This window comes from Papaver somniferum, chromosome 7 (genome assembly GCF_003573695.1).
Source record: "Papaver somniferum cultivar HN1 chromosome 7, ASM357369v1, whole genome shotgun sequence".
Lineage (NCBI taxonomy): Eukaryota > Viridiplantae > Streptophyta > Magnoliopsida > Ranunculales > Papaveraceae > Papaver > Papaver somniferum.
This window is the reverse complement of record NC_039364.1, coordinates 231,376,031-231,448,119: the sequence shown is the minus strand read 5'-3', so window position 1 is coordinate 231,448,119 and position 72,089 is coordinate 231,376,031. Positions and strand designations below refer to the sequence as shown.

Sequence of the window (72,089 nt, the reverse complement as noted above, 5' to 3'; positions counted from 1 at the left end):
CTTTTCCACAGAAGGTACAATTTCGTGGAGAAGACGCAACAGACGACATCTGTTTTAACTTTACAGCCCTGTGAGAAGATTGTAAGTTATATAAACTTTTCTTGACACAATCTTCTTTTGGAGGATATTTCTTCATGTACTGTATGTCAAGAGGAACAATCGGAACAGAAGAACTTTTCCTTAAAACAAAGTTTTTCTTTTCCAAGGTCACACACTGTTCATGGGCTAGTGAAAGTGATGCTTCTAGCTTCTCTTTTTCAAGATGAAGTCTGTCAAGATCGAACGAATGCGTCTTGATCAACCGTTTTTCTCTAATTGAGCCTTCTTTGATAATCCTTTCAAGATCACAAATCTTTTCACGCTGTAGATTATTCTCTTGAAGAATTTTCTCAATATCCTTAGAGAAGGACTCAATAATGTTATAGAGTACACGTTCTCGATCAATAGACTTTTCAAATTCATCGATGAGTTGATCATGATTCTGAAGATCCATAAAATCAGTAGAATTTTTTGCGATCTCCATTTCAGCTTTTGCCATTGTGTCCAATGTCTCATTGGAGGAAGAGTGATCAACACAGGATGAGTCAATCTTCCTACCTTGGGATTCGGAAGAATCAACTAAGGAGCAATCCTTTGAGGTATTCCCGAGACAACTGACATAGTTGAAAGCTTTGGGAGGCATCTTGGTATGCGTAAGAGATTCTGTCCTCGGATTCAGATTGCTACAAACACAGACTTGTAAGGTCTTAAACGTGTTTGCCTGCTCTGATACCAATTGAAAAAGCGGGGGTCTAACAACACCACCCAATATTTCACTTAGCAATCTGTATGGACTAACTATGAAACACTTTCTAGAGAATCAACTAGACAGTCAGACTCAATCTAGGTAAAAGTATCTCAAGGAGTTAATATCTCTCTCTTGTTTTGATTCACTCAAGCTAATAGAAATTAACGAGTCTATAATCAAACACAAGGAATAACTTGGACGGTACCAAAGACCAATGTCCAAGGATCAATCAATATCAATCAACAACCAAAGGTCGGATTTCCAATTGATTGATTCAAACGCACAACCTGTATTATTTCAATTATATAAAAAAATATAATGCGGAAATAGAAATAACACAGACACCAGAATTTTGTTAACGAGGAAACCGCAAATACAGAAAAACCCCGGGACCTAGTCCAGATTGAATACATACTGTATTAAGCCGATACAGACACTAGCCTACTCCAAGCTAACTTCGTACTGGACTATAGTTGAACCCAAATCAGTCTCCACTGATCCAAGGTACAGTTGTGCTCCCTACGCCTTTGATCCCAGCAGGATACTGCGCACTTGATTCCCTTAGCTGATCTCACCCACAACTAAGAGTTGCTACGACCCAAAATCGCAGGCTTTAACAATAAACAAATCTGTCTCACACAAACAAGTCTATCAAAGGATCAATCTGTCTCCCACAAAAAAACCCTAAAAGTTTTTGTTCCGTCTTTTGATAATAATCAAGGTGAACAGGAACCAATTAATAATGCGGTCTTATATTCCCGAAGAACAGCCTAGATTAATCAATCACCTCACAACAATCTTAATCGTATGGTAGCGAAACAAGATGTCGTGGAATCACAAACGATGAGACGAAGGTGTTTGTGATTACTTTTTATATCTTGCCTATCGGAGAACTCTCACGATCTCAAGCCAATCAATCTGATTGTACTCGTACGATAGAAGATGCAAGATCAGATCACACAACTACGATAAAAGTAGTATCGTTCTGGCTTCACAATCCCAATGAAGTCTTTAAGTCATTAACCTGGTTTTAGAAGAAGAAAACCAAAGGTTAAAGGAGAAACGACTCTAGCACGCAAACTAGTATCACACGTAAGGTGTGGGGATTAGTTTTTCACAATACTAAATGTCTCCTTTATATAGCCTTTCAAATCAGGGTTTTGCCTTAGTTACAAAGCAATCAATATCCACCGTTAGATGAAAACCTGATTTAGATTCAAGCTAATATTTCTCAACCGTTAGATCGAAAACTTAGCTTGTCATACACAAATGACTACACGCTTCTAGGTTTGTTAACCACACCCAAACATGTACATTGTTGGTTCAACAATAGTCTACCAAAGAGGTTAACCATATAAGTGTTTCATACCAACCATGTTCTTCTTCACCATAACTAGTTCAATTGACTCCAGTGAACTAGTTAAGAGAGTTGTTCAATTACAAGGAAATCTTATGTAACTACACAAGGCACAATTGAAGCAAAGATGATTTGATTCACTAGAATCGGTTCATGAACTTTAATAGCCACGGTTTGCAAATGCATTCCTTAGTATTTTAAGATTAAGTTCAGAAATCATCTTTAGACATATAGCCTTCTCAAGTTCGCAGACTAGGTTCCCGGACTTAAAACACCGGATAGAGTTTACAAACTCCAGAAGAAATTCTCGGGTCGAGAACTACGCCGGTTCGCGGATTTGGTTTGCGGACTGGGTACGCGTACTTGGCTCACGCAAGTAGGTTGTCAACTCCAGCAGAAATTCTCGGGTTTGAGAACTTCGGCAGTTCGCGGACTGAGTTCGCGGACTTGGCACTTTCCATACTTCCGGTTCTCTTGATCAACAAAGTTGGAAAACTTCGGTTCAAGGAATCCATTGGTTATGTAATCTAAACTCTCATTCCAATCATTGAAACATTCTTAGAGGACGTTATATAGTTGTTACACTATTTCTCGTCAAAGCAATTTTTCAAAGTGATTGAAACATTCATGACTTTCGTCACTAGGTAAAGATAAACTTGGTCGAAGAGAAAAGCTTACCAACACATATTTAGAGGTATAGATAGGAGAGGTATACTCGGCTCGAAATACCAAATGTGTATGATCTAGTCTATATATATAGCATACGACTTTTGTCTCAAAGAGTAGGAGATAGAATAGATAGACTTTTGAGTGACAGATAAGTTCAAGTATCCACATACCTTTTTTTCGAGATGTTCCACCGGTTCCTTGAGTAGATCTTCTACTTGTATGATGAATCGCCATGAAGTCCTTGAGCTCAACTACACTTACTATCCTAGTCCGAGACTTAGCTATAAGAGACTAGAAATCAAGACTTATAGTTTTGATCACTAACATTGACAAACATGTTTGAGATAGAAACGCATGCGAGTTTGACCGAGCAGTGCTCTAACAGTGTCTATGGCAGACGAAATTAATGGTCATGTTTCAGCTAGCACTTGGTCTTTGGTAGCACCTCATCCTAGTCAGAATGTTTTGGGCCGCAAGTGGGTTTTCAGAGTTAAGCATAAGGCTGATGGCTCTATTGATAAATACAAAACCAGGTTAGTTGCTAAAGGATTATATCAACACCAAGGTATTGATTTCTATGAAAAATTTAGTCATGTTGTTAAACCTACCACTATTAGACTCATTTTATCTCTTGCAGTCCAGTTTGAATCTATTACTCAGCTTGATATAAGCAATGCATTTCTGCGTGAATACTTGAAGGAGGAGGTTTGTATGCAACAACCTGCTGGCTTTGTTGACCCTGAGCATCCTGATTATGTTTGTTATCTCCACAAATCAATTTATTGCTTAAAACAGGCACCTAGGGCATGGATGATAAACTATATGATGCTCTTTTATCTTTAGGATTTCATGCTTCTATTTCAGATACTTCTCTTTTTGTGCTGAAGAAAGGAAAGTTACTGGTCACATGTTTGGTCTATATTGGTGACATTCTTCTCACAGGCAATGATTCTGCATTCATCAAATCTATCATCTCTCAGCTAAGTACTTCTTTTCCTGTTAAAGACCTTGGTCCGTTACACTTTTCTTAGGTCTAGAAGTCAAAAGAGATAAGTTTAGGTATTTCTCTCTCAATCCAAGTATGCTCTAGACTTACTCAAACGAACTAACATGGTAGGAGCAAAAACATGTCATTCTCCTGCTTGTCCTTCTACCAAACTTGTTCCTGGAGATGGTGATTTTCTTGAGAACCCCACATAGTTTAGATCTATTGTTGGTGGATTGCAGTACCTTACTTGGACCAGACCTATCAGCTTTGCTGTGAATCAGGTCTGTCAACATATGCAGAGACCTACCACTGCTCATATGATTGCTGCTAAACGTATTCTTCAATATATCAAGGGAACATTATATTATGGCATCTTATCCACTAAGGGGATGGTTGCTTTGCAAGGATTTAATGTGCTTATGGGGCAGGTAATCCAAGTGATAGGAAGTCCACTGATGGTTTCTGTCTATTTTTTGGTCCAAATCCAATTATCCGGTCTTCTTGAAAATAATCTACTGTTGCTAGGTCTAGCACAGAGGCTGAATACAAATGTTTAGCTCAAACTGTAGCTGAATTGGTTTGGGTTTTCAGCTGCTCAAAGATCTTCTTGTTTTCTTGCCTGTGCCTTCAATTGGTTGTGATAACATTTCTTCTATATCCCTGGATAGCAATCCAATTATGCACAGCAAGATGAAACATGTTACAGTTTATTTTCATTTCATAAGAGATTTAGTACATTTTGATCAACTAAGGGGTCTTCTACATTCCATAAGGGTCTTCTACATTTCCACCTTGGATCAAGTGACAGATGTTTTTACCAAAGCTTTGCATGGACCAAGATTTAATAAGTTCCGTCACAAGCTCAGAGTCCTTACTCCTCAGAGCAGGGGCTATGGAGTGAGGGTTCTCATCCAATATGAATGAGTTTCACAGGATTTGATCAATTTAGGTGTTGCTATGGAGTGAGAACCCTCACTCATTCATCTGAAATCACTCACACACTCATTGAGATGAATGAGTAGTCGAAAGTCTTCACTAAGCGGCTAAAAATCAGCCGTTTGGAGAAAAAAAACCTTGAGCGGCTAAAGATCTGCCTCCCAAATATTTTTTAGTTTTTTTATTTAGTCCGCGAGTTACAACACCAGAGGTGTCACTATCCATGCACAAAAACTTCAACAAAACAAATTGTTCATAAAAACCCCATTTAACATAAACTGTCTATATTACCCTTCTAGTTTAAATCACCCCAACAAAAACAAAAATCAACCCCACCTTTAATTTTATAATTGCCACCAACAATACACCATCGTGCCACCACCACTGACCACCATCGCCGCCAACCACCACCATCGCACCTCCACCACCATCGCCGCCGCGCCACCATCACCATCCACCACCACCGCGGCCACACAACCACCACCGCCGAAGACCGCCACCACCATCCACTACCACCGCCGACCGCCACCACCACCGTCTGCCACCATCTACCACTACGACCACCGCACCACCACCGCCGTCCACCGTCCACCACAACCGCCGACCGCCACCACCACCGTTCACCACCACCGTCCACCACCACCATATGCCACCACCGCCACCGCACCACCACCACCACCGTCCGCCACCACCTCCACCAGCCAGCACCACCACTATCGACCACCGCCGATCACCAACGCCGCCGACCACTACCGACCAAAACCAGCACCACCGCCAACACCCGCCGTACCGCCACCAGCACCACGACCGCCCACCACCACCACCGACCAAAAATTAGATGAAACCTATTTTTGTTTCATCATTAATACGATGAAACTGATTTTAGTTTCATCATAAAATAAGATGAAACCATAATTGGTATCGTGAGAATTCAACTTCAAGAAAAATTATAAGAGGTATTATACATGTTCATTGATAGAAAGACAACATTGAAATGTCATGATTGACATGGCATGCCTAAATGCTATTTCGCAAACCTTCGAAACACCAACGGATGAAACGTAACTAAACAAAGTGAACCTTAGTCGAAGATCGATCCTGTTTCTGGAAACGCATATATAAGCAACTATTGTAACCACAAAAATCTAAGAAATCCATTCAAAATAGACACAAAACTGCAGATATGCAGATGCTGCATAACAAAAGTATACAAGATAAAAATATATCAGAGCTAGGAAAAGCATCGGTTAACAATGAAACTTGAACGGCTCATCCAATACTGTACAATAAGGTAAGTGCATAGATGTGTTGTTTTGCATATATATCAGTCATAGTCTAAGAATGAGACAAGATGGTTAAAATTGTGCAGATCTTAGTTAAAAACTCACAGTGATGAATTTGCCAGTGTTTTGGCCATTAGCGCGATAGTATTTATTGGCTAGAGGACCTTGCACTACTCCTGATGGACCCAACTTATCTTTATACACTGGGGGAGAAGGGGGAGACTTGTTAACTGCAGGTACATTTTGAACTGTGGGGTCTGAGTAGAAGAAGCAGTTGAAGCAGCAGCAAGTGCAACAAGTGCGGATGGTTTTGGCTCCTCAAGAGCAGCAAAGACATATCCTAAAAACTCTCACCTCCTCCATAACTGACTCCACGACCCATTTATCTGAAACACCAACAAGATTGGTTTCATCGACATAAAATCTAGAAAAAAAATCACATATTAGATGAAACAAAAATTTCGTTCAAACCTCAGCAACATCATTAGTTACAACTAGAATTCAAACCACACAACTACCTAAACATTATCACATTCAGTTTCATAACATTCTGTAAAGCACCCACCAACAACATTTTGTAACTCAACTTTTTATGTTTCAGACTTAACGTAAACACAAATACCATTTCTTTGATTCAAAGCACATAATCTCCATCACAGCTAGCATTGTAAATCCTAATCCACGGATATCAAACACAACAACAATTCAAACTCATAAACAAAATTCAATTTAAGTAAGGATAAGATTAGATGGAACCAATTTTGGTTTCATTATAAATACGATGAAACCAATTTTGGTTTCATCATAAATAAGATGAAACCATAATTGGTTTCGTCAGATATAAACCATGATTCATTCTGTTTGACGACACCAATAGCAATAACCTGTGTTAGCTATAAAAAAAATAACTTAAAACTCGCATAAATGTTGTAAGGCATTGACACACATAGGTCTCAATATTCAGAACAGGGTCATTCAATTCATTCATTATAGTCAAAGCCCAAAGGTAAGTCATATAGGCAAAATAAGGAGGCATACTTCTTCACACTAATGGGAGAAACATAAGTTAGTCGCAATTTTCCGATAAAACATGCACACTGTACCTATATCCTATCAGTGATCAAAAATATTATGGTGTTTTTTCCATTACTAAAAATAAACACAAACCTCCTTCCCAAAAGACCATGGCTCATGATCAACCGTGCCCTTTTCAGAATGGCCTCGACAAAAAGGATGTTGACAGCAAAAAATTCTAAATTAGCAAAAATTAGATGAGATCCATTTTGGTTTCATCATAAATAGATGAAACCATTTTTGGTTCCATCATAGCTAATATGAAAATATAATTGGTTTCGTTAAAATGTCTATTCAACTGCAAGAAAAATTAGAAAGAGGTATTATACACGTCCATTGATAGAAAATGTCATGATTGACATGGCATGCCTAAATGCTATTTCGCAAAGCTTTGAAAACACTAACGGATGAAACGTAGATAAACAAAGTGCTCACCACCAAAAAATTACTAAGATGAACTTATTTTCTCCCCAGTTGTTTAAGTTGCAGGTAAGACTATACGAGCTGCAAATACTTTGCAAGTAGATACTACATTACCTATCTCTACATTTTTAGCACAAATAATAATATGGAGAAATTATGGAGCTACATTAACTTCACCACAAAAAAAATGAGAGAACTAGCTTTGTTATGCCCAAAGCTAATCGCATAACACATGCTTACCCATTATGTATCCAAGCATCCCTTCAAATTTTCAAGTACATACTGGATGTCAAATGTGAACTCGCAGAGTTTCACCTTCTTCTCTTCCAAGTAGTTACTTACTTTATAGATTGACCAGAACCTGCGAACACATAAAAGTACGCATCAAATAACCAAATAATAACAGTATTAATGTGACAAAACCGTATCAATGTGGCAAAACCGAAGAACAGGGACGACAACAACAAAACAATAATATGGTATATTAATGAGTATCAATATATGTCTAGCACATGCCAGGTAACTACAGAAGATTATCAAAAGTGAACCCTGAGCTTTGAAGCAGCATGAGGTCATATGCCCAGACTGATTCAAAAAAGGATGTCAGACCTGTAATGTTAATCAAAACAAATATAAGAAAAAGCAACACCCACCCTTTTGCATGATGAGATATAAACACGAGAACCTAATGATCTAGCATTGTATTGTGTGCGTCAGTTAATTTCATTTGTAAGACAATGATACATGGGCATACTCATAACAGGCATCAGCCAACTAAAAGGCATTCCCATAACACTTAGGTACATGTTTTCAGTTCTTCAGAATCAAGAGTCCATAATGGATAAGTAAAATCAGCTACCTCGTTGTGCATGATAAAATAAATATGTGTCCGTTCTTGTAATGCAAAGTTCTGAAAGCACATGTGCCGGAAGATGTGAGATTGATGCAAAAAACTAAGCTACTTCATAATCTAAGCAACATAAAAATAAAAAGTGATGGAAGATAATGGGAGAAAGGAGAGGGCTGAGATGGTAAAAAGTTCCCTAACAATGCATCTCTAATTGAATTGCAAATCTCTATCAGTAGAAAATCTAATGAAATGTTCAGCTGCTTAGAACTCATTATACAGTAGAAACCTACATATATGAGAGACTATCTATCTATCGATGTTGACCCGCATCTTTGATTTCTTTGGTGATGTACAGTAAGTGTAGGACCCTAGGTAACAAACATTGGATCTTACTTGCAGCTCACGAATAAAACTTCAACCTGCAATGTCAAGAAGCCTCTGGTTACCCGATATACAAAAACCACTGTGTAATTAGCACATTCCAAGACTAGTTTCCCAAACCACTCAATTTTGTGATTGACATCTCCAGTAATATTATTTCACCAACAAATCAATTAACACCAAAAAGAAAAAAATTCAACTTTTCTTTGGGATTTTCAATTCCCATTTTCAACAAAATTCACAACAAAACAAGATCCAATATCTAATTTAATTAAAAAAATCAATGAAATAATAAGATTTAATTACTTACCAACTTCAAATTACCATTAAAATTCATCGTTTCTCCCAAGACAAACACCAGCAGATGAAATTGAATCTCCGTCAATGGTTTATTTCCACCATGAGATCAATTCGCCACCATCACCACCTTGGTTTCGCTAATTGAATTTGTAATAATACTCAAATACATGAATCATTTCGGCTCACTCTCAGATTCAATCGTATTACTATCAATCAATTCAACTTATTGCTTGTGGTGGTGGAGGAAAAGGAGGAAGAAGAGGAGGTGTTGCTGGTGGGGTTGGGGGAAGAAGAAAACAAGGAGAAGAAGGCGTGGACTTTCTAGAGGTACAGAAGAAGAAGGAGAAGGTGTTGCTGCTGGTGGTGAAGGGGGAGGAGGATGGGATTGAGAGGATCTGGTGTTGATGTCAGATCTGAACGTCGTAACTGGTTGGTGGTCGCGGAGGTACTGTTGGTGGCGATGTAAATGGTAGTAGCAGAAAAAAGAAGCTTGGTATTAGATCTGAAACTGGTGGTGGTTTATGGTAGTACGGCGGTTGGAGGTGGTGGTGCTGTTAGGGAAGGAGGAAAAGGAAATGAATTAAGAGAGAAGAAGAAAAACTTATATGCATATGCATACAATGAAGGGCAAGATTGGAAAGTCAAAAGAGTAATGAAAACTAAATTTAATAATTTTAAATTGAAATGGAGTTTTTGTCTCATTTTTCGTGAATATGGTTTTCATTTATCCTAAATAATATGGCTGGTGTTTGTGTAACTCAAAGAGTATCACCTTGGTTTTTTATAGCTTAACTAGGGTATGACCGTGCCGTAACGGCCCGAGTTTTGGTTTGTTGTGAAAAATGGAGATCTCTGATTTGCCATTCTTGTACTGGTAGCTTCCAAATTCCAAATTGATATGTGGTACTCGGTAGTTTGTGGTATTTGTTTTCCTTATGAATTTATAATGCCATTGTCATAAGGCGTCGGATTTTGATAGTACAAAATGATTTTAGTAAAAATTGGTTGTTAACCTAAATGCGGTAAAGGGTTTTCCGGCTTAGATGAAAGGACTGTACGGCTTAGATGAATGCCATCAATTACTCACTTGGAGGCGAATCAAATTGAAAACAAATCACAGGCTCGATTTTTTTTAAATGTATCCAATCAAGTATTTTTTAGTGTATTTCATGGTTCATTTATACATCGAGTAGTATCATCCAACATTACACTTGCGTGGAAACAAAAATTAGAATTTCCGAATCCCTGTTTTCTTTCATTGTATACATCTAGTTCTCTTATTATTCAAAAACACACGTTGCAAACCAAATGGGATGAACTGAGACAAAAAAAGGAATAGAGAGTAGATTGAACCTTAAGCACGAAAAACGCATTAACTTACTTATGTACGCATAGGCCTGTCAATATATGTCCAATATCCGAAATCCGTTTCCGAGTATTCGGGATCCTATAGGATTTTATCCGTTTTATCGGATATCGGATACGGATAGTTATCGGATATTTCTTCCTTAACCTATCGGAATCGGATTAGGCTCTATCCATTTGGTTAATATCCGATAGAACATGGATTTATTTGTGATTTACCCTAACCATATTTATGATTTATTTGTGATTTACCCTAATATCTGATATCCGATACAAATATCCGATATCCGATATGAAATGTTTGAAAAATTGAACTTAAATTTCAATTATGAACATGTCTTAAAGGGTTTTTAACATTTTTTTTCAGAACCGGATATTATCGGATAAATATCCGATATCCGATATCTTAGCCTATCGGAATCGATATCTGATTTTGATATCCTATAGGATATTATCGGATATCGGATTTCTGAATATCCGACAGATATTCTTCCATTGACAAGCCTATGTACGCACTACACAGTAATTTATATTTTCTTTTTAAACACAACTTTAAAAATGAAAAGAAATGAATACAAAATTCCGGAAATTTCAAAGAAAACCAATAATCAACATCTAAAAACTAAAAATAAGGACAACATGTTCCAGATCCAATAGGCAAAACTATATAATGGAAACATGTCCCGTATACATCAAACAATTCCATTGTAAGGGATGTCAAGAACACTGCACAATAATTTGATACATAACCTGAGTTCAGAATCCACACTCAGGAAAAAATGTATACTTGGAGTGTGCATTGACAACACTGAAGGGATCATTAAGTAAATTAATATCCACATCTTGATTAAGTCACCTTTTGTCACCACTCATACAATCGCATGCCTGTAATTGGAAAGATGGGCACCATTGTTGAACTGCATCCAGTTTGACAAAATCAGTTCATAATAGACAGTACAAAAGTAAAATGAAGATAACAGAGAAAAGGGGCATCCCTCAATATTTCAACTCTAAATCATGTCAGAAAATGATACATAAACCTTTAATATACAGTTATTTTAATATGTTATGGATTACCTTAAGTTACCCAATAGCTATTATATTTTCACTCCAAATTATAATTAATGCACAATGGTAATCGATATTCGAGGGAAATGAGATATAGCATTCAGCCCCGTAAAGCATATACCTCTAAGGAAGGAAGCTTATTACGCTTGCCTATAATGCTACAGAAACCACCTTGGGGTTTAGGGAAGAAGACGTCCACAGATAGACATATACTACACTGCCATTATTGAACAACAAAAAATCTAGGAAATACTTGGTGTCAAGCCTCCTAAAGTAGCTTCAAGAATGGTCTAGCAGCTATAAACAATATTAGGAAGAAATAGAAACAAATGACAAATCCATTGCAAAGGCTTCACGACAATGACACCCCTAGAAACACAATATCCCAGTTACAGAAACACAATAAATGGCATACAATGTAGAATAAATAATTATTTTGAAGTCAGATTTGATGACAACGATTGATCAGTAGAAAAATACATACGTCTCCCCAGCTTTTATTCCACTGGTCGGCCAAGAGCTGCAAAAAGAAAAACGATGATAAATTCATCGGTTTCCATGTTGGTGGGCAGGGCAGAGCTTTCAAGTTTTAAGTCGGTAGAATCAATAACCAATTGCAAGCTCCCTCCACCTTTAACTTCAACTTCAGTAATAAAAATCTCCATCCATATTATCGATTTGCTGAAAGGTTTGCAACTAAAGGATTTTCACTGGTAATTTACTCAAACTGCCAAAATTTATTGAAGTGTGTCGAGTGATCTGAAATATAGCATGATCTGAAATATAACAAAGAAACAAAGTTCATTTTAACAATTTATAAATAACATCCCCAATAATTAAAGTGGGTAGATAAAATCATAAACTAATGTATGTCGTTGACCATTTCATGTGTAACTGGGCATCGATGAACTTTGCACCATCTAGATTATTGAAAAATCTTATAAATCACTGACGTCACCTCTTATAAGTCACTTACGTCATTGCGTTATGCTCCGACAAACATAATCTAATGAAAATTAAACCTCAAATATGGAAAAGGTATGTGTTTTTGCGACTCAATTTAGGAACCTTGAAGGACTCCACATTATCATTCTCTAAAATGGTTATCATAAACTTGCTTGCTGAATCATAGGTGTATCAATTATTTTTTATGAGAACTAAGCAATCCTTCTAATTTTGCTAGAGGAATTACTTGCTGGACTAATAGCTAACCAAATTGAACCACATTTTTAACCCGGTTAATCGATGATTTTTGCTCCACTAAAACTCAACAACTAAAATTCTAAAAAACCTATGTATGATTAGAGATTAAGAAAATGAATCAAAGATGGGAGAGAGAAACTTCCCCTTTGTCGTCGTAGAATTATCAAAAAACGAAAGATGAAATGAAAATTGCATTTCATGCAATATATTGCTACACCTTTATCCAAGATCATCTGATCATTTTAACTTAAAACAAAACATTTATCCACTTAACTAAGAACCATTGAAACGACAATTAACTAATTTAAAAACAAAAAGAGGAGGCAAGAGTACATGGATCCTTTCGAAAAACCAATACAGAGTTACTAATTACCTCTTGAATCTGGGAACTTTTCCATGGTTAACCATCTCCAGTTTTGTAATGCGAAAAACTGAAAGTGCGGAAGAAAAAAAAATCTATCAAGATGATTAGACCACTTGTTTTTCGATTCAGAATGAACTAATGAAGGGGTTTGATTCAGAATGTACTAATGAAGGGATTCCTCTCACGTAATGAGCAGAAAACACATAATAGCAATACAAAATACTAACTCTAAAATTATATTGGATTGTTACAATTAAGAATACTCATACACAGTGTGAAGTTACAATTAACTCTTACCGGTTGTACCACGTCCAACAATAGTTAGGTTCTCTTACAATCACTTGTTGATATTATGTATTTTTATATATCTCACTCATAATTTTGTGTGTTCTTCATGTTTATGTCTTTTGGTAACTTGTTTATCTTGATGAAATTTATGTTCATCCCATCATTAACTCTTCAGCATTGCATGTTCCAATCTATAAAATTCTGAATATCTATTTTGTAATTGATTTTCTGTTATGATTTTGTGTGCACAGTTCTAAATGAAGACTTAGTTTTGTGATTGCTGTAGTTTCTGTTAATGCTCGCAATCTATTCTGGTTCATTACTATCATTCTCTAGAATACCACTTTTTATATAGCTGCCTATTTGTTGGTTGAGTCGATCTGCATTAAGCTTCTGTTTGAACAATTCGTGTGTGTACTTAGCTTTTGCTTCTAACTTGTGGTGGGTAACAATACCTGAAAATGAGATTTCAGCAAGGGGAATCAATTTGTCTCATTCTTTTCCTACATTTAATTGATCTCTCTGCTCTGGAGTTAATCAACATTATACTTACGTATGGGTATTAAGGCCATTTTTGCATTAACCCAGGGCTCGCTCACCAGCCTTCTGCACTGGTACTCATGCAGCAGTCTTACCATTTGATGTAATGCTGGCTGCTGCTGTACTTCTTCCATGAACAGAAGAAGATGCGGCATCAGTGATAATGTAAGCCTCGGTGCCTTGGCATCTCAGTTAATGCTTGATTTGCAGCTTTTTCTTTCTGTGCTGTGCTGCCACCTCCTCTCTGCAATGCAGTTTCCTTGCCCTTCTCGTTCCAAGTTCCTGTAATATTTTCTTCATATCTCTTGAGACCTTCATGTTATGGATAGGCACAGCATCTTTCATTTATCTCCTTCAACCGCATATAGTAGACAAGTCACACCAAACTTAGGATACCCATCATCAAACCAACAGCATATCTCTGTGTAGGATCATTCTGAACAAGATCATGCTGATGATACACTCCTAAACCCCCAGAATTTGTGTCGACGTTCGACGATAAATATAACTGTTTCTTTCATTTGTAGTAGTGGTGGAAAATTCACATGATGTTCAAAAATGAACTTAAACCTGGTGTAATATCCATTCTTCGACGTCTTGCAGTTCTAGAATCGGGGTCACTATCACATGATGAAGAATTCTCACTGCTCACAACCCCGCGACATATTTCTGCCACATGAGAAATTATACAGGAAACTTTTAAATTCAATAGGCTTTTTCTAGCTAGTAGAATATCAGAGATTTAAATCTGTAATAGTTCCAGACTTGTTAACAGTTTAGTAAAGCATGTTCAATTACTTCTCTACCATAGTATTCAAATTTTTTGTCTGAAATTGCAAAAAGATTTGAAACTGAGAATAGTGTAACAAACTTATACCATGGGGGTTAAGCTAGAGTAGTCTTCCCAAGTTCTTCCCTATGAATTGGTGGTGAATGGGGGAGACCGGAAAGACTACATTTGCTCAACTCATTTACAAACACAGGGCAACACTATTTCCTGCTCAGTGAAGATGAATTCACAGAACATCTGCTGCTACAGGTAAATTCTTACTTTTGTTTAGTATTTTCTTTGTTTCTTTGGTTATTTCTTAGTGTAGGTAATTTCCTTCTTTATACACGACATATGGAACTAATCAAAAGACATCAGATTCGATTACGGTTCAGGCTGCTATTGTCTTGTTAGGTCATATAGGTGGTTTCAATGATTGCTGTATTAGTTGGTCTGGTTCAATGTCGGATGATTGAACTCTCGCAAAATCAGCTCTTGGAGGGTTGTTAAAAGATGTTTGGACTGCTGGGACGACTGGTTATCCATTTACAGATTAGGTTCTTGTTCCATACACTCAGCAATGCACATCAGTTTTTGCAAACCAGTTCAATTGTTCTCGCCAGTCATGTCTTTCAACTATAATAAGGATTGTTAGATGGGTCCTGTTAACATATGCACCCATGAAGAGAATAAGAAAGCATTTATTACCGTGGTATTCTGTGATATAATCACTGCTAGACTCGCGCGCCAATGAAAAAAGTAATTTCCGTTATTGCCCTATCGTTTATCTTCTTCCTTATCCATCCTTAACCTTTTTTTTTTGACGCAGAACTTTTAACTCTGTTCGTCTTCCTTACTATTCTTCTTACGAACCTAAAGTCGATGAAACAGATTTTGATTGACAAAAATAATCGATCAAAAAAAATTGGGTTGATGATGGTTAGTTTAAAAACAAATCAAAAAAATTAATCAAGACAATCCATAAACAAACTGAACTAAAGAAAAAAAAATTAATCAAATTATTCAAAATCAGCAATCTTTATTTTAACAGAAATTGTCATGACATAGATTAAACTGAATCAAATAGATTGATTGGATTAATTAAGTACATACGATTACATAAGACTGTTCTTATATACAAGAACTGAAGATACAAAACAGGAAAGATCCCTAACTTGGTCAGAAAGAAATATACAAGAATATACATAGAAGATATACAGTAACAACCTATCTATATCCGGAAAGAAAGATATCTTGGATATCTTGTAACACCCCCCCGCAAACTCAACATGGGATAGAGCACATGTTGAGTTTGGAGAGTAAAAGCTTGAGACGCACAGAGGACAATGCCTTAGTGAAAAGGTCAGCAGGTTGCAACTCAGAAGAAACAAAGGATAAAGTTATAGTCCGTTTCTTGTACTGATGACGAACGAAGTGGCAGTCAATCTCAATGTGTTTAGTACGTTCATGAAAGACATCATTATGAGCGATGTGAATAGCAGCCTTATTGTCGCAATATAGTGGAGTGGGTGCTGTCAGATGAGCTCTCATATCCCCTAAAAGCCAGCGCAGCCAAACTATTTCTGAAGTTGAATGTGCAAGAGCTCTATACTCTGCCTCAGCGCTAGAGCGTGAAACTACATTTTGTTTCTTACTGCGCCAGGATATCAAAGAATTACCCAGAAATAAACAATACCCTGTAGTTGAACGTCGATCTGTGATGTCTCCTGCCCAATCTGAATCTGAATATGCACGAAGACAGAGGTCAGAAGTGGATGAGAATTTAACACCTTGATACAATGTACCTTTGATATAGCGTAGGATCCTGAGAACAGCTGCATAATGAGTTGATCGTGGAGCTGCCATGAACTGGCTAACGATATGCACTGCATGACTGATGTCTGGTCGTGTAATGGTCAAGTAATTAAGTCTTCCCACAAGCCGTCTATACAAAGTAGGATTAGGAAGGAGTTTCCCATCAAAAGGACTAAGCTTACTATTCAATTCAAGAGGTGTAGCTGCAGTTTTATTATCCGTTAAGCCAGCACGCTGAAGAATATCTGAGGCATATTTTACTTGAGAAATAAAGCACTCATCAGATGAGTTATCAACCTCTAAGCCAAGAAAGTAACATAAAGGACCCAGATCCTTCATTTCAAAACAGGAGCTAAGATGAGTCTTAAGAGCAGTAATACCTTTCATATCATCACCTGTAATAACCATATCATCTACGTATAAGAGAAGAATGACCATACCCTGTGCAGTGGAACGAGTAAACATGGCTGAATCGTATGCACTTTGAGTGAATCCAAATTGTAGAACATCATTGGAAAATTTCTCAAACCAAGCACGGGGCGCTTGTTTGAGTCCATACAGCGGTTTACGAAGCTTACACACTTGGTTATAAGGATGGGTCATTCCAGGTGGGGGTCGCATATACACCTCCTCTTGAAGATCTCCATGAAGAAAGGCGTTTTTCACATCCATCTGATGTAAATTCCATTTACGAGCAACTGCAACTGCAAGCAGGGCACGAACTGTAGTCATACGAGCAACAGGTGCAAAAGTTTCTTCATAGTCGATACCGTATTCCTGAGTGTATCCCTGTGCAACTAAACGAGACTTGTACCGAATAATTTTACCTTCTGAATCATTTTTGACCTTATATACCCATTTACTTCCAATGACAGACTTTCCTGGGGGAAGCACAACCATATCCCAAGTGTGTGCTTCCTTGTGTGCAACTAATTCTTCGTCCATAGAGTTTTGCCAAACTGGAACTATAGATGCTTCCCTGTAAGATGTTGGTGCATGCACAGATAAGATGGAAGATAGAGAACAGTGATAGTCTGCAAACCTTACTGGTGGTCGACGATTGCGTGTTGGTAGAGTATCATTAGCAGGATCCCCTTCTTGAGAAGCAGTGTCAGGATGAGCCATAGAATGATCTGGTGTAGCCTCTAGATTTTCAATAAACATGATATCTGTGGTGGGATTGGGAATGATAGTGGACTGAGGATTGGGAATGACAGTGGAATGAGAATTGGGTGACTGAGAGATAGTTGAGGACACATCCTCAAAGGGATCGAGGTAAGAGAACTGCTCGAGGCTGGAGGATTTACTAATTGGAAGAGACCGAAAGGATATACTTTCCCAGAAGGTAACATGTCTAGAAACACGTAGCCTTTTACTCTCTGGATCATAACAACGGTAACCTTTCTGTTCTATGCCATAACCTAGGAATACAAATATAGCATTCTTATTGCTTAGTTTGGTTCTTTCTCTCTCAGGAAGGAGGACAAAACACGTTGATCCAAACACACGAAGCTCAGAATAGTCTGGTTTCTTGTTGTATAAACGTTCATATGGAGACATTCCTTCTGTAATTATGGATGGAATACGATCGATTGTGTAGACTGCAGTCAATACTGACTCACCCCAGAAATTGGATGGAACTGATGCTGACAGAAGTTGTGTTCTAGCTGTTTCTACGATATGGCGGTGTTTTCTCTCAGCTATGCCGTTTTGCTGTGGAGTTTCAGTGCACGATAACTGAAGAAGGGTACCTTCTGTTGCGAGAAATTCTTTGAAAGGAGTTGAGATAAACTCTCCCCCTTGATCAGCTCTGAAGGTCTTGATGGTTTTTCCGAGTTGAGTTTTGATCATTCTAGAGAAGGTTGTGTATAATTTTAAGAAATATGATCTAGAACTGAAAAGATATATCCATGTGAAACGAGAAAAATCATCAATGAAGATAACATAATATAGTGCTCCTCCCTTAGAGGTAACAGGAGATTTTCCCCAGAAATCTGAGTGAATGAGATCAAAAGGTTCCACAGAATGAGTGATACTGTTATTGAAAGGTAGAGCAGATTGTTTTCCGAGCTTACATGAGATGCAATAAGGTTCTTTATCAACCTGAGTTGTTCCCATTAATCCATTATTGATCATATAAGTGAGACGAGAGAAAGAAACATGGCCTAACTTAGAATGCCATAACATAAAAGGAGACACAGATGGAGATGCAGTTGAAGAGAGGGAATTGGCAGTTGAAGTGGCGGCAAGCTCACTCTTTGACAGTTGAGGAGAGATCAGTGTTTCAAGGAGGTACAATCTTCCTACTCTACGGCCTATCCCAACAAGTTTCTCTGTCTTGGGATCCTGTATCACACAACCATAAGAGAAGAAATATATGTTAAGTCCTTGATTGCATAATTGTCCAATTGATATAAGGTTCATTCTTATCTTTGGGACAAGTAACACATCGGATACATGTATCTTATCAGAGATTTTAATCTGACCAATGTGACTAGCATTTAGTTCAGATCCATCTGCAGTTTGAATTGTTGGTGTAATAATAGGACTCTTGTGTTCAAATATGCTAGAATTGAATGTCATATGGTTAGAGGCACCTGAGTCAAGGAACCATCCATTTGAGAAGCTACCTGTAGAAGAAGATAATGCAGATGCTGATGTAGCATTATTGTTACCCATTGAGAGTGATTGCTTGAGCATTTCTTGTATGTCAGCTAGATTGTTTGGTGTGGATGCAGCTGCGTAACTGGATGGTGCAGGTGTTGTGTAACTGGATTGTGCAGGTGCTGCATAACTGGATGGTGCAGATGTGTATCCAGTTCCATTAAACTTTCTTCGTTCTCTCATAGTTCTGGAAGTAGGGGATGTACAGTTTCCTACTGTATGCCCTGGTTCCTTGCAGTAGTTGCACTGGATTGGGAAGCTTGATCCTTGCTGGATTGTTTGTGTGTTTGATCTTTGTGATCCACTTTGCACTGATGGCACAGTGCAGTTCTTGGCTAGGTGGCCTGGTTTCTTACAGTTGTAGCACTGGATTTGTGAGAAATCACGATGAGTTTTCTGAGAGTTGAGATGAGTGTTAAAGTTTGCACGTGAATTGACTGCAAACACTGCCGGTATATCTGGTTTGATTCTTTTCCGAGTTTCTTCAGTGATGAGTTCTGACAATGCGGCTTCGACAGACGGAAGAGGTGATCGATGGAGGATTGAGGCTCTCAAAGTCTCAAAGTCATCTCTTAATGCCATTAAGGGCTGAACTAATCGAGACTCTTCTATGTAATTTTGCCATAAATCCATATCAGCTGTCCAGTTCGGTTCCATTAGTGCTAACTGGTTCCATATGATTGACATCTCAGAGTGAAAATCTGAGACAGATTGTTTCATCTGTTGTTTCATAGATCGAATATCCTGTTCTAGCTTACAACGTTGAGCAAAGTTTATCTGGGTATACCTTTTTGAGAGAAACTCCCATGCATCTTTGGCAGTCTCAAAGATTGTAAGTTGCATGCTTATAGATGTTACAACTGTGTTGCTTGTCCAGGTTAATATTTTGTGATTATTGATCTCCCAGCTCTCTGCAGTTTCTTCTCCTGCATCTTTTCCTTTGTCAGTGATAACGACTCCGTTTGCAGGCTTCTTAGCTTTGCCGTCAATATATTTCCACATGGCTTTTCCCTTAAGGAAACTTCTCATTAAGAAAGACCAATGATTGTAGTTTGTTCCATCAAACTTCACAGTAATGGGTTGATAATCTTCACGTGACATGTTGGGCTATGATGAAGAAGATATGACACTAGGATTTGAGTTTTGTGATTCTGATACTGGTTACTGGTTATCGTTTGTTTGTTGCAGCGGAAACACGATTTGATTTAGATCTTGATCAACTCTGATACCATGACAGAAATTATCATGCCATAGATTAAACTGAATCGAATAGATTGATTGGATTAATTAAGTACATACGATTACATAAGACTGTTCTTATATACAAGAACTGAAGATACAAAACAGGAAAGATCCCTAACTTGGTCAGAAAGAAATATACAAGAATATACACAGAAGATATACAGTAACAACCTATCTATATCTGGAAAGAAAGATATCTTGGATATCTTGTAACATATTTGACATGATCAAACATTAAGATCGAACAATGCAAAACCCGAATTAGTGTGAAGTACACAAACTGCTAAACTTCCCTTTACTATTACAAATTAATTTTAGTATTCTACCATTAGTTGATTTGTGTTTGGTGAGTTCGTGAGAGGGGGAAGATAGAGAAACGTGAGTGAAGAAAAATGATGAACATTTCCTCTTCCAAGGGTATTAACGTAAATACAATAATATTTAATAAGGAAATATTAATTAAGACTTAACCTCGAGAGAAACTTACAGTTTCGATACAAAAGTAACTCATTTAATGAGCTGTTAGCCTACGCATGGATGGATACGTTAACAATTGCCTTGTTTGATTATGAGATCATCTTGAGATATTAAAATTCTAGGAGAGATTTAAAATTTAACTCACTACGTAACCTACTTGTTAGCTATTAGGATGGATGCATGTTAGCTGCTATTATTTCATAGTTGAGCTACTACGATGCCTTAGCATAGAACAAAGTATTGGAATCCATCTTTACAGTTAGAGTTCCATTTGGACCCCGAGGGAAATAGGGCATTTTGTGGTGGAGTTTTAGGCTTGTAGCACTAGTCCACTTCCACAGCACACTACTATAAATAGAGCTCTTTGAATGCAGTATGTTCAACCTAATGTCGTGACATGTGGGACTCTTAGCAACTTTTATCGTAATTTGCTGAACTTTCTATTATGCTTGATTGTTCTACATGATCTATTTCAACGCATCCATCAGAATTTAACCTGTAATAGTGTTTTTTCCTTTTTTTTTGTTGGATTTGTTACACTTGTCGTATTGAAATTAGATTGATAAACGAATATCAATCCTGTATTCTTGTTGTCCTGTGCTCTGCAACGTTGAAAGAGGTTACAGAAGCTCGAGCTTGGATATTAGGGCATGTAATAAATATCAAGATCAATCGTTTGCCCATATCATCCTGTGGCTACGACGTGGTACCCTTATGATATCCAACGGGATGATCCTCTTGCCATGGCTCGTGATGAAAAAGCGTAATTATCATAATCATCTCTTTATCTAATTTATGTTAATCGGTCTTTGATTTTTGTTGCTGCTAAACTTGTGGTACATATATATGTTTTTTTTGTTGGGTGCAATAATCAAAAACAAGGAAAAAATCAAATAAGCAAAAGTTATTGATACTTAGCTCCTTTATAGTGGAAGTGATCGATTTGATGAAACAGACGAGCTCCCCAAATCCCCGCAACAGCAACAAGGCAAAACTTTGGAAAAACAGAGTGAGTCACGTGTTCAACACGTTGCCCTTAAGACATTAGCGCCCGGCTACACTCAAGAGTGATGCTATAGCCCTCACATGACGGATATCTCCAGGATAAAACACCCTACTACACCTACTACTAACATATGTAGTAGATGCTCAAACTTGAACTTGGCAACTCCGAGAAAACCGTTAAGGAAAATCGCGAACGCTTAAGAAACGCTATAAAATATTTTCCCTTTAGGGGTCCCTCTAAAATATAGAGCAACCCTTTTCCCATAGATTTTACAAAAGTAGTGAATTTGTTTATATAATTGACAAAAACAACTTAAGAAAAGGAACTCCCCGATGTGGGACTAAAAGGTTTATATAGTCTTTTAAAACTACTAAAAAAAGGAAACTCCACAATGTGGGACTAATAAGTCTCATTCACAAAGAAAACAAAATTAAATTTATTTAGTTAAAAACCTTAAAACACCAATTAATTAATATTGTTTCCAACAATCCCCACATGAATAAAAACCTCAATAAAACATGAAAGTACAGATAGATCTTGGTAAATGGACATCCCAATCTCACGACCCAAACATACTGAACAAATATACGGATCGTGCAAGTGTTGGAACCATACTGGTCCTTTCTACGTCCTCTCCCTTACACAACAGTGTGTTGACCCCAGGGTCATACTATGGATTGCAAAAATCATATAGTATAGAGAGCTTTCATCTTTAGTTCCTCACAAGTGAGACTAAAGGTTCCTTTCACCAAAGTGAAAAAGCATGAACTAGTGAACCCTTAGTGACCCTTAGGTCCCAAGTTCCGGTAATACCAAAACCATTAAAACGAAAATCACATTAAAAAGCTCAGGAAATACCATTTTAGTCAGAGGTGTCAATGAGGTCTTGAACCTTTGCTTAGTGAGATATTACCAGAATTACTTGCTAGAGACAGTGAACTATGTCTTGAACTGCTAGTGTTTGATGTAATTCGCGATAACAACCATGGATGATATCTCCAAGGGTGCTGCCAAGCTCGTGCCGTTTTGTCCAATTTGGCCCTGGACATATCCTGTTTCTCAGAATGCTGATATGTGTCTAATATGTCTCAATTGTACGTATTGTTAGTGCTCGATTTTGTATTTATTTTGTTATTTTATGTCTTTTTAGGTATTTATAGAGAAATAAGCTCTTGCGGCGAAATTGGCTCAAAAAGTGGTGTTTTATACCCCAGGATAAAGTACTAAAGGCACCCCATGGGAATGTGTTATTCGGACTCCAGCAACGGATAAGGGGCGACCACTGTATAAGGGGTGTCCTTCTTCTAAAATTCAAATTTCATTTTTGGCAGGAAAATTTCCTTCTTCACTGGCAGATTTTTGATCGAAGTTTTGAACGTGTTCTAGGGAGATTCAATGGATGATTTTTGGTAGGAAGTTGTGATATGGCATAGCAAACACGTTGTGGGATTTTGGTTCGATCAGAATTAGCTAGAATCGTCTAGGCAATCCACGAGTTGCAAACAGGGAAAACACGTACAGGGAGAAGATATCCACGGGTTCTGGAAGAATTTGTACGTGTTCTGATGATGTGTAATTACTTGAACGACTTGTTGGAGCGTGACAAAGATAAACAGGGATAGTTTTCACGTAATTGACAGCTGCAGATACGTGATCGAGATAAAAAAAGGAAAGAAAAATATATCGTTTACTGCCGAGTAATGGGAGAATATTTGGAGTGATTGAGCAAGATTTTATGAGGCTGTTGGGTATAAAAAGGATTCTCGAGAGTCAGAGAAGGGGGTCGAGAGTTTGGTGTCGAGAGTTTGGGGTTGAGAGGAGAGCTCAGGAAGCAGAAATCACGAGTTGCAGAAACTCGGTTCCTGCTGCTGCTGCTGAAGAACGCGAAGAACATGAAGAACGGACGTCCAGGAACCGTCGTTCTTCAACAGTGACAACGACAGGTCGGCGTGGGTCATAGGTGTGGGTCTTAGAACCACAACGACAATAGCACTTCTCTTTTATCGTTCTTTTGTGACGCTTCATGTGGGTCGCACATTAGCTGTTTACACCATTTTCTCTTCTTCTCTTCATTGTAAACACCATTTGAGCAATAAATAAATATTTTGAGCGTGTTTTTATCATGATGAGCGGCTAATTCTCCCACAACCAAGGCATTGAGGAAGCTATTTACGCACGAATAATTGGTAACTATTTTATTTTCTCTAATATTTAATTATAATTCACTCAATCACTGCTTTTGCAGAGTTTTAAATTGTTTGCGTAATTTTCCTAATCAGTTGTGATTCAATTAGATAGTTTATGCTTTGTTTAGATAATCTATGCTTAAGGGATACAATTGATGTTTGAGAATTTGCTTGATTATTAGTGAGTTAAGAAATAAAAGACTTAAAAGATAATTAGAGTTTTGGATTATTTACCATCATTAATTCATGTGTAATAGTGGAATCAATGTTTTGGTTGTTTTCTCATACCTCTCGCCCACTTTGTTAATATTTTTGTATATAATTTTATTAAATCTTTAAATTTAATCTTCACAAGTCCGAGAGTTTGAACCTCATTACTACAACCACAATCAAAAATTATTATCAAATGCTCTAGAGAATCAAAGCTCATATTCTCATAGGAAGCGGCCCCACTTCCTCATTCAGATAGGTAAGTTTCCATCAAGAGTGTTACTGCTACACCCCACTTCAATCTTAAATTGAAACTATAGAACTCATTAAGACTTCTTAAAAGTCATCTTTCACATGCAGTCACACTATCACGTCTACATCATAGGGAAAGGACAGAGAATGAAATTCTCTGATAGTGTTTACCTTTACCCACCACTGGTGGGCCGGGAAAGCGTGAAAAAATAAGCGTAATAAAACGCGGGCCTACAGTAATACCGCAAGTGCACGGTCGTCGGTTGTAGCTCGTGCAAGTACGGGTCGATCCACAGAGATTGGGAGTGTTTTGTTGTGTTTAGCTATTTGGGCTCTAAATTGCTAATGGGCTCTAAATTGCTAATGGGCTTAGAGTACTAATGGGTTTGATAACAATAAAATGAACTGAGCTTGGGCTCAGTTGGTCTTTGAAGTGTAAATGGGCTTTGGGCCTTTGAATGATGAACTGAGCCTTGGACTCAGTTGGTTTGGTCTTAAACTTAGGCTTGGGCTCAGTGGACTATGGAATTACCAGTGAGTGGGCTTTGAACCTGGTCTTTTAGCCTTTGGTTTCAATGAACTGAACTTGGGGTTTGTAACTTATGAGCTTTGGGGCATCAGCAGACAGGGAAAAGGCAGCAGCAGTGGAGCAGCACAACAACAACAACAGCAGCAGCACAAGGCAAAGAAAGCAATGCAGCAGTGCAAAAGGAAAGTGCACAGCAGCTGCACAAGCAATGGAAGGGAGGCAGCAAGCCAAGGGGAAGAAAAGGCAGCAGAACAAGGCAAGGAAGAAAACAGTGGGAAAACAAGGCAATAAAGCAAAGGCAATGCAGTAAATAAAACAAGACAATGAAGAAAATGAAGAAAACAAGCAGAGAACAATGCAAATGAACCAAGGCCTAAGCCAAGGGCAGGGATGTGGAGAAGAAGTAACAAAGCAAAGCTAAGGCATTCATCTAGAGTGGGAAGAGAACTAGCTTGCTCATTGTCACTAGTGAGCACTAGTTTCTCCCCACTACTCAATCAACACAATGCACCTAAGCATACAAAAATGGAATGGCAAGATAATCAGCTTGCTATGAGCACTGATTTCTTCCATTACTCAATCAATTCAGTGCTTCAAAGGTTTCTAGCCTAGCATTCCATTAAACTAACAGTAGTGAACTAAACATTAACATTACACAAACATCAACAGGAACATGCACATTTAACAGGAACATCAACAGAATATGAAAACAAGCACATTAACAGGAACATTAACATTACAACTAATGGAGAAATTGAACAATACACAGAACATGGAAAAACATGGATAGCAAACACATGAATTGAAAACATGATGAACTAAAACTGAATTTGGAATTAAAATTGCAAATTAAAATTAAGTCTACAAATACAGAACAGGGAAGAAAAATCTATCCAAGAGGAACTGGCTAGTCCAGCCCTCATGGGGATACACTGGCTAGTCCAGAGATAATCCATTACACCCACCACAGTCCCCTTTTTATACCCAATTACATGATTAGGGTTTACACCCTTTTCACCCAAAAATCCCCAAAACAGTAGACATTAGGGTTCTACCTAATGTGACAGAAAATCACAGTTAAATTCAATTACCTACCCTATATCACCCACTTTATCTTCTCCATGCTCTATCTCAACCTAATTAGGATTTATGTAAAAACCCCCAAATTGACAGAACTAGGGTTTGGTAAATTCTTACCCAAATTGATGTGATTTGACGAGTTTTTCTTCGACCCATTCTTCTCCTTGGTCCTCTGTTCCATTCCCATGCTTCAATTACTACTCGAGACTCACCTATTTGACTGATTTCTCACCTAGGGTTTCAGAGAAAAGAATGGTGAGAAATCAGTGAAATAGAGGGCTAGAGAGAGGGGTATTAGGTGGTTTAGGTAATATGGGTGGTTGTGATGACGGTATGGTGGTTGCATGATGGTTGTAGCAGGTGAAGAAGGTGCTGGTGATGATGGTGGTGCGGCAGGTGAAGAAGGTGGTTCTGCAGAGGGAGGTGAGGGAGGAGAGGTCGATATGGGTTAGGGTAGGTGGTAGGCATCTAAAAGGTCCTACAAATTATAACCGCAAGTGCACGGTCGTCAGTTGTAGCTCGTGCAAGTACGGGTCGATCCACAGAGATCGGGTGTGTTTCGGAAGTGTTTCTTGCTAATTGGGTTCCTAAATTGTTGTTGGGTTTTGAAACCTTTTGGCTTAAATTGGGCTTTGAGTGCTAATGGGTTTGTTCAAAATAAAAAGAACTGAGCTTGGGCTCAGTTTGGTCTTTGAAATGCAAATGGGCTTTGGCCTTAAACAACTGGGCTTTTGTTTTAGTAAAGAGTCTGGGCCTTTGGGCTTTACTGATTTGAATTGGGCTCAGTTGGATTGGAACTTGGGTTCAGTTGGCTGCAGGAGAAGGAGTGGCAGGGTAGCAGCAGCCTGACAGCAACAGACAAGGCAGCAACAAGAGCAGCAGCAGCTTGACAGCAGTGGAAGTGGTAGCAGCAGTAGCAACTGCACAAGCAGTGCAGCAGCAGTGCAACAAGAAAAGAAGTAGCAGCACAAGCAGCAGGAGCAAGAGTGGCAGCAGCTTGGCAGGGCAGCTGCACAAGCAGTGCAAAGAAAGAGCTGCACAGCAGCACAAGAGAGCACACAACAGGGGACAGCAAATAGAATGTACAAGCAAGGAACAAAGCAACAGCAAAATAAAAGTGAACAGAAGCAAATGAAAATTACAGTGGACAAAACAATGCAAAAGCAACAGAAAATAAAATGAAAGATACAACAGGGCAACAGCAAAAGCAAAGAACAAAACAAGAATGGACCAAGGCCTAAGGCCAAGGGCAGGGGTGATAAAGAAACTGACAAGAAGCAATACTAAGGCAAGAATGGCATTCCTATAGAATGGGTTGAAGACTAGCTTGCTATAAGCACTAGCTTCTCCCAATGCACAATCAACACTACAACCTAAGCATACAAGGAGAATGGCAAGAACATCAGCTTGCTATGAGCACTGATTTCTTGCCATTACACAATCAGCACATTGCTTCACAGATACCTAGCCTAGCATTCCTTCAGATGACAGTAAAACAAACATGACAGGAACATTGATACTAACAGTGAGCATTTAAACTATGAACTAACATGACAAAACAATGAGTCTAACTAACAACAGGAACATCACACATTAACATTAATCAGGAAACAAACAGGATATGACAAGTCTAACATGAACATGAAACTAAGCAACAAATTGAACTAAAAAAAAAATCAACATTAACAGAACATGGAAATTGAACTGAACATGAAATTGAAATTAAGTTGTAACTGAAATTTAACAGGACATGAGAGTCCTGGATGTGGGCTAATCCCAACATAGTTTTTACAACACAACCCATAGTGCTATTTATAGTCACAGACCCAAATTCCCTAAATTACCTAATTCCCCCAAAATTAGGGTTTGTTCTTCCCCAAATTACAACAGTTAAAATTAGCTCACCTAAAAGTCCAATTGATGCCGACCCATCCCTTCTCTGACTCCCCTGTATCACTCCATGCCTTCAATTTCACTCTAGCTCAACCCAATTTATCAATTTTGCACGCCTAGGGTTTCTGAAAGAGAATGTGCAAAAATTGAGAAATTAGATGGACTAGGGAGATGGGAGTAGAGGGTATTAGTTGTTGGGTGATAGGGTGATGATGGTGGAGGTGTGGTGGTGGCAGTGAGTTGGTGGCAGAGGTGGAGAAGGTGGTGGTGTACGGTGGTTCTGTGGAGAAGATGGTGGAGAGGGTATGGCTCGATAGAATGGGAGAAAGGGAGTGTTTGGGTAGGTGGTATAGGCTCGGTTGCTAGGGTGTTAGGCGGATCCATCGAGTCGGATGAACAGCGAGGATGAGCCGTGGGATATGGAGCTGGTAGGTAGATCGGACGGTGATGCGGAGGCAAGCGATGAGAGACCGTTGGATTATATGATACAACAAAATGAACGGTACTTGATGGAGTTAGGTACTGTAGTGTAAGGCAGAGATATCAAACTTCGATGAACAGCAAGGTAGCGACCGTTGGATTCAACTACCATCTAATCTGAAGGCTTGGAATTTCAGCGCTGTGGTGCTCGGCAGAGACATCAGATTTTGATGCTCAGCAAGGAGCGACCGTCGGATGCTTCTGAGAAATGATCTGATGGCTGAGAACGGAGGCGCTTTTGTGTGTAGAAAATGAGGTTGTGCGCACCATTCTTCGCGGTTTCCTTGCGTAATTTCTCCCGGCTTTTCACTACTTTTCTGCTCTTTTCGCTCCGCGACTCATCCGAACTTTATTTACTACCTAAAAATGCAAAATTAATTAATAAAAATATTTTCTTGAAAACAATGAAAATACAGAATATGGGATAAAATGTAGAATTAATGCATAAAAGATGAGTTAAATGCCAACAAAAAGGGATATAATACAATATTTGGCACTCATCAAATACCCCCAAACCTGAATTTTACTTGTCCTCAAGTAAAACAAAACTAGGAAATCCTAACTATACCACTGTCGCTGGTCTCTCGAATGCATTTAGCGTATGCACTAAGCCTTTTAAACCACTAAGTGTCCCTAGTGGACGAGTGAAGTCTCGTGAAGGTTTACCAGAGGTGTGCCTACAAAACCTAAGGACAAAATATAAGCTCAGATTCCATCAAATGACATGTGCAAAACAGTTAAGCTCACAGCAAAATGGAGATGTCAATCTAGCTATCGAAGGCACAATCCTAGCACTGATAACAAAAAAGACATGTGATAAGAGTGTAAAGTGTATCTACACATGTGTAAAGAAAGATCTGAAGTCATGACTACTAATCACCAAGAGATAGTTTCTCAGGCTAAGAACTGAGGTCGAAATCTAGCTAGCTGTCCGGACTTTACGAGAATTGTGAATGAGTTGGAGGTATTTCACAATTTCTCGCGTTGTACATCAATGGCATACACCCTCCTTGCTTATTACAACGAAACAAAATACTCTTTACATGACTCTTATTTACATTGACTAATCTCTTTTATTTTTGGAACAAGAGATGATGGAATTGATAAATACTTGATTTTTTTGTATTTTTCTGATATTTTTTTTTTTTTTTTTTTTTTTTTTTTTTTTTTTTTTTTTTTTTTTTTTTTTTTTTTTTTTTTTTTTTTGACAAACACTTTTGACATAACAAAAAGAAACAAAAGATTACATGACACTTTGCAAGAGGTAGCCCTTTTTGATGCACCCAGTTAAATTCGATGGTTGTCTTTCTTAATGTAACCTCCATCTATCCAACCAAAGAACAAGCTAGTCAGTTTCGTTCAGTATTCTAAAGTGATTGGCAATCGTAACTTCCTATCCAACACCTTGAAGATCGAGGCCATACATGTATTGGTAGATCGTGCGCGTGCAAATTTCTTATCACTATGTGAATTGTGCTAGAATCAGGGTGCCTAAATATCTAGACTAAGACTCCTAATAAAAATACATATTTGCACAAGAGTCAACATTTCAAGGTAAATGAGCTCCATTTTTATGATTTTTCAATTTTTTAATTTTTTTAATTTTGATTTTTCAATTTTTTTTGGAATTTTTCAATTTTTTCAAAAAGAAGGAGTTCGTTTTCAATTATGCATATTATCGTGGTATCTACTCTATACCCCCAAACCTAAACTAAACATTGTCCTCAATGTTTCAAAATATGGAAAGAATTAAAATGCAACATATGGAAAGGGACATGCTGAGTAGAGTAAAAGGAGAGAGAATACCCGATTTCGGCGAAAGCAGAATTAAAACTCCGTTATTCAAGGCAAAAATCCAACATATTTTAGCCGAGATCAATTGGATTAGCAAAATATATACAAAAGGAACAAAAGTTTTTTTTTTTTTTTTTTTTTTTTTTTTTTTTTTTTTTTAAAAAACGGAAAAAAGTAAAGTAAATTTTTTTTTTTTTTTTTTTTTTTTTTTTTTTTTTTAAATAAATAAAAAAAATTTGGTTTTTGTATGGGGCAAGCCCACTGTGCAAGCCTCTAATGAAATGGATGGAAGGCTGCGGCCCACGAAACACTAAGTTTTAATTTTGAAAGTTTAATTTGGCCCAGTTGGTTAAGGCCCGACGTTTGTTTTAAAACTTTGGTTTCGAGGTCCACTTTCGAGTGGAATACAAGTCCAATTGATGCTTACAAGCTCAGCTGGGTTTAAACCCAGAGTTCAAAATACAAGTCCAATGAAAGAATTTAAACAAGCCCACAAAAAATAAATACAAGCCCACAAATAAATTATTACAAACCCAAAATAGAAAAATAAAAAGCCCAAAAAATTGGGTTAATTATTACAAGCCCACAAAAAAATTTTGGAAGCCCACAGGTTGGGTTCTCTCAAATGGAATGGGTTTAGGCTTACCTTTTTAGCACAGCCCAGCTGCTCTGATATTGTTGCAAAACCCAGTTGGGTTTTGGTTCTTTTCCTTGGTGGCGTCCCAGCAGAGGAAAAACAGGTTCAGAATCAGCAGGTCCAACAGCAAATGAAATGAAGCAGATGCAGATGCAAATGCTATGAAATGAAATACAAAATAGCTAAGAAAAACACAGATAAAACACAGCACCAATCCCCGGCAACGGCGCCAAAAACTTGGTAGGCATCTAAAAGGTCCTACAAATTATAACCGCAAGTGCACGGTCGTCAGTTGTAGCTCGTGCAAGTACGGGTCGATCCACAGAGATCGGGTGTGTTTCGGAAGTGTTTCTTGCTAATTGGGTTCCTAAATTGTTGTTGGGTGTTTGAAACCTTTTGGCTTAAATTGGGCTTTGAGTGCTAATGGGTTTTGTTCAAAATAAAAGAACTGAGCTTGGGCTCAGTTTGGTCTTTGAAATGCAAATGGGCTTTGGCCTTAAACAACTGGGCTTTTGTTTTAGTAAAGTCTGGGCCTTTGGGGCTTTACTGATTTGAATTGGGCTCAGTTGGATTGGAACTTGGGTTCAGTTGGCTGCAGGAGAAGGAGTGGCAGGGTAGCAGCAGCCTGACAGCAACAGACAAGGCAGCACAAGAGCAGCAGCAGCTTGACAGCAGTGAATGGTAGCAGCAGTAGCAACTGCACAAGCATGCAGCAGCAGTGCAACAAAGAAATAGCAGCACAAGCAGCAGGAGCAGAGTGGCACAGCTTGGCAGGGCAGCTGCACAAGCAGTGCAAGAAAGAGCTGCACGCAGCACAAGAGAGCACACAACAGGGGACAGCAAATAGAATGTACAAGCAAGGAACAAAGCAACAGCAAATAAAAGTGAACAGAAGCAAATGAAAATTACAGTGGACAAAACAATGCAAAAGCAACAGAAAATAAAATGAAATACAACAGGGCAACAGCAAAAGCAAAGAACAAAACAAGAATGGACCAAGGCCTAAGGCCAAGGGCAGGGGTGATAAAGAAACTGACAAGAAGCAATACTAAGGCAAGAATACAGGCATTCCTATAGAATGGGTTGAAGACTAGCTTGCTATAAGCACTAGCTTCTCCCAATGCACAATCAACACTACAACCTAAGCATACAAGGAGAATGGCAAGAACATCAGCTTGCTATGAGCACTGATTTCTTGCCATTACACAATCAGCACATTGCTTCACAGATACCTAGCCTAGCATTCCTTCAGATGACAGTAAAACAAACATGACAGGAACATTGATACTAACAGTGAGCATTTAAACTATGAACTAACATGACAAAACAATGAGTCTAACTAACAACAGGAACATCACACATTAACATTAATCAGGAAACAAACAGGATATGACAAGTCTAACATGAACATGAAACTAAGCAACAAATTGAACTAAAAAAAAAATCAACATAACAGAACATGGAAATTGAACTGAACATGAAATTGAAATTAAGTTGTAACTGAAATTTAACAGGACATGAGAGTCCTGGATGTGGGCTAATCCCAACATAGTTTTTACAACACAACCCATAGTGCTATTTATAGTCACAGACCCAAATTCCCTAAATTACCTAATTCCCCCAAAATTAGGGTTTGTTCTTCCCCAAATTACAACAGTTAAAATTAGCTCACCTAAAAGTCCAATTGATGCCGACCCATCCCTTCTCTGACTCCCCTGTATCACTCCATGCCTTCAATTTCACTCTAGCTCAACCCAATTATCAATTTTGCACGCCTAGGGTTTCTGAAAGAGAATGTGCAAAAATTGAGAAATTAGATGGACTAGGGAGATGGGAGTAGAGGGTATTAGTGTTGGGTGATAGGGTGATGATGGTGGAGGTGTGGTGGTGGCAGTGAGTTGGTGGCAGAGGTGGAGAAGGTGGTGGTGTACGGTGGTTCTGTGGAGAAGATGGTGGAGAGGGTATGGCTCGATAGAATGGGAGAAAGGGAGTGTTTGGGTAGGTGGTATAGGCTCGGTTGCTAGGGTGTTAGGCGGATCCATCGAGTCGGATGAACAGCGAGGATGAGCCGTGGGATATGGAGCTGGTAGTAGATCGGACGGTGATGCGGAGGCAAGCGATGAGAGACCGTTGGATTATATGATACAACAAAATGAACGGTACTTGATGGAGTTAGGTACTGTAGTGTAAGGCGGAGATATCAAACTTCGATGAACAGCAAGGTAGCGACCGTTGGATTCAACTACCATCTAATCTGAAGGCTTGGAATTTCAGCGCTGTGGTGCTCGGCAGAGACATCAGATTTTGATGCTCAGCAAGGAGCGACCGTCGGATGCTTCTGAGAAATGATCTGATGGCTGAGAACGGAGGCGCTTTTGTGTGTAGAAAATGAGGTTGTGCGCACCATTCTTCGCGGTTTCCTTGCGTAATTTCTCCCGGCTTTTCACTACTTTTCTGCTCTTTTCGCTCCGCGACTCATCCGAACTTTATTTACTACCTAAAAATGCAAAATTAATTAATAAAAATATTTATTCTTGAAAACAATGAAAATACAGAATATGGGATAAAATGTAGAATTAATGCATAAAAGATGAGTTAAATGCCAACAAAAAGGGATAGATATATACAATATTTGGCACTCATCAGTAGGGGCTGTTTGTTTGAGGTCTAGGGTGTTCGACACTTGGGTGTGAGGCGAGTTCATCGATTTTTGATGTTCAGCGAGACTAAGCCGTGAGATGTGGAGCTGGTAGGTAGATCGGACGGTGATGCGGAGGCAAGCGAGGAGCGACCGTCGGATGAAGGGATACAACGAAACGAACGGTGCTAGATTAGGTTAGGTGCTGTAGTGTAAGGCAGAGATATCAAACTTTGATGAACAGCAAAAGAGCAACCGTTGGATTCAACTACCATCTAATCTGAAGGCTTGGAATTTCAGCGCTGTGGTGCTTGGCAGAGACTTCAGATTTTGATGCTCTATGAAGGAGCGACCGTCGGATGCTTCTGAGAACTGATCTGATGGATGAGAACGGAGGCGTTTTTGTGTGTAGAAAATGAGGTTGTGCGCACCATTCTTCGCGGCTTCCTTGCGTGATTTCTCCCGGCTTTTCACTACTTTTCTGCTCTTTTCGCTCCGCAAGTCATCCGAACTTTATTTATTACCTAAAAATGCAAAATTAATTAATAAAAATATTTATTCTCGAAAACAATGAAAATACAGAATATGGGATAAAATGTAGAATTAATGCATAAAAGATGAGTTAAATGCCAACAAAAAGGGATAGATATATACAATATTTGGCACTCATCAACCACGAATTAGTTGTCTCATTCGAAACCTTGATCTTGGGATCTCCAGTCAGTAAGGTTGAGTATCCTTCATGGAAAGTTTAATTTATGAGCTTAAGCCTCATCCCCCTCGATGCATTTTTAACTATCTCTTTGGGTAAACCTTTCGTCAAAGGTTACGCGATATTCTCCTTGGACTTTATCCAATCAATGGAAATAACGCCGATTGAGATTACTCATTTGTAGCTTTAGCTACTATAGTTTGGCTAACACAATGTATAAATATAGCTGGCACAGGCCTATGCCAGAGAGGAATGTCTTCTAAAAAGCATCTTATGCACTCGACCCCCTCTCGTGCTTTATCTAACGCAATACTCTCAGATTCCATAATGAATTGAGCAATATATGTTTGTTTGTAAATCTTCCAAAAACAAACCCTCATGCTAGAGTGAAAACATATCCACTCGTAGACTTATACTCCTCTGAGTCAACTATCCAGTTTGCATCACAAAGTCCCTCAAGGACAGCAAGATACCATTCATAAATCAAATAAAAGGTAATGGAGTATTTTAGGTACCATAATACTCTACTAGTGCATCTGAATGCTCTTGCTCTGGACTACAAGTATATCTACTTAACTTACTCATAATATAGGAAATGTTTGGACTCTTACAGATCATTGAATTTATCAGACATCCCATAACTCCTGAGTATTCAAGTTAAGATACTCCATTACCCTTATTTTTCTTGAGTCTACAAGAAGAATCATATGGAGTAAAAGCAGGCTTACAATCAGACTGATTGTATCTCTTAAGCACAAATTCAACATAATGAGAATGACTAAGACTATAAATATTTGATTATCTTATAATCCTCATCCCTAAGATTACATCAAAAGGGCTTAAGTCTTTCAAGTCAACGTTCTCATTCAGTGCATGTTTTTAGTGGAATTAATCATATCTATGTTTGTATCAAGTATAAGCATATCATCAACATACAAGCATACAATCACACAGACATCCTTAACAAGTTACTTGTAAATATACTTGTCAGATTCATTAACTTAAATCCACTACACATTATCACATGATCAAAATTTCCATGTCACTGTTTACGTGCTTATTTTATAAACCATACAAAGATTTGTTCAACTTACAAACTTTATCTTCATAACCTTTCACTACAAAGTCCTCATGTTGGTCTATGTAAATTTCTTTATCTAATTCACGGTTTTAGGAAAGCTGTCTTAACATCCATCTGATGTATCCCCAAGTTGCTTATGGCAGCAATATCAATTAGCATCTCAACAGAAGTAATTCTCGTCACAAGTGAATAAGAATCAAGGAAATTTACACCTTCTTTTAGTTTATAGACTTTAGCTACCAACTTAGCCTAATATTTTCCACAGTTCCATATATCTAACGTTTCCTCTTAAAGACTCATTTACATCCCATGGTCTTACTCCCTAGAGGTAAACTAGCAAGCTCCCAAGTCTGGTTCCGACGGACTGAGTCCATTTCACTAAATGAAGATTCTTATAGTAGATATCAAGACTTCTTACAAGTCCGGGGCTCAGACTAAGCTAGGCAAGTTATGAAGTCGGTTTCATAAGAAGTCTCCAGTATAATTGTTTTACTTCTCTTAGGCTCAACCTTAACTTCATCTTCCTTTAAGATAAGTTCTGACTATTTGAAAATAAATCTAGGGGATCAACAACACATCTCTAGTGAGGTACATGATTAAAAATAAACATGTTCAAAGAACTCAGCATCCCTAGATTCCGCAATAAAATTCACACCAAAGTCAGAAAAAATAAGAACACACAACCAAAAATCTATATGTAGAAGTATACTCAGCATACTCTATATAAAGACACAATCGACATTTTTGGTTTCTATCTAGTTCTTTTAGGAAGAGGAATGACAATCTTAGTCAAACACCCCCACACTTTGACGCATTCATAAGAAGGTCATTTACCTTTCCATACTCATCTGATCCTTAAAAGGGTACTGTATTCAGGATATACTAGTTAAGAGGACTGCCTCCCCCCCACAAAGCCGCAGGTAATCCTGAACTAATCAACATGGTAATTGTTATCTCCTTAAGGATACAAATATTATGTTCAAGGTTTCCAATTGGTTTTCAACTTCAAGTTTATACATCTTAAGGCTTCTTAGGCATCATCCTATCCCTAAGCAAGTATACAAGATAGTACCTCGTACAATCATTTACGAAAGTTATAAACCATCTTTTACCACAGAGGTTTTGGGTTGAACTCATGTCAACTAGACCTAACTGAATTAATTCTAAGGGATTAGAATTACTCTGAACATTTGTGCTAAAAGATTTTATATCATATTCATTTTACTTTTGTGTTCAAGATCCAAACTAAATTTGGGTACGCATCTTATGCTAGGTAGTTTATGCATTGACTTATAATTTTATGGTTCCAAGTCTACCATGCAAAACATTCAAAGACACACAAAATAAAACACAAGAATCAATTATGTTCACTTCATCAGATTTTCCTTTAAGCTTATATAGACCCTAAGTCCTATAACTGTTGCCTAAAAAATCGTTTCCCTTAGTTATAACAAGTTTTCCACATTTAATTAAGATCTTCAATCTCTTACCATCTTCAAGAGAACAAGATACAAGATTCTTGCATATGCTCGGAACATGAAAACTTCATTCAGTGTGAGAATATTACAGATATGAGCTTATGCTCGACCTTTCCCTTTTATGCAACCTCTGTCGCAGATGAGTTACTCATATCGAGTTTCTCGACATCCCTTATCCTATGATAAGAGGTGAACAGGTCTATGTTTCAATAAACATACTTAGTGGCTCCAGAGTCCACCCACCAGTCTCTCACATTGGTTATTAAAATAACTTCTGACATCATGTCAATGAACTCGTTTTAATTTGTTTCAACTAAATTAGCATTAAATTTCAACTTATTAAGGTTTTATGTTGTCTACACTTTAATAACAATCACCCTTAATTAAAGTAATGCCAGATTCATTTTTACGAAACATACCTTTCCTATGAAGACTATGCTTAAGTTGTATTTGATGTTCTCGCCTTTGTCAGCTTTGGAAGACTTGTGTTCATCCACATGCGCCTGGTAGCCATGTTCCTTTTCAATTTCATGTCATAATCCTCGTTTATACTCTGACCACAGACACGGTAATTTACCAATCACCTAATACACCACATCTCACAAATAATATATGAGTTTTGAAGATAAAATCTAGATCTACAAACTTCGTTTGAATCACCATTTCAAAAAACTCATGGTTACCCCATAAAAACTACTTTAGTTAACAACAAATTTCTGCCCGTCAGAATTTTTCAGGAACGTTTCTCTGCTTTGGAAAATATCAAAAAAAATACTTTTACAACTCCAAAAATTCTGAAATTTTACGTGGGTAACTATCAGGATTGTCTATTACATTGTGTCAAAAGGGTTCATCAAAATTACTTCTAGGTTGAGAGATAAATTCGAAACCCTACAGCTGACCAAAAATTCGTTTTTGTTTTTCACTCCTTAATTAACATCCATGATTATTACAAGTTATAATGTCTTAAGATTGTTCGGTGCAATAATCAAAAACAAGGAAAAAATCAAATAAGCAAAAGTTATTGATACTTAGCTCCTTTATAGTGGAAGTGATCGATTTGATGAAACAGACGAGCTCCCCAAATCCCCGCAACAACAACAAGGCAAAACTTTGGAAAAACAGAGTGAGTCACGTGTTCAAGACGTTTCCCTTAAGACATTAGCGCCCGGCTACACTCAAGAGTGATGCTATAGCTCTCACAGGACGGATATCTCCGGGATAAAACACCCTACTACACCTACTACTAGCATATGTAGTAGATGCTCAAACTTGAGCTTGGCAACTCCGAAAAAAACGTTAAGAAAAATCGTGAACGCTTAAGAAACGCTATAAAATATTTTTCCTTTAGGGGTCCCTCTAAAATATAGAGCAACCTCTTTCCCATAGATTTTACCAAAATAGTGAATTTATTTATATAATTGACAAAAACAACTTAAGAAGAGAAACTCCCCGATGTGGGACTAAAAGGTTTATATAGTCTCTTAAAACTACTAAAAACAGAAACTCCGTAGTATGGGATTAATAAGTTTCATTCACCAAAAAACAAAATTAAATTTATTTAGTTAAAAACCTTAAAACAACAATTAATTAATATTGTTTCCAACACTTTTCATTGCTTTTCGCTTCCGTGTTCTTTTCTATACAAAGAGCTCTACGTTTGATATTATTTAGCTCTTAGAGTGTCCACATTTCTATCTGTATTATGATTTGGGTTATAATGGGTGTGGAGGGTATATGTTTATCGGTTCAGCCAAAACTAGCTTAGGTTTCATTGATCCTCAGAATCACTTGTCTATACAAAGTCAATATTTTGTAATCTTTCTTTAATCTACATTGTCGAAATGTGCTAGAAATCCAATATGGTTAATTGTTTTGTTTTGTTGATTTGTTTTATGAGTGCAGTTCTTAATTTAAATAGATAGGGTATATATTGATAATACTAGATAGGGGTGTTCTGGCCTCTGGGAGTGTGCTGGAAGGTTACTTTAGCCTTGTCAAAGTTAAATCGTGACTTTGTGTTTACGCAAAATGTGTCATAATCATGTCTTGTCTTACCAACTGTTATAGTCGAAGGGCCTACTGTACCTGACACTATCCCATGAATTACAATTAGTGGAGTTGGGGATTTCTCGTCATTGCTAATGTCTACAAGACTGACTGCAGAATGTGCCAGCGCTACCTCATAGTAGTTGACTTAAATCACACCTCAGTGATATTTGAGCAAACCATATAGGTAAGGGATGACATCAGCACTCCATTTAATATTCAATATTCAACCTATGGTGATTATATCAAAGTAGAACTAGAACCCCCTTTCCCAAGCTTAAGCTCCTCAAGGTATTATAATTTGGTGAAACCACTCAGATCTGATCATAAGCAAGAACAAAATGGAAGAAGAATCGTCAGTTGAACTGCTAGGGGCTTCGCCCAGTCCTTTCAGTGAGAGAGTCATTTGGGGTTTACAGTTAAAAGGCATCAAATATGAGTACAAAAAAGAAGATCTAAAGAACAAGAGTGAAATGTTATTAAAGTACAACCCAGTTCATAAAAGAACACCAGTTCTTGTCCATGGAGAAAAACCCATTTCAGAGTCCATGATTATCCTCGAATACATTGAAGAAACATGGCCGGAAAGTTACCCACTACTACCCAAGGATCCTTACGAGAAATCTGTTGCTAGGTTTTGGATTAAATTCATAGAGGATACGGTATATCATTATTAAACTCCTATCTTCCTAATTAAGTTCAAAGTCATTTTCTTGTTTCAATTTAGTTGATCATTTTTGTGGTTTGCTTCTTTGTATATACAGGCTCCAAATGTTGTAACACTGCTTGTAACAACAGGGGAAGAACAAGAAAAAGCACAAAATGAAATTTCAGAAATGCTAAAAACTATTGAAGAAAAAGGTGGTCTTGGCGAAAAGAAGTTTTTCGGAGGTGATAGAATTGGAATGGTGGATTTGGCAATTGCACCTGTAGCTTACTGGTTGGGAGCAATAGAAGAAGTAGTAGGAGTCAAAATATCTGAAGCACATAAGTTTCCAAAGTTTCATGAATGGATTGAAAGTTTTAAGCAAGTTCTTTTGATCAAAGAGAACCTCCCAAACTATCATAATTTGTTGGATTATCTCACAGGCATAAAGGAAAGGGCGATAGCAGCGTCTCCGTGATGATATGACTATGAGATAGTGTAGTCTATCTGGATTTAGTATCCTTGTCATTTTATTGAAATCTCTAGTCTTTTTGTCGTGTGTCTGACAATTATCTCATTTTTTTCTGGTTCTCGTTTGAATTTGAGCTTGGATTTAGTAACTTGTGAACAATTGTGAAACAGAAAATGGGCTATATTGCCAAAAAGGTGAGTTTTCTGGGCCATATAGACAGTTAGGATTCTGCCTGGGTGAAATAGCCAATGTAATCTTTAAGTGAGGAGTTTACGTTATTATCCTTTTGGAAGGGATATCTTCTTCTCGTCTTCTCCGTCAATCATAAACCAGATCTAAAAAAAGCCAACACCACCATCGATCTATTTTTCCCATTTCTGTTTTCTCCCAAACAATCATCTTGTTGCAACGCTGAAAATGGTTTCTCCACCGTCTTCATCATATATTTCCACCGTCTACATCAACAGTATCATCATCTTTGTCCCCCTTCTACATCAACAACATCATTACAGATGAAATTGAAGACTTCATTGTTGAAAATGGTTTCTCCGCCGTCTTCAAACACCCAACACCAACTCCAGCATGATAATTAGGGTTAAACCGATAAATTTCACAAGATGTCTCTTAAAACTCGTAAGTTTCCAAACCCTAACTTTGTATTGATTTTATTTTCAGAATTACATGATTGATTCATCCAGTTGGTTGATTTCATTTTCATTTAATTAAGCCGGATGTAATTGGATTTCTTTATTTTAGTATAAATTTATGGGAGTTATGTGTTTGAAGTACCCGGTGATTCTAATCCTACAATGAAATTAGGATGTTAACTAAATGGTTATCTGTATTGGATGAAACTGATTTGCATCATGTTGTTGTAATGAAATTATTAATTATTTTTATTGTATGAAACTGGTTTTCATCCGTTGGTGGTCTTAATTTTAATGCTTCTCTATTGGATGAAACTAACTGCTTTTCATCTGTTGGTGGTCCTAATTTTAATGATTACCTCTATTGGATGAAATTGGTTTTCATCTGGATAATCCCATTCTTATAGTGTCTCCAAAGGTGAGATATAAAAATTGGGTTTCATCTAGATGTAAGGTACTAAGGTAGGATGTAACTGGTTTTCATCCGATACATGCAGAAATTGGCTTTCGTCTAGCTTTAAGATAGGATGTAACTGGTTTTCATCTAGGTTTAGTTTGTGGTGCATATTTTTTCAGCATGTTTATACTAGGATGAAAACCAGTTTCATCCAGGTTTAATATAATATAAACTAGGATGAAACCAGTTTCATTTAGATTTAATTTGTGTTGTATATAATTTCAGCATGTTTAAACTATGATGAAAATGGATTCATCCAAGTTTAGTATAATACAAACTAGGGTGATATCAGTTCTATTTAGGTTTAATTTTTGGTGTATATTGTTTCAGCATGTTTAAACTAGGATGAAACTGGTGGTTATATGCTACATGCCTGAATGTTATTCCAACCAAATGGTTTTCAGGATACCTGGAAATCCTTAACATATTTCTGATATGGTGAAATTAAGAAGCTGTAATGTCTCTCTTTTTGTCTGCCAATTTCAGTGGGACTTTAAGTTATATCTTCAACAACTTTATAGAAGATCGGGCTTTTAGCGAGGTCGTTAGAGAAGCCAAGAATGCTGGTTATACCGAGCCAGATCCAAGAGACGATCTGTCTGGAATGGATGTGGATAGAAAGGTAATTGAATTCCTTTCCCTCCCTCCCTCATGTCAGGACTCCGGAGCCTCCAATCAGGAGACGGGTTGGTTTATGGATAGAAACCTTTGTGCCAACCCCATCCTTATCCTTATCCACTGACTATCAGGTTGTAGCCTTTTTTGCACGCTCTGAGTGGTAAGATTCTTATAAGGTATCTATTTGATTGCAGGTCATAATTCTAGCTAGAGAATCTGGTTTAAGACCGGAGCTTTCTGATATCCAAGTGGACAGCCTTGTGCCAGAACCATTGAAAGTAAGATGAGAAACTTATAGATGTATGACTGCTTATTGCTGAGCTACTCAATATAAACTTTATGAATTTTTTCCCTGGTATTGCTGCTCCAGTCAAGTGCATCAGCTGAGGAGTTCCTGCGGTGTCTACCAGAATTTGATCAGGAAGTCGCAAAGAAACGGCTTGATGCGGAGGCTGCTGGTGAAGTAAGTATCTTAAGACATTTTTCAATGGATTGAAACTGGCTGCATAAGTGGTCAGAATAACTGGATGAATTTAATCTGAGGAATTCTTTGTGTAGACATTTGTCTTACATTTCATGGTTTTGTTTGTGGCATCTTAAGGTTCTGAGGTATGTTGGGGTAGTAGATGTTGTCCAAAACAAGGAATGAATGCAGGGGATGACATTATAGATGTGCAGGTGATGGTAATTGTGGTTGGCATGAGGCAGAGGTGAAGGATCTGCAATGGGTTACGTAATCTGTTTTTAGTTCTGTTTCACGCACTATGTTTTGCTCTGTTTCACGCACTCTGTTTTGCTCTGTTTCAGACACTCTGTTTTTTGCTCTGTTTTAATTCGTAAAACAGAGCAATTAATTCTGTTTTTTTTTTGTACTCTGTTTTTATTTGTACTATGTTTTTATTTGCTCTGTTTTTTTGTACTTTGTTCTTCTCCGAAGCAGTAAAGATTTGTAAAAGATAGGGACATATTTGTCTCTTCAGGTTAATAAATAAAATATATTCTGGGTCAAATGTCCTTTTTGGCTAAATGAACAGTATATTTCTGTTTTTTGGCTATATAAACAGTATCTAAAGCTAAGAATATATTTCACCCAGGAATCTTCTGGTTTGATCTGTTTGACCAATTTTGCGATTGTGAAATGGGTTTGGTGTCAAATGAGATGTTGAAGATTGTGAAACTGTTCGAAAAATTGTCAACAATTTTCATCGTCAAGTTTGGAACAGATTACCTGTGTGGTAATATGCCTGACAGAGATTATATAGAGCTTATTAACACTACTGCTGTGAGCCTGTGACCGTTTCTTTTCCTTCAAAAGGTGCTTCAAGAGGTAAACTTTAATCTTTAAGCAAGTTCCTTTGATCAAAGAGAACCTGCCAAACTATCATAATTTGTTGGATTATCTCAAAGGCATAAAGGAAAGGGCTATGAGATAGTACTATAGTTTATCTGGATTTAGTATCATTGTCATTTTTTTGAAATATTTAGTCTTTTTGTCAGAGTCTGAATAAATTATCTCGTATTGTTTGTTTCTGGGTCTCGTTTAAATTTGAGCTTGGATTTAGTAACTTGTGCACAGTTAGGAAATGGGTTTGGTGTTAAATGAGATGCTGAAGATTGTGATACTGTTCGAAAAATTACAATTTTCATTTTAAGCTTGGAACAGATTAGCTGTTCGACAATATGCCTGACAGAGATTATAAAGAGCTTATTACTGCTGCTGCCACGCTGCCACGAAGAGGTAAACTTTGCAAAACCATTCCATGAGGGTTCTCATAAGTCAAAAGTTTTGTTGTTTTGGGTTATCATAATATAATCAAATTTGGTAGAAAAGAAGATAGTGAACTTGAATTATCAGTTGTTACTGTTTTAAGTAATGATATTGAAAACTAGCTGCACACATTAGGAATGTGGAAATTTAGATAGTACCGATCGCTCACTGAATTCCTTCACAACTAGATGACTTCTCATTGTCAACAATATTCATCTAAGGTTATGCAAAATGTGATAGATTCATAGATGCAAGAAATCTTTTTGATCAAAGTGCTGGTGATAAAATGCAATATTATGGAACTCTGTGATTGCTGCTGCCAATAGTGTATGCTCAACAGTCAAATTTTGCACGCATGCATCCAACTGCAAATTCAGACTACATTACTGATGAATTCAGAAATCAAACTAAAATTACACAAAATCTTACGACTGTGAAGCATGGATTTTACTATTCCTAATCTAGATGCTAAAGCACAAGTAATTTACAAACACAGGCAACACCACACTATTTCCTGCTCAGTGAGATAAAGTCACAGCACATCATCTGTTACAGGTAATTTCTTACTTTGTTTGGTATTTTGTTTTTTTTGTTGTTATTGAATTGATTCATTTCAAAACAGAGCAGCCAATCGTGCATATTCATTGATCAAAACAATTTATATTGCAGACACTTTGTTTCATCATCTGAGATCAGGGATCCAATAAACATATTCCTGGTGGTCAGCAGTTCGGAAACTTCTATATGAAGAAACATAAAAAACTATATCCTATATGCAAAGGTTAGGTCAGGGATGACATCAAAGCTCTATTTAATATTCAATATTCAACATTGACATTCACTAATCCACTTATGGTGATTATTGTATCAAAGTAGAAACTTATTTCCAATTTCAGAAGATCGTATTATAAATTTAGTGAAACCACTAGTCTGACCATTAACAACAACAAAATGGGAGAAGAATCATCAGTGAAGCTGTTTGGGGTTTGGTCCAGTCCTTTCACTTACAGAGTAATTTGGGCTTTAGAATTAAAAGATATCGAATATGAATTCAATAATGAAGATCTGAGAAACAAGAGTGAAATGCTATTACAGTACAATCCAGTTCATAAAAAGACACCAGTTTTGGTCCATGGAGGAAAACCCATTTCAGAGTCCTCGATTATCGTCGAATACATCGATGAAACGTGGCCGGAGAGTTATCCACTACTACCCAAGGATCCTTATGAGAAAGCTGTTGCTAGGTTCTGGACTAAATTCATAGATGATAAGGTAAATCTAATATCATTAAACCTCATCTTGCTAAGTTAAAGCTAATTATGGTCTTGTTTTGATTTAGTTGATCATATTTGTGTTTTGCCTCTTTTTTATACAGTGTATAAGCATCGAAACATGGCTTCTAACAACAGGGGAAAAACAAGATACAGCCGAAAATGAAATTTCAGAAATGCTAAAAACTATTGAAGAAAAAAGTGGTCTTGGTGAAAAGAAGTTCTATGGAGGTGATACGGTTGGATTGGCAGATTTGGCAATTGCACCCATGGCTTACTGGTTGGAAGCAATTGAAGAAGTAGTAGGAGTGAAGATATTTGAAGCAGATAAGTTTCCTAAATTTCATGAATGGACTGAAAGCATCAAACAGGTTCTAGTGATCAAAGAGAACCTCACAAAGTATACTGATTTGTTGGATTATATCAAAGGCTTAAGGGTAAAGTACACAACAGCCTCTTCGTGATCATTTTCATGAGAAAAAACACAGTTTATCTGGTTAATATCCTCATCATTTTCTTAAAATCTCTAGTCTCTAGTCTTTTTTACCGCGGGTCTGAATAAATTATCTTGTATTTATTTCTGTTTTTTGTTTGAATTTGAGCTTTGATTTAGTAACTTGCAAACGTTTGTGCTATGGGTTTGGTGTCGAATGTGATATTTGGGTGACAACATACGGAGTAGCAAACTAATGCATTACAAGTAAAGCAAAAGCAGAAATTTTCATAATAACAAATGCCGAATGATGCTCAAAATGATACAAATTACAACAAAAATAAAAAATAAATCATATCACAACAATATAATCTCTCATTTTCTCTGTGGTCTTCAGAGAAGTCATAAATCTGACTGCTGCTTCTTAGTTAACAAAAGCACAATGTTTCCTAATCTCACCAGCATTACCAGTGAGAACTTCAATAGCATTCATCTTCTCCATAGACAATGCAAAATCCTTGAAGAAAGTTGGTCCGTTGTTTCTTGCTTGACTCCTAACATAAGCCTTAGTCTCAGGGTCGTCAAGAAGAGTTGCGTCAGATGTAAATAATCCCCTTCTCTTAGCAACAAGCTTATAGTAGCTTGAGTCAAATGTTTTGAAACTCCCAGGATCCATCTCGGCTGTAGTCGTGATATCGTTTGGCTTGCATTTGCTCTTCAATCGTGGTACATATTCGCTGTCCAGTGATGGGTCTGAATCTCCTTTGCCAGTGAAGTTGTACAATCTTTGTGAAAATGATGCACAAGCGGAAATTCCAATTGTATGTCCACCTGTTGGTACATTCATACACATATATATAAACAAAATTGATTAGTTTTTGAACCTCAAACTCAATGGACACGGTTTCGGAGTTTACCCGCAAACTGATTCATAAATATAAGCATCTGTACCTGATAAGACTGCAAGGTCTTTCGCATTCAACCCCTTTGATGCAAATGATGCCTTCAGTTGAGTGACGTTGAAGAATGGTGGTGGTAGATGTATAAAAGCATCTGCAATGGTCGATACTCGCCCATCTCTTCGCCCAGTGGGTACATTCCACCATGGTCCTTTAATCTGTATCGATTAGTTTAAAAATGTTTATTTAGAGTATGCATGTAGATCAATCTGTACATTATAATTAATCAATTAGCTGATTAGTTACCATAGCAACTGAATCTCTTGCAGACAATGCTAGGATGTCTGCACATGAAACAACTCCGGGGCACACTTTTTCAACTGCAGCCTTTGCAGCGTCGATAATACTGAAGCCTCTCAGGGATAAGTTAGGAATTGCGGCTTTCTCAGTTTGATTCGTGCTTGTCGAATTAAGAAGAACCGAACCATCACAACCCTGCATATATATACAATCACAAATAGAGATTAATTTACTTAACTCAAATTCATAATACAGAAAGTAGCTACGAATACATTACGCGATAATATATTAATGCATACCCTGACAAAACAATCATGGAAATGCATCCTCAATAACGCGGCAGGGAAAGTAGGATTGTAGGAAACATATGAAGCGACTGTTTTGTGAATAATAGACTCGGCATTGGGGCATGTCTTTGCGTAGAAACCCAATTTCAGACCTTGCCCATTAGCTGCGTCTATAACAAGAAAAGCAAGAACCAAAACTGAAATACATTTTAGAGTACTAGCCATGGCTGTTTGATGATCAAGGAGTTGATGAAAAAACTCCTAATAGAGCAGTGTAATGCAACGAATTGAAATGATAGTAGTGATACTGATGAAGATGATAACAATTCATCATGTATATATAGTACTAACATGGGTTTTAAAACCTTAGTAAACTTCTTTGAATATGTCACAGTGGAATGGCTGTCATCGTGGGTTAAAATATGATTAATAAACTTCTTAATAAATATGATAGTGGTTTAATTATCATCTTCTGGGGTTAGGTAGAGAGGTTAACATTCTGCAGTATAAATATACTCACCGGACTAAAGTAAATGGTTTGACTTTTAACATATGGGCAGGGACCAGGGTACTGACGAGGATTTATTGTCCATCGAAAGAGAACTATGTATGAACTATGTACCTACCACGGTGCAGTAAACTTATCATTTACCAATAATGCCGTAAAATTCATGGGAAAATGGCATCCACCGGATCGAGCCAAATTAAGGGTGTCTCGCTTAGAGGAATAATTTAAGCCAATGAACATCATAAGACGAGCAGCCAACTTAAATTATATCCTATTGGCTAGTTTGTAACATTGGTAGTAGGTAGCTGTAGTCAACGAGACATTCTAGGCTATTATTGGTTGTAGTTGATCATCAAGACTGGTAATGGGATTTTATGATATAATTAAGCAACATTTATGTGAAGCATATAGTAATTGTTTCATTTGGTATGTGGCTGCAAGCTTGCACTATGATATATGAAAAATATTAGTAGGAAAGTTCTATGTAGATCTGCCCATTCTGGTTTCTAGCCCTTTATCTGAATTGGTGGCTAGATATTAATACCAGTTTAACTCTGGTTAGGATTTAAGACGTGAAGGAGCCAAAAAAAAAAAAAAAAAAGATGGAGTTCCTGGCGCATGGAGAAATCTAAAACGAACAAATTGTAGTAGCTAGTCGGGAGGTGAGGATTTTTTTTTTTTAATGATAAACAAGGAACCTTTTTATTATTGGAAATTTGAGATTATAATGAGTTTAAGATCGAAAATACAAAGTAACAAAAACATACCGTCCCTACTTGTCCTTACCTAATTCCACCCGTTCTGCAAGTCCGACTTTTTAATTTTTTTTATTGTTGAGTTGTAATTTCTAACCTGGTGATTAGTTTTCCGAATTAATGAATTCCGTTTCAAATTTTCGTGTTTGATCTCACATAATATAATCATTTATTTATATGAACAACAAATAAATTAGAGCTTGTGGTAGCCACGATCAATGATAGAATAAGGTAAAGTGGTGACAATTCAAATAGTATAATAAACAAATAAAAGGACCAAGGAGATGTTAGTTGTGAAAATTTGCACTATATTATACTCCCTTATATTCCTTCCTTACTTTTTTAATAGGCCAGTTTTGTTTTTAACGAAATTTAAGAAAATTAAGTGAACTAATCATTGAAAGTGGTCCTCATGACACTTGTCAATAAAAGAAGTGAAGTGAAATGGTCCCCATGACACTTGTTAACAAAAGAAGTAAAGTGAAGTGATCCACATGACACTTGTCATCAAAATAAGTTAAGAGAAAAGTGGTCCCAAAAAATTAAAATAACATTTGACTTTCCCAATTAGGAAACTGGCCTATTTTTTTGAAACTTTTATTTATAGAAACTGGCCTATTAGAAAAGAACGGAGGGAGTAGTAGGTAACAATTGGATTATGAAACCTAAAATACTACTTGATATTTTGAGCAAACCTCTGGAATATTACCTATTCCATCTAAAGGTCATTTAAGGAGGCTAACTTTTTAAAAAGCCTCAACCATGTGGGTGTTGGAGAATAGGGTGGATCGACCGAGTTTATTCACCCTTTTACCTATTTAACCTCCCTGGTCGAGTAAGTAATAGTTAGGTTATATTAGGTTAGGTTTTACGATATATCATGCTATGACATATTCGGAGAAGTCGAAATATATTGAGCCAACCATCTTTTTTTCCCTTCATTAGTTCCTACCTTTCTCTTTCAGGTTCCCCTTCATCTTCATCTCCTTCATTTGCAAGTTCGCAGAGATGTATAGTGATGATTGTATCATATCCAGATGGTATTTATACACTTCCATTTTGTCCTTCATCTTCATCTCCTTCATTTTCTACTTGAAACCCTAACCCTCTATGTTATGTAATTATCTTGTTAAATCGACCTATTTACATCAGAATTTTGTTTTGATTTTGTTTCATTTTCACTTTCTTGAATATGAATCTGAGATTATTTTTTTTAGTTATATGGTACTTGAGATTTTGAGCTATTATTTTGGTAAGAAGGTCTACCAAGGAGTGAGATTTTTTTTCTTCTGAAATTCCTAAACAACCATATAACGATGATAATTAGAGAATGAATACACATAATCTAAAGAATAAATACCTAAAAGAGATGTTTGAAGAAATGAAACTGCACACAGTAGGTGGCACTGGCATAGATCTAAGTAACTCATTGTGGGTGCAGAATTATTAACTGCATTTTTCTAGTCAGTATCATTATATCTCTTGTGAACTTATGTTTGAAGCATTGGTTTCTTACTAAAGTTACAGAGTCATGCATACACTCAATTAAGAAAATGTCGATCGATTTCTTTCACATTTACGCATGTCCTAGTCGAATAAGATGAAAATTCTGCAGCCATACCGAAGCGATCTACAAGTTAGCGAAGTGTTTCCATCTCTATGAGTTATTGGCCAGAAATGTCGTCACCCGGTTGATCTAAGGGATAAATACGGTCTGAAATTGTATCCAACATGTAAGGATAGCTTCAACAATATTTAATCATGATATTGAGTTTGGAGATAGAAAAAAGATATTGTGGAATCACAAACGATGAGACGAAGTGTTTGTGATTTCTTTTATATCTTGCCTATCAGAGATATCAATCTCAAGCCAATTATTACAATTGTACTCGTACGATAGAAACAACAAGATCAGATCATACAACTACGAGAAAGTAGTATCGGTCTGGCTTCACAATCCCAATGAAGTCTTTAAGTCGTTAACCTGGTTTAGAAGAAGAGACCAAAGGTTAAAGGAGAATCGACTCTAGATTAGCACAACTAGTATCACACAGAAGGTGTGTGGATTAGGTTTCCCAGTTGCTAGAGTTCTCCCTTATATAGTCTTTCAAATAAGGGTTTGCAATCAATGTTAGCTTGATAACAAAGCATTCAATAGTCACCGTTAGATGAAAACCTGATTAGATTCAAGCTAATATCTTTCAACTGTTAGATCGAAAACTAGCTTGTTACACACAAATGAAATGCACGTTTCTACTAATTATCGGCAGCCACTGCACTTGCACCTGTACATGATAGGCTCAGTTTATGTCATGGTTAGTACCTAAGTCACCTCTAGCTATACCTCGCTGGATGTGATAGTGTATAATCTTTTCTTCATGTGCATGGTTGGATTGCAAACTGTTTGGTGTTAAATGATGGACATTTATGGAAACTAAATGAACATGTAAGACTCATGAGGTATACTTGGGATTGCGTATATGATTCTGAAATCTAATTTTTGTTTTCGACAAGGTTTCTGTATTCAGCATAAAATGGATTTGGCACAATTTTCATATTTTTTTTGATTCTGACATTTGTGTTTAAAATTCTAGGGATAGGCTAGCGAAATTTAGGTTGTTATGACTTAACATCCTGGACCATTTGGGTTGGCATTGGTGTTAAACGCTATGTACAACAGCGCAAAGATGCAACATTGGTAGAAAATGCCCGCAAAGATGGCTGCGACATCATGTTTGTACCAGAATGCTTCAAATGAAACATTGATTACAATCATAATGTGTATGAAAAATATTGTTGTTCGCCGACGTGCAACACACGTGCACTCTACTTGTCTACTTAAAGAGTTGGACGTGCATATGACAAGACAACAAGAAATACATATCATGATCAAGCAGATGCAAGGGAAACAATATGGAGAGAACTCTCCAAGGGAGGAAGAGACACCATGCCAGGAATGGAAGCGGACAACATTAAATAGACATTGCCATCACTTACCTCAAAAGACGCAATTTCCAAATTCCTTGAGGCACATTACCATATGATCAAGCATGACTGTCAACAAGCTATGGAGTTACTGTCCCCGGTACAAGTGACATAGTATTACTTTCCAGAAGATTACACACATCACCAAAATTCAAAATGTATAATGGGGCAAAGGAACGCTCGAGAACACATCAATCATTTCATATCTTCCATGGATGCCTATGTGAACGACCACAACGTGTGTTTGAAGAAGTTCCCAAAGTCCCTCTCAGACACCGCGTTTACATGGTATGACAACCTAAAGCTGAGAAGTATCAAAACCTGGAAAGAAATGGTCCATCCATTTCTAAATAAGTTCTACTCGGCCTAGAAGAAAATCACCGTGATTGATTTGGGAGGATGCACTCAGCGTCCCGACGAAAAAGTGTGAAATTTGATTACCCGATTTAAACATCTATTACTAGATAGATGCATACGTGGAATGGCTATAGCGTTTCACTGGAATCTAGTTAATTTCCAGTTTCTAGCCTTCACAGAGCTTGAAGAAGAAGAAGCCAAGGTCTTAGATTGTGCAGATCTGCTTAACCTTACAAGGACAGAACAAGCGTGGCAGCACTCTATCAATACGATCTCCGCAGGGACACAAGCTCCAAGGAAAAAATAGACTTCGTATCCCGGAAGTGATAGGTTTACCGAGTCTATCTCCCGAGAGAAAATCCCATGTCAAACATGTAATGGGCCCCACTTTCACTCATTACTAATCCCGATGTTATTCTAGAACAGCTGGATTATCAATCCCGATGTTATTCCTCATTCACTTTCTCTCTCTTCAAAAATCCTTTGAAATCTTGACTAGTCATGTTGTCTCCTTCACAAACCCTAGCTCTAGTAGTCAGGGGCGGAACTGTGTAGAGACTTGGGCTGGCTTAAGCCAGCCCAAAGTCTAAAAAAACTTACATTTTTATAGTGTATTTGTGTTTGGTTAACAAAGATCAACCCTAAACAATAGGTTGAAGCCATCCCAAATTAAGTCAAGTTGTTTTCAAGCCGCGCATCATTCATTTTCTATTTCCGCCACTGCCAGTGGTGACAGAAGAAAGAGAAGCAGCTGATACTCAGCTCTCATCTCTCTCGTCTATGGTAAACTATCCTATTCAAAAAAACCTCGCATTAATCTCGTTTGATGTTTCAATTTCTGGTGATTTTTCGTTATATGTTCTTTAAATTATACGAAATCTTGCTCAATGTTTTACGGTTGAAAGTGAAGTGGTTGATTTTGAAAAGTTCAAACAATTTCAACAAATCAGGGAAGCTTTGATGAACTTTGTTTTAAATTTTGAAAATTTCACCCCCAAGTTCGTCAAATTTAGGAGGATTTGATGAACTTTGTATCAGATTTTTTAAATTTCTGGTTGAAATTTGATGTGTAACAGTTGCTGAGATTTGTGAGGATTTTGTTAATAAGTGAAGATTCAATGTTTTTAGGATTGTCGATGAACATGGATTTAGATATTGAAGCACTTTGTTGTGTGATTAGATGTTCTATTGGGTTAGCCAATCTGAACATAGATTAGTAGTTAATTAGCCTATGTTCTTTAAATTAAACGAGTGTCCTAGTCCCTGAGTTTCTTTAATCTACTTTTGGTGACTGGTGTCATGTTTGATGTTGTTTTGTTTGCTTTCTTTTGATGATTGCAGATGTCTCACAACAAGTGCAAGTAGCAATGGAGAACATGCTTAAGATGACTAAGTAAGTCATATCTCATACTTGCATGTAACTGTATGATTTGTATACTTGGTCCTCCCGTTATCTAATATTCCAATTGTATCATCGGAAGTGTTGGATTAATATCAGTGTTGCAGACTCCGTTGTGTAGATTATCAGTTCACCCGACCCAATGAGAGCGTTGTACTTTATTGTTTTAGAACCTTAGATATGATTTTTAATGAGTCTTAAAAACTGTGAAATAGATCAGAGCTCAAGCGGAATAATAGAAGAAATTGAAAAGTGCAAGGAGTCTGCAACTGAAAAGAAGAAAATGTTAGACAAGAAAAAGAACGTTTCCAGAAAGCTGCTTACATGGCTTTAGATATGCTCAACAACACTGTAAGATATGTTTCTTATCATTTCTCTGTCTTAAAGAAATTTCATTTCATAGTGAAGTGAAGTGTTTCATGACACATATCAGTCATTGTAATCTTGCTCCCTGTTTTATCCATTTTTTTCTCTGCATCCAGTAGACAAGGTTAAACTTACTAGGCATTCATTGAATTATTGTCACTGATTAGTTTCATATTTCATATTAGCGCAAGTAAAACACATTTTAGCAGGGGCGGACCTATCACTGGGCTAAAGGAGGCTTTAGCCCGGGTAGCTTTTGCAGTCCACAAGCCAAAAAAAAAAAAAAAATCTGCTCGACCAAGCCTTCTAGCGCGGGCCTTAAAGGGAAATTTATCCTTCTTGGGTCCGTCCCTGATTTTTAGGGACATTTGAGGTGCACTTTTGATTTTTGAGTATCACAATGAACATGTCTACACGTGAGATGCATAACCTGCACACCCTTAAGGAAATTTGCAGAGGCCTTTTAATAATGAAACTGCAATGCTAGCAGTTTAGCATCTCCATATTCTTATAACTGGCATTGTCTTTGTTTTTGTGATGCTTATGTGAGCTAGAACTATAGTCCTTTCACAACATCAATGAAACTATTAGTTAAATCTGTTTTGTAGTTTTTTTTCTAGAGGAAATTCTGCTGCTTTTGCAACTGTTCGCTATATCCTTAAAATGTATCGAATCTATTGAGTCTTGTGTGCAAAATTGGCCATTGAGAATCTTTTGTAAGTATATTGAATCTGCTTTACCTGCCAATTGGAAAAGTGGTTAGTGAATAAGTTTTCCAGGCTTGCTGCTTTTTGTTGTATCTGTTTTGTCGGAATGATGCCAGTGGATTTCCAACCTCAGGAAATGTGGCCTAGTAGAACTTACTGGTGCTCCTGCCTGACGATACTATGAATTTTAGATATTTCAAACTTAATATATGGAAGTATGGCCCATGCTATGCGTCCGTGCCTCAGTGTTTAACTGTACATTTGAAGAGGCATGTGCATTTAAGTTGAATTCATAATTTTAGTTTGAATTCACATTTTATGGCAACACATTAGATAACTTGTTCAAATGAGCATAACGGTACATTGTGTTGCATCAAATTCCAAATGAAGTCTTTTCACTTCTCAGTATTCAGGATAATTGTCTTCGTAAGATGCGTCACAGTTGGAGACAGGTGCATACAGATTACATGCTTTTCTCAGGATGCCACTTTATACTGCATCCAACACTTGGTTTTTGCACAAAAGACAATGGCTGCCCACTGAGAGCAGAATCTATTGCCATGCTCAAGTCCCTTCCAGTAACTCGCATATTATTACTTGGCCGTGAGTCATCAAACTGGCCATGATATACGAGCTCAAATGGTCTTCTGCCAACCTTTTTGTAGAGTAGAAATTCAGGTGTGCAGACAGCTCCGAATGCTCGTGCAACATCTTGTGACTCGTCATAAAGATACGGAAACGGGTACTTGAATAACTTTGCTTCTTCTGCCATGAAGTCAGGACCATCCTGTGGATGCGTAACTACAGAATTTGAAGAGATAGCAACAACTGCAAGCCCCTTCTTCATGTAGTAGTTGGTAAGTTTCACGATGTCTTGCTTCAAGTGTATTACAAATGGGCAGTGGTTACAAATAAACATAACCAGTAACGCAGGATGAGAATCAAAATCGTCCAATTCCCAAGTTTTTCCGGTAAGGGGCTCTAAAAGCTGGAAATCAGGAGCTCTAGATCCCAATATAACCGCTTTAGACTCTGTTCTTGCAGCCTTAATTACTGGTCTTCTGGGTTGCCTACATTTTTTGAATTGTAGAGAAGAAGAGAAAGCAAAATTTGAAGAGACGTGATGTAACGGTGAGAAGAATAGAGCTCTTTTCCTGGCTAACATACACTTGGAATTGGGAGGCAGTAAATATGATGATGTAGCTGAAGTCAGAGAGATGACTGTAGCAGTTGCCATGACTTCTGTTAGCTGAAAACCGAAGTCTGAATGCATCGATTCTATCGAATCAGAACCAAACCATTTTGGACCCTTCCTTTTCTGTTCTTTTTATGATAAGGTTATCATCCCTCTTCTTCTAATTTTGGACGGTAGGAAACATATACTATTGTGCCCACTACCATGTTCGTCGAGTTCTTATTCCTGACCGTTGATCATCCTCGATATTGTTAAGCTGTAAATTTCTTTAAAAAAACTATATTAAGATACGGAGTATTAGGTCCTGTTTGGTATAGTTTTCAAAAACAGTTTTCTTAGGTCCTGTTTGGTATAGTTTTCAAAAACAGTTTTCTGTTTTTAAAAATAGAGAAAACAGAAAACAAGAGAAAACGCGTTTGGTAAGGACATTTTCAGAAAATGTTTTCTATCTGTTTTCTGTTTTTAAAAACAAAAAAATGAAAACAACGAATTATTGTTTTCTGTGTTTTCTGTGTTTTTCTTTTCTTTATTCTTTTCTTCTTTTCAGAACAAAGTAAGAGATGGGGAATGACTGCAAGTGAGTCATGGCTAATATCACTATCTCTTAAACGAATCTTTACATTTGGTCCGATTTAGTTGGTTTTCCTTGTTTTCAAAAACAGTTTACCAAACAATTTTTAGAAAATGAAAACAAGGAAAAAAGGGTATGTTTTTAAAACAGTGGAAAACTATTTTTGAAAACTGTTTTTCAAAACTGTACCAAACAAGCCCTTACTTTTTCCTTGTTTTCTGATAGAACAAATAATCACCAAAACAAAAGATATTTAGTACAGAAAATAATACTCCCAAAAGTCTCACAATTCCAAGTCTTCGGCTTCTGCTTGTAGTTTCATCCTAAGAATACACTCTGGATTTCCCTCATTCCACCACCCAAAATTTTTGCCTTGGGTCTTCGAGCTAACGTAGTGCGGTATGATACGATACCGGCTAGGGTTTGGCTGATATTGTATCAGCCTACTGCTACCGAGTAGGCATTGTGTAAATTATTGACGGCTCAAGTTTTGAGACAGCATTACCGTGCAAGTTAACCAATTTACTTTTACATTTCACTTGCCGTCTGAAAGTTTTACTGGTTCCTCTCTCCTCACGCGAAACACCTCCTAACTTCTATTGTGCGCTGCTGGTGTCATATCATTAACCCTCGCTACACTTTCTTTCCCTCCAATAAAGGAAAGAAAAAAAGCAGAATCGTACCTACACATTCATTTTTGGGAATTCTCATTTCCTGTCATTCATTTTCTCTCTCCAAAAATCCTTGGAAATCTTGACCAGTCATGTCGTCTCCTTCACAAACCCTAGCTCTAGTAGTTACAGAAGAAAGAGAAGCAGCTGATACTCCGCTCTCATCTCTCGTCTATGGTAAGTAAACCATCCTATTCAAAAAAACTTCACAGTACTCTCGTTTGAATGATGTTTCAATTTTTGGTGATTTTCCGTTATACGAAATCTTGTTCAATTCTTTATGGTTGAAAGTGAAGTGGTTGATTTTGAAATTTTCACCCAATTTCGACAAATCACGGAAGATTTGATGAACTTTGTCTTTGTTCTGGATTTCGAAAATTTCACCCTCAAGTTCGTCAAATTAGGGAGGATTTGATGAACTTTGTATCTGATTTTGAAGTTTTTGGTTGAAATTTGATATGTGACAGTGATAGTTATTTGTGAGGATTTTGTTAATAAATGAAGATTCAATGTGTTTGCTTAGAAATGCTGTCATTAGATTGTCGATGTATATAGATTTCGAGATTGAAGCACTTTGTTGTTTGATTAGCTCAAATTCAACACAGAAGTGTACTTATTAGCTCCTGAAATGTTGATAATCCTGCCAAATTTGGTTCGATTTAGTAGTTAATTGGTCTTGCTTCTATAAATTAGACGTATCCACTAAATGTTCCTGATTTTCTTAATCTACTTTTGGTGACTGGTGTAATGTTTGCTGTGTTTTGCTTGCTTTCTTTTGATGATTGCAGATGTCTCACAACAAGTGCAAGCAGCAATGGAGAACATGCTTAAGATGACTAAGTAAGTCAGATCTCATACTTGCACCGAACTGCAGGATTTGTATCTATAGTCCTTCCATATTCAATATTCCAATTATATCATCGAAAGTGTTAGATTATTCTCGGTATATTAGTGTCGCAGACTCCGAACATGTAGATTATTGTAGATAAGATTTTTGATGATTCTTGAAACAGTGAAATAGATCAAAGCTCAAGTGGAATAATGGAAGAAATTGAAAAGTGCAAGGAGTCTGCAACTGAGAAGAAGAAAATGTTAGACGAAGAAAAAGAACGTTTCCAGAAAGCTGCTTACTTGGCTTTAGATATGCTCAACAACACTGTAAGATATCTTATCATTTCTACTTTCCTTTGATCTAAAGAATTACATTTTATTTTAGTGAAATGTTTCATGACACATACTGTGGTTAGTTACACTAATATGCATTCCTGACGTCAGCAAAGAACTGTATATGTGGAAATTTGGAATGATACGAAGCAAAATAATTTTTCTCTCAACAGTAGAAAAGATGTTACTCTCTCTTAAAATACTCAACTCTTCACTTCTGACCCATCAGTCATTATAACCTTGCTCCCCTTTTTTCCAATTATTTTCCCTGCGTCCAGTAAACAAGGTAAACTTTGTAGGTATTCGTTGAGTTTTGCGACTAATTAGTTTTATATTCCACCATTAATGCAAACGAAAAGACAGATTTGAGGGATTTTTGAGATGCAATTTTGATTTTTAAGTATCATAATGAACATGTTTCATTCTAAACGCGCATAACCTGCACATTCTTATAAAATTTTGAGAGGCCTTTTAGTAATGAAACTGCAGTATCAGCAGTTTCTATAGCATCTCCATATGCATATAACTGGCGTTGTGTTTTGCGATGCTTTAGTGAGCTGGAATTGCAGTCCTTTCACAACATCAATGTTAGCTGTTAGTTAAATCTGTGCTAAAGTAGGTTTTTCTTGAGAAAATATTGGTTCTGCTTTTGCTAATGTTCCCTAATGTTCTTAATATGTATTGTATCCATCGAGTTATCTGCAATTGGCCATTCTTTTGAAAGTATATTGAATCTGCTTTACCTGCCAATCCTAAAAGATCTTCAGTTGATTCTGGTAAGTGAATAAGTGTCCAGGCTTGCTGCTATATGTTGTATCTGTTTCGTTGGGATGATGCCCATGGATTACCAACCTCATCAGTAAACGTAACCTAGTAGAACTTACTGGTGCTCTTCCATAAATGATACTTTGAGTTTTAGATGTGGAAGTGTGGCCCACTTGCCGTGCTTTACAGTACAGCTGTACATCAGAAACACATCTTGAACAAACTATATTTGAATACCTTTCCCTGTAAAATTCATTTTGAATAACTGTAGCTTGACAAACTTGTATAGATAGAAATCGTGGAACAAATAGTAAGCATAGTTTCTGATACCATGTTTTTTCTGTGTCAGAAGCTTTTATGAATTAGATTATGTTGGCCTTTCCTTGGCATAACTGAAACATCCATTGTGGTTACGCTATGCTTAAAACTGTTTCCTGTACGTGTTTTCATCCTGTATTGGCTAGAGTCCAAAACTTTTAAGAATTGCAAATACTCTTTAGGATACAAACCAATCTCCTAGGAGAAATCAAACTGAATGTTGCAATTATTCGTTGTTTGAGTAGTTACGTTTCCCAGTAAGTAACTCAAACTCACAGCGTCTTCACCTAATGAGTGTTGGCACTGTGGTATTCTGAGGCCGACGGGAGCTTGTCATTTGTGTTATAAGTTACAACTAATCAATTAAATTCTCCAGGTGGTTGGCAAATGTTTGACGTTTGACATGCATATCTTTTATACTCATATGAGTTGGCACAATTACATCATAATAGTACTAGGTTTGAGTATGAAACCTTTACATTTGGTGCTTCCATCCTGAACTACTGATGGTGCTTCACCCTCATGTACTTTGTCCTTCCGAATGATTTGCTACCATCAAATATAATTAGCATTTGTCGCTATACAAGCTAGTTGTTTTAACTTTAATATTCCAAGGGTGTGACGTATTGATTGGAGAGAACTACGAATATGAAAAGAAAAAGAACAGCATTGTACATAAATTCTGCTAACATTTTTCCCATGTTACGTCAGTTGCATGAATCAGGCTATCTAAAAGTTCTGTTACAGTTGGAATTTCATATACTATACAAATACCACTTATATCTGCTATTGTATATGTTTTGCACTTCTGTTGCTTGATGTAAAGATCTTTGCAGACACTTCTGTATATGTATGCAGCCTTAACATTCTCATTGGGACCGAATAAATTATCCTACTCACATATTTTTTTCATTCTTTGTAACAGAATTCTGTCGTAGCTTAAGAAAATAGACTTCAGTCATCTAAAGGGTATGCAGTTCAGACGTTATTATGTTGCACAGTCAGAAGACAGAGTAGGGAAATTTATCAGCAATCAATTGTAAAGTTTTTTTAAAACCAAGGTCAGTTAAAGTTGTGCTTTTTCACAATGGAGGGGTTAAATCATATTGTGTCCCCTATGACTAGTGTGCTTTTTTGGTGCTACTAGCTTACGTGGTGCTTATCGCATTATAATGGTTAGACCATCTCAATTGTGAATCAATCTAAATGCTGTTATTGTGAAATCCAAATGCTTTTTTTGATTGTCGTAAAACTTTAATATTTGTGACTTAAGAACATAACTATTTCACAAAGACGAGTCTCCTATTGTTACTCTATGGAAGATTGGTGTGCAAGGTTGGTTACACCAATTTAAGATTCAAAATCTTTAATTTCAACTAAAAAATGATATTTGAAACATTTGCATGCATCTAGTGTACGTATATGAAATACTTTCAACGGTGAAGAACTATCAGAAGATGCTAAGACTTGCCTGTTCTGTTCCATCCCTGTAAACTAGCAAGTCCTGCACACTAAGATACAGTAGTTAGGGTCGGCACTCAGGTAAATTTTGTCATGTTTTAGGTATCTAAGAGGGAGATAAGTATATCCTACCAGCTGTCCATAAATAGATAAACTACTACAATACTGAAGTCTTTTGGCATGTCAAAGTTTAAATGTTGCCAGACCTGAATGGTGTAGCTACATTTCATGAATAGGTGGGTTAGAGATTCCTGATCCTCACCACAAAGATTGCATTTTGTATCAATTTCCGGGAGTGATGGCTGCGATACGCGTACTGTTTGGTAGTGTGGCATGAGCTGCTTTCCAAGTGAAATGTTTAACAGATGGTGGAGTGTTCATGTTCCAGATTTCTATTCAGTATGACTTTTACTGAGAATATCCCTTTTTCATTGAACTTCCAGTGGGCTGTGTCCTCTCTGTTTTCAGAAGATATGTTTAGCTTCTTAGTTTTTTCAATTGTCTGGTTATCAAACATTTTGTAAGCTTCTCTATGTCCCAAGTGTTGTTGTTTGTAATCAGTTGCTTGACTTTTGTTAAACCTTCAGTATCATTAGTATGTTAATGAATCAGTGTACTTGTTCCTGGTATCCATAAATCTTCCCATATATCAGTAGTTTCTCCATTTCCTAGTTCTAGTAACAGCCCTTTCCAAAACTATCTTTTCTGTTGGGGGTATTATTTATGTAAAAAATGTTACTATTTGGTAGTATTTTGCTTTGAGGACTTGGGTGCATAAAAATCAGGTTTCTCTTTTAGCCTCCAGCCAATCTTAGCAATCATCGTCATCCTGAACTTCTTTTATGTCTTTTATTCCTAGACCTCCTCCTTCCTCCAAAGGTTTACAAATCGATTTCCAGTTTTTTAATAGACTTCCTTTTTAATTTTTTCCCCACCAGTAATCTCTTTATAGATTAGTAATACTGTTATGTATATTAACTGATTTTAAAACAATTCATTTGATAAGCATACAAGAAAGTTGATTTATTTTTACCATGATAATTTTACCAGCCATATTTAGGTTTCTTCGCTTCGAATTGAGCAGTCTATTCTTCATTTTTTGAACTAAAGGCTCGGAACATTCAGTTTAGGAGTATAGGCTTTAACACATAAGATTTGTGGAGCTCTATGACAGATGTGTGTTTCAGTTTTTGGGCTGAAGATACAAAGGTGTGGCAAGTCTTGTTATTCTGGACGTAAGAAATGCGTGGCACCATCTAAACGTTAAACGTTAGGTCTAAAATGTGAACCCTTTGAAACGATGGGTCTATCCATCTGATCATGAACCACGAATACAATTACTACTAACTTTTATTGTCATCATTCCAGAAGGGGATATAAACGAAGTATTGAGTTGAGTTAGCCCCACGGCCCACCCACATCAAGGTGAAGCCATCCTTGATAGACCTCAGTTCAGGATTATGGTTTAACCAGAGATAAATTTGGTTGGAAAAGTTAGCAGAAGTTTGGCGAAACTTTAAGCTTGAAACTGAGTATGCGTTCGGAGTTGGGACTACCAGCATTTTAAAACTTAAGAAACTGGCCACAAATATTGTTTGATATAAGTATCTCTACCCACTGTAATAATAACTCAGAATTGAAGAGAAATTTCTTGCCAGTACTTGTCTTAACCATTTACAATCTAAATCACAAGCAATGATTTTTACTAGAAACATGGTCGATCCAGCAAATGGAATCAGTATGGCTATCAAAAATTAATTCTGAAATCAATCTCGAAGTTAAAAATATATTTCCCTTGATTTTATTGTCGTCCTAATCGAGCGGAGCTGATTTATCAAGCACAACAGATAGGAAAAACAACAGAAAATGGACCATATATGTAAATTGCAATTGCATCAAACAACGGGACAAACTGAATTCAAGGCGGACGAAGGTGAAGGTCGATGAAATGTGACTTCATAGAGACCATGAAAGAGATCTGGCAAGTAAGAATTGGTGGGGTGTGCTGCAATCATTTTATGGAGTGGGGATGAGACTATTAAAGATATGCTTCAGAGACTTGGACATACCGGTCGGAACTTTGTCGTGCGCACTGAGTGAATCTCTTCAGGGATGCAAAAGATCAAGATTTGTTTAGTGTTGGATTTAAGTTGTATTTACGTATTATTATTAAAGCAAGATGGTTATAGGAACTTATTGAAATTAGGGTCTGTCCCTTACCTTTGGACAGAAGCGAATATCAAAAGTTTCCAGCATGTTGCAGTGTGAAACTGCAACTTCAACTGCTTCTTCAGAAATGCGGCAAGACTAGAACCATCCCAACGATGTCAATTAAACAAAAAACACCAAAAATTAGAAACTGTCAGGAAGAAATATCAATAGTACATCACTGTATATTACCCCAACATACCATGATACTGCACATAAATTCGTATCCATATTGTTATGAACGGGAGGGAGAAGAGAGAGATGCATACCTGACGGAATAGGCTTATCAATCTGTGACATTTGAGCCTCAGTATTTCTAGGGAACAACAATTCCTGAGAAAAGCAAAAGCAAAGTGGAATACAGTTCAGAAGAAATCCAGGAGATAATAATGGCGGATGAGGATTAAAACTAATATGATACCAACAAATAAGGCTAGTACCTTAAACTGGGGAAGCCTATGTTAAAACAAGCAGCATCAACTTCCTTGAGATTTGCACACTGAAAGACTCAGTAAGGACAAATGAAAACACAGTGCAAATTTCAGGAATAACTACTTTTTGATATTAGAACAACCAACGCAGTTAAGATTCTGTAATAAATGGTCAAGCTGTTTGGTAGGTCGTTAATTCTCCCCAGACAATGGGATATGATGCTCTGTAATTCAGAAAGAGGGCCACCTCAAGAAGATCCCCAATGCATATTGTTGCCACCGTTCAGCTAACATGAGTCAAATGCGTACAACAAGAAAGAAGCTCCTCTATGGCAGACTGGCATATACTACCATATGAGAGGTCCAATTCTCTGAGGGATGGAAGAACGCCTTCTTTTAAGTCCTCTAAATACTTGCAAACGTGCACTTTTAATACCTACAGAAGAAAAGAAAACCCTACTATATCAGGGTCACTAACCCGTTGTAGTTTCACATTATATGGCGGGATAATCTGTTTCGGAAAGAACAAGCAGCTTCTAAAGATGCATGAAGAGGGATCAACGCTGGAAGCTACTTTAACTGCAAACAGGAAAGCATCGCATAAATCAAGGAATCTCAAATGTGATAGCCAACACAAAGAAGAGAGACTATCAGAACCAACAAATTGGCAAGACACCAAAAAGGCAAAAACATTATGTGGATAAGAGAGCACGCAACGGTTGTGGCAGACAAGCAATCATCTTTAAATTGGATGCATTATAATATTACAGATTTTAGACTAAGCAAAGCACCTTAATGAAAGAGCACAAAGGAATAGAGAGAAGAAAAAGTATTACCCACAAGATGGAATCTAACGACATAAGACGAGGACAACGAATGGATGCTTCGAATAAAACACCACATTCCTTCAGTTCTAGCGACCCCATCTAACGTGCGTCAATGTCAAGTGCCTCCAATTTAGGGCATAGGCCTAGATTAAGCGACCGAAGACCAACCTACAGCAAAAAATAATAATTCTGGTTTGTAAGTAGGGTGTAACAATTGAAGACACCATCGTCGAAGGGATGGCTGAGCTTTAAATTTTGGTTCTCTTAATCTACCAGAGTAGGCACCCACTAAACAGTAGAATCTGCATTAAGAGAAATGTAAAACAACCCCATTGAAAGAAGGCAAATCAGAATTTCATATTCACTCACTCACAGGGCAAAATTATGCGCGTTAAGGTGTCAACCATCTAGATGAACATGTTCAAGATAAGTCATGGCACGGAAACCAACACGAAGATAAACTAGGGAACTACTGCTGAATCTTACTACTGTTAGACTCTGTACAAAGTTAAATCTATGTTTAGCAAGTACTAGGCACGTCAGGATCAGTATCTAGCAAGTTGGTGTCTATTACTAACCACGTCGCATGCGTAAACTTGAACAAAATAATAATGAGCACTGAGTTAGATGCAGGATGATTTCTATGCCTGCCAAATGTAAGACTTTTCATGATAATGAGAAATATGAACTTAGTAGTTTACACAAACCTTGCAGTTATCGAGAGCCAGTGACTTGAGTACCGAGCAACCACCCCCTCAGCTTAAAAGTTCACAAATACAGTTCCCCGGAAGCTCCACAATCAGTAATGTTCACTTCTTGCAAACAATTGCAACACAACACCAGAGATTTCCTGCTTTTTGCAAGACCAACTTCTGCACAACCAGAAAAGCACAACTTCTGAGTCCCAACATTCTAGGACTTCCAAAAAAGAGAATATAGGAGATATGGTAGCTTTCACTTAGACAAACCTGAAGTGAGGTTGATGCGATGAAGAGCGGGGAAATTAGAAACGGTAACAGAGGAGGTGTTCGCAAAATTCATATCAGCAAATCTGTAAAAAAAGAAAACAATGGCGGTTCAGGAAAGGGAACAAAAAAGAACCTCTAGCACGATGGAGGAAATATAAATAAGAATTCTACTGTCAGCAATGCACTAATCTGATGGTATGCAAGTGAGGTAGGTATAGCGACACTGCTGTTAAATAACCCACAGCTAAAGGTTCCAGCAGCCAAAACAAAAATTGAAGTTCTACTTTAGACAGAGAAAATCACATAACAGAAAACTAGAAGAATACTGTAAAGATGGTGGATGATCCAGTTTCTGTGACAAAAGACTAATTTTCTCAAAGAGTCACCAGATGTAAACCCAAGGCCCCGGCAAAGAACTAAAAGCTATGGTGGCCATTGAAGCCGAAGTTATCCCTTGACAAGCTTCAACACTGGCAGTCTTACAGACTTACACACAAGACAACAATCATTCAAATAAATCAGACCTTCCACCCAGCAGAGAGCGACAAAATCTAAGTGGAGATATAACAGCACAAAAAATACTGACCACAAGAACACAGATGTTCTGGATGTAGGATGCATTGAGAACGTAAAGATTGGCACAAGTTTCAATAATTTCAAGAAGTGTCTCACCACTAAGACAGTAAATTACTTTTAATAATAACACAGTAAAGTACTAGAATAACTGAATCTATTTTTTCTGTTTACTTTAGGACTTACACAGTAAACTGTCTAGCTTCTTTGCTATTGATCCGTCTACAATGTTCTCAAATCGATCTCTTCAACCACACCAAGATGGATGCTGATCAATCCACACTACACCTCTTTCTGTTATCCATTGTCTTAATTTATAGCATGGTGTAATCTGTCTAAGCATGTACATGAAGGACGCAATCCAATGTTTCATTAGCACCCACCTACACAACAAAGAAAACACTTGCTGCTTCAAAATTGTGTATGTCCCTAAACCCAAGTTGCAGCAAACATATGAGTCAGATGTAATGCAAGATTGTCCTAATAAAGAACTCAAATGCAGTAATTTCCTATTTGAGTAACACCATTCATATTCCGGAAAAGAACCTTTATGATGAAAATAAAACAAAGTATGTGGAAATTAAACTAAAACTCCTCAATAGTCACTTATTTTACTGCATTCCAAGAAATACCTTCATTCGAAGGCACATGAACTTAAGTGGTTCAGTCAAAGAAATTCTTTCCTAAATAAGAACAAGAATTTTGATTCTTAAATAATAATGCAAATAAATTTATGGAAGTAAAATGTTGTTTGTATTCAAACAAAAAATTAGCTTATACGGTACCTTTTCCTCTTCTTCCATTGAAGAAGATCTTCAGAAACCCAATAAAAGCCATTTTCGTGTGAGATAAAATTTACAGAATTCAACAGCAGAGCGTATCGATCCTGATGAATTAATAATAACAACCTGTTGATTAGTTCAATTTTGTTCCCTCAGTTCATATACAGAAATTTCGTACCGATTGAAATAACTTTCTATAGACCCTAGAAAGTAGAAACAACACCTCCAAGGGTTTTTGAGTAAGTCCGGAATATCTTATGAAAGGTAAAAGTGTACTAGGGACTAAAAAAATAAATACGTTATGAATATTAGGATCAAAACGTAACAGTGAAAAATTACAACATTACTAATCTTTCGTAACCCTTATTTCGAAAATGTAACCTGGTATAGGGGCGGATGATTCTATTAGAGGGACTAACTCATAATAATAATGTCCACCAAATTAGTTAGGGGGTGTCCTATTGTAATGTTAAAGGTCTAGATTACCCTTCCATCTTTAAAGGACTAAATTACCCTCACCTCATCCTTGAAAAGACTAAATTACCCTACAATGTGTTTAAACCTAATCAATAAAATAAAAAACTAAAAATCAAAAACAATTTTTTTTCTTCATATTTTCTCTTCTCCTTTAATCTTAAATCTCCATTAATTTCTTTTCAGACCCTTAAATCACTAGACAGATTAACCCGGATGAGTTGTGTAAGGCATGAGTTGTTTTTTTGTGTTTGAATTAGGTTAGATCAGATGCATTCAAATTTAAATTAAATTAGGGTTGCATTTGGGGTTACAGTTGGTTATTCTTCAATTACCAACCGTAAACTCAATTTCTGAAGGTGTTACGGTTGGTGATTGAAGAACTACCAACCGTAAATCTTAAAAAACTATTTGAAATATTCAGTTACGGTTCATTTTGTAACCATAAAATTATTTATGGTTTGTTTTGATTTTAACAGTACCAACCATAAAAATTCCTGAGCAAAATAATTTAAGTTTTTGAGTTTGGTTACGGTTGGCTTTGACTTAAACGTTAGCAACCGTAAATAGTTACGGTTGGATACTAGCAACAAACAAACGAACCGTAACTTACGACTTGACTTAAATGGTATCAACCGTAAACGGTTACGGTTGGATACTAGCCATTAAAAAACGAACTGTAACTTAATTACGGTTCGTTTCGAAGGAAAACAATCCAACTGTAACTGGTTCGTGATTGGGTTTTCCCAATTTTAACCAGTTACGGTTGGATGTTCTTCAGATACTAACCGTAAATGGCCCCTACAGTTGGCTTTTATGGATAATTGCAACGGTAAATGACCCCTACAATTGGCTTTTATGGTTAATTCCAACCGTAAATTGCCCTGAAACGGAAATTTGAGCTAAGAGATCAACCATGATAGGATCTCCATCGTGGGGTATCTGTAAAATATGATTTTTCTATCATATAGAGATTCACCCACCTCCAATTTGCCACTGAAATCACTCATTTTGGTTGAATAAATCAAAATCTAGGTTTTTGAAATAAATCTCAAAAAAAAAAACTTTATATTTTATCTCTCCACCAAAACTAACTCTTAACCTGATTTAATTTTTCACCAAGTATAAAAAAAGTTCATTAATCTAACGATTAGCTATTCAATTAACAACACTAACTAAATAAGGGTTTTTTAGCCATTATGAAAAAATATATAGATAAGGGGTTTTTGAAATTACTAAAAGATGACCCTTTTTGTCATATTATATCAGCCCCTCTAATAGTTTCATCATCCCCTGTAACAGGTTACTCGAAAATATCCACTATTGGGGATTTCATACCTATTAAAAATTCTAGGGAATAGGTTAAACCGTTAAAGCCCGTTCTAACAAAATAATATTTTCCAATCAATCGGCTTTTTTTCTTGGGAGACAAATCACAGAAAATATTATAAATTAGATCACTCAAAAGCTTTGATATGGTGTAGTGAATTTTCACAAAAAAAAGAAGGCACTATTTATATTCTGTTTAATCAATGCATCTCGACGACCTCATTCTCTATCCTTCTCAATGGTTCACTCGGACCAAAGTTCAACACTTCAAGAAGATTAAGACAGGGTGATTCTCCTTCGCCTTACCTCTTCCTTATCAGCATGGAAACTTTTACAAGGCTCCTTCAAAAAGAGATTGAATATTAAAAAAAAAAAAAAAAAAAATCCGGACTTCAAGTCAACAAAAACGCCCTGAATATCTCTTATTTATTCTTCGCCGACGACGATTTCTTATTCACCAAACCAAATCTGGGGGATGCTAAAAATCTTCTTGACATCTTATCTTTATCCGAAGATGTCACAGATGAAATGTTAAACCTCCAAAAATCCAGTGCTTATTGTAGCCTTGCATTCATGGGGAAATAATAGCTAGCAAAAATTCTAAAAAAGTCCATTTGATGACTAAAAATGATAGATATTTTGGTACCCCTCTCTTCTTTGATAAGAAATAAATATTGAGCCTCTTCTCCAAAAGTATTACTCCACTCTGCAAGGATGGAAATCTAAACTCCTCTCTCAAGCTGGTAGGACGCTTTTGATAAAATCCATTTTACAAGCTTACCCAACTTATCAAATGCAAGTTCTTGCTCTTTAAAAAGAAACCTTTGATCAACTGTCTGTATTCAAAGAATTTTCTGGTGGAAAAAATACGGGATAAAAAGACAGGGAGCGTTTAACAAAGCTTGGGCTAGTACCTACAAGCCTATTGAACAAGGAGGTCTAGCTATTAATTAATTGAAAACCCTTACCAATTCAATACACCGTTGCTCACAAAACTTGTCAGTGGACTTATTACTAAACAAGATCAATTATGGGTCCAACTTCTTAAAGTCAAACACTTTTCAAATACGCGAGTTACCTCTAGAACCTCGAATTTATCGTGGATTTAGACGAGCATCCAAAAAGGCTTAGACATGATTAAGGGTAATTTTATCTGACAAGTAAAAATGGAGCTTTGGCTAAAATACGGGAGGACCGATGGATACCTAATAGTGATACAATCTCACAACCAACTAATCTACAAGAACCTGCACCAAAAATGGTTCAAGAGCTGATAACGGAAGAAAATAAATAGTATCAGGAAAAACTAAACAAATACTTCCAACCAGAAGTCAGAGAATAACTCAAAGTCAGAGGAAATTTTTTTAACCAATAACTCCAAAAAGACAAAAAAAAGACAAAATGATATGGAGGCATCACCATACAAGAAATTTCTAGTAAAGCAAGAATATCAACAACTTAATAGTAAAGCAAGACCAAGATAATGATAGCATAACGAAATTTCTTTGGAAAAAAAAGTTTGGAAAATACAAGTTATTCAAAGAATAAGATTATTTATATGGAAATTATCGCAAAGTCCCTCCCAACTTCATCCAGACTTCGAGCCCATAATACAGCTATCGATGCCCACTGCTAGATGTATAATTCCTAAGAGAAAAAAAACGAACAACACCTTTTCAGTTTTTGTCAGTTTCCCAGAGTTGTTTGATTAGGACTATCTTTAGAAATATTATCTCGAGAAGTATTACGGATTCGAAGAATACTTGGATTAAAGGTTGGCTTCCAGACTCTTACTTAGTTCCGTTCGCAGAAAAAACAACCACAATCCTCATATATAAACATATATGTTGGGTAATTTTTGAAAAAATCAACGCAGGATAAATCTAATTAATCAGATTAATAGGTACCTGCAATCTCCCCCCTAAAATTATCCAAAAGGGAATTAACCCACAAAGTCTGACATAAACACAGATTGGATAATCTTTATTGACGCCTCTTTTAGGAAAGATGGCACTTCCATGGTGTTAGAGCATAGCTCGGTTGAACCCGCCAAATGTTGGTATGTCAAGTTTGGTTGTCATATTTTAGTGAATCAAAACTCATCTAAGAGTTGCTTGATTATGTACTAGAGACAACTTTGTATAGGTTAGACTAGAAAGTCTAGGAATATGAGACATACAAGTATTACTCGAAGACCTGAAGAATGTGAAGAAGAAACGAGCTATAACGACGACATCATCCTTCCTCTTGAGGTAATTAGTAATATTGACTTGAAGTGTTTCATTCCTATCGTATCTTTCAAGTCGTGCTATATTGAAAACATAACTGCAAAGCTGTGAATGATTATTATACTCTAGTAGTGAGACATGATCATAGTGTTAAGGAATTAAAATACGAAGTATAATGCTTATCTTTTGAACTTCGTAGATATGAAATCGACACAATCGTATGAATGTTATTGTGATTATGTGTATGGGTAAAGGTGAATATTTCATCCTAGGAAACAATGTTTAATTTTTTTAAAGGAAGTACATTCATGAACTTGTTTTATGAATCGAAAGGGAAGTCGCTAGGCTTATTGGTATTGTTATTCATTGCATATCTTTGGATTACCAATATGTGTGAGTTAGTATAACGACCATAACTTGTTATGTATCTTGGTATAACTAATCACAATGCCTGACTTATGATTTGGTATGACTGACTTTGATTAATTAGTGTAACCGATCCTAAGTAATCACCTGATACGGTATGATCGCTATTTGTAATTGGTGTGACCGATCACAAAAGAATTGTGTAATCGATCCTTGTAATTGGTGTAACCGGTCCTAGTAATTGGTGTAACCGATCCTGGTAATTAGTGTAACCAATCCTAGTGACTTGTGTAACCGATCACAAGCAATACCATGAGTATATGGAAACCGGTCCTGGTAATTGACGTAACCGGTCCTAGTAACTTGTATGTTCGATCACAAGTAATCCATATTAAGGTATAACCGATCCTAGTGATTGGTAGAACCGATTGAACCCATGATTATGATTTGATACTTGATCAATCACATAGTTTTCTTGGAATACAGATGAACCAATTCTAAACTTGTTTAGAAGTGTGGTATAATCGATTCCAAGATTGTAAATATGAAAGAGGATTTACAAAGAAAAGATGACAACATACTTTGAACACGAACAATAACTCTTATCTTTTATTGTTCAAAGTTATTCCTTAATCACTCAAGGAGATCCCGATCCGAAATAAATTAAGAATTAGTTTTATATGCTTTAATTACCAGCAATTAAATGCATATCTCTAGAGAATAAAAATTAGTAATGTGCATTTACTAATTGGAGATTTTATATTGAGAGATTTTGGAAAATATTGGACAAAGCATTTCCAGGAATTATGAAAACTGATTTGGCCATTTATTGCATATCTTGAGAATATTCGGTTTTGAAAATTCCTTGGTGTCCAAACATCCTTGGTCTATAAATACCTAAGTTTGCATTTCTAGCAAACTATCCTAAGAGCCAGGCAAACTTCATCTTTTTGTTGTTTCTGGTGGATTCGTCTATCCGGAGAGGAAAGTACCCTAATTAGGAAAAATCTCTTACGATCGCTCGTTTAAAGACTTCTGTGGGATCAAGAAGCTCTACGAGTACCGTTGGTGGGAAACTAGATAATTGCAGTTTATTAGTTTTCGGTTGGTTTGATTGACTAACGGTTGTTGAACTTTGGTTGCACCTAGTTTGTTTATTCTTGAGAATATTCTCTTCTGATATAAGATTCACTCAAACTAAATCGAAGTGTCGACGGGATCCTTAGAACTGTTTGTAGATCTAAAGACATCTTGTGATAATCCATCGTGAACAGACTCCATTCTATGCATGATTGATCACAAGAGATTCAAGTGGTGTTGTGCAGGTTTAATTGAAGATTAAAGAAGATTTGAAGATGAGGAAGATTTCTTATTGGTTTCTCATATCTTTGTGTAGCACAAACCTTGATCGGATGGGATCCAACTAGAATCAGATTTATTAGATTGATTAGTTACGTGAGATCGGTAACACCTAATAGATCTCTTGAGTTCTATTTTGATTTTTATAAACCCTAATCTTATTACTTAGATAATAGAGATTGGATTGATCTAACCAGTCAAATGAGTTTACTTGTTTAAATGGAAGAGCCTTTGCATATGACTTGAGATATCTTTATCTGGAATGAATCGATAGAGTTGTTACCAAACATATTTGTTGTTCCTTTACTGTTTGGAATACGATCCAAAGGAATTTTTCCAGTGCGTGCACTTATTGAATGTCGAAAGCACAAGGATATTGAAGAAACTAAGTGAAATAGATTTAGTTGCTTGGTCTCAACTATACGAAGTTGGTTTAGATTTTGTATAGCAGCTGAATTATGAGAGTATTCAATTCTGGACTTGGTCCCGGGGTTTTTCTGCATTTGCGGTTTCCTCGTTCATAAAATATTGATGTGTCTTTTACTTTTTTATTTCCACAATTATAATTGTTTATTATAATTAAAAGTAAAATACACAAACGTTAACTCTGTATTACTTGATAGTGATCTTATAGAGTTTGGTTAATTCCGAACCTA

General features: G+C 37.0%; 5 protein-coding genes, 1 long non-coding RNA gene and 1 pseudogene across 8 annotated transcripts; 4 read left to right on the top strand and 3 right to left on the bottom strand.

Moving 5' to 3' along the window:
- Positions 1-39,085: 39,085 nt before the first annotated feature.
- LOC113299809 (probable glutathione S-transferase) lies at positions 39,086-42,718 on the top strand. Its single transcript, XM_026548898.1, has 6 exons — positions 39,086-39,530; positions 39,633-40,619; positions 41,577-41,712; positions 41,903-41,986; positions 42,079-42,171; positions 42,310-42,718. Exons 1-2 carry the CDS (start codon positions 39,210-39,212, stop codon positions 39,990-39,992), a joined length of 681 nt encoding a protein of 226 aa, XP_026404683.1. The 5' UTR covers positions 39,086-39,209; the 3' UTR covers positions 39,993-40,619; positions 41,577-41,712; positions 41,903-41,986; positions 42,079-42,171; positions 42,310-42,718.
- A 1,271-nt stretch (positions 42,719-43,989) lies between these two features.
- Positions 43,990-45,419, top strand: LOC113299808 (probable glutathione S-transferase). Of its 2 annotated transcripts, none has more exons than XM_026548897.1 (3): positions 43,990-44,031; positions 44,146-44,748; positions 44,852-45,419. In XM_026548897.1, exons 2-3 carry the CDS (start codon positions 44,428-44,430, stop codon positions 45,209-45,211), a joined length of 681 nt encoding a protein of 226 aa, XP_026404682.1. In that variant the 5' UTR covers positions 43,990-44,031; positions 44,146-44,427; the 3' UTR covers positions 45,212-45,419. The 2 variants fall into 2 exon arrangements, with proteins under 2 accessions (XP_026404682.1, XP_026404681.1); XM_026548896.1 differs by lacking the exon at positions 43,990-44,031 and having other exon boundaries at positions 44,235-44,257; positions 44,373-44,748.
- Positions 45,420-45,448: 29 nt separating this feature from the next.
- Positions 45,449-46,962, bottom strand: LOC113299807 (peroxidase 27-like). Its single transcript, XM_026548895.1, has 4 exons — positions 46,679-46,962; positions 46,386-46,574; positions 46,132-46,297; positions 45,449-46,011 (listed from the first exon to the last, which is right to left on the bottom strand). Exons 1-4 carry the CDS (start codon positions 46,889-46,891, stop codon positions 45,605-45,607), a joined length of 975 nt encoding a protein of 324 aa, XP_026404680.1. The 5' UTR covers positions 46,892-46,962; the 3' UTR covers positions 45,449-45,604.
- Positions 46,963-51,918: 4,956 nt separating this feature from the next.
- On the top strand, positions 51,919-53,147 carry LOC113299806. The gene is made up of 3 exons (XR_003335189.1): positions 51,919-52,054; positions 52,613-52,664; positions 52,886-53,147. It is a non-coding gene; the product is annotated as an uncharacterized LOC113299806 (long non-coding RNA).
- An 874-nt stretch (positions 53,148-54,021) lies between these two features.
- LOC113299805 lies at positions 54,022-55,019 on the bottom strand. Its single transcript, XM_026548894.1, has one exon. The coding sequence runs from the start codon at positions 55,014-55,016 to the stop codon at positions 54,207-54,209; it is 810 nt and encodes a 269-aa protein (XP_026404679.1). The 5' UTR covers positions 55,017-55,019; the 3' UTR covers positions 54,022-54,206.
- Positions 55,020-56,115: 1,096 nt separating this feature from the next.
- On the top strand, positions 56,116-60,507 carry LOC113299804. Of its 2 annotated transcripts, XR_003335188.1 has the most exons (5): positions 56,116-56,357; positions 56,969-57,020; positions 57,194-57,338; positions 59,353-59,488; positions 60,125-60,507. XR_003335188.1 is itself a non-coding variant. In XM_026548893.1 (4 exons), exons 1-4 carry the CDS (start codon positions 56,273-56,275, stop codon positions 59,368-59,370), a joined length of 300 nt encoding a protein of 99 aa, XP_026404678.1. In that variant the 5' UTR covers positions 56,117-56,272; the 3' UTR covers positions 59,371-59,679. The 2 variants fall into 2 exon arrangements, 1 of the variants encoding a protein (XP_026404678.1); XM_026548893.1 differs by lacking the exon at positions 60,125-60,507 and having other exon boundaries at positions 56,117-56,357; positions 59,353-59,679.
- Positions 60,508-61,642: 1,135 nt separating this feature from the next.
- Positions 61,643-65,885, bottom strand: LOC113293472 (annotated as a pseudogene).
- Positions 65,886-72,089: the final 6,204 nt, after the last annotated feature.

Coding starts and splice junctions, on each gene's coding strand:
- LOC113299805 (XM_026548894.1), bottom strand. CDS start 55,016: ATGCATTCAGACTTCGGTTTTCAGCTAACAGAAGTCATGGCAACTGCT.
- LOC113299807 (XM_026548895.1), bottom strand. CDS start 46,891: ATGGCTAGTACTCTAAAATGTATTTCAGTTTTGGTTCTTGCTTTTCTT. Junction 46,575..46,678: donor TCCATGATTGTTTTGTCAGG/GTATGCATTAAT, acceptor ATATATATGCAG/GGTTGTGATGGTTCGGTTCT. Junction 46,298..46,385: donor CAAGAGATTCAGTTGCTATG/GTAACTAATCAG, acceptor TAATCGATACAG/ATTAAAGGACCATGGTGGAA.
- LOC113299808 (XM_026548896.1), top strand. Junction 44,749..44,851: donor CTAAATTCATAGATGATAAG/GTAAATCTAATA, acceptor TTTTTTATACAG/TGTATAAGCATCGAAACATG.
- LOC113299809 (XM_026548898.1), top strand. CDS start 39,210: ATGGAAGAAGAATCGTCAGTTGAACTGCTAGGGGCTTCGCCCAGTCCT. Junction 39,531..39,632: donor TTAAATTCATAGAGGATACG/GTATATCATTAT, acceptor TTGTATATACAG/GCTCCAAATGTTGTAACACT.
- LOC113299804 (XM_026548893.1), top strand. CDS start 56,273: ATGTCGTCTCCTTCACAAACCCTAGCTCTAGTAGTTACAGAAGAAAGA. Junction 56,358..56,968: donor GCTCTCATCTCTCGTCTATG/GTAAGTAAACCA, acceptor TGATGATTGCAG/ATGTCTCACAACAAGTGCAA. Junction 57,021..57,193: donor AACATGCTTAAGATGACTAA/GTAAGTCAGATC, acceptor TTCTTGAAACAG/TGAAATAGATCAAAGCTCAA.